We start from the raw sequence: 72,089 nt of genomic DNA on the forward strand, positions 1-72,089 counted from the left end.
GTGAATTGCACTTAGAACATTTGCTGGTGTCTGCAATTTTTGGGAACTGGCCTCTGATCTTGCATTTGCGAGATCAGAGTTCGCATTTGCGAACATTTCCACCTTCTGTCATGCTCGTATTTGCGATCCATTTCTTCGCATTTGCGAAGTGTGCCCGGGTCAGCCTAGGTTCGCATTTGCGATCATGAGGTCGCATTTGCGGAAGGCCAGTGTTCACAATTGCGAATAATGTTTCGCATTTGCGATGGGAGGTGGGAGGGGGATTCTTCGCATTTGCGATCACTGAGGCGCATTTGCGATCCAGCCAGAGTTCGCATTTGCAAAGAAAGCATAGGTGTGATGGTTCTCGCATTTGCGATGAATTTTTCGCATTTGCGGGGCTCGCATTTGCGAATCCTAGGTTGCAAATGCGACATCTGCAACTGATCAAACATGACTTAGACGGGATTTTTGGTTCATTCTTCAAAGTTTCAAAACCTAAAACCTTAGAGGCGATTTTTCCAAGACTCTTTCTTCCCCAAATCATTGGTAAGTGATTCTAACCTATTTTCTTTCAATCTTTCACTACTTTTTCATAAGATTTCAACCTAAAATCTAGTATTTTCATAGTGAAAATTGGGGGTTTGAGTAGACATAGGAATTTTTATAAAATGGGGATTTAGACCTCAAATTGAGGTCGGGTTTCAAAATAAATCACATAACCGGGCTCGGGGGCGAATGGGTAATCGGGTTTCGGTTCAAATTTCGGGTTTGGACCAAGCGGGCCCGGGAGTTGACTTTTGTTGACTTTTTCAATAATGACCTAAATTGAATCCTTTGCAATCGTGGGTAGTTCTTAAGGCTTAATTTGAATCATGTGGTTGGTAATTTACTTGATTCTATTGGTTGAGAGGCTCGTTTGAAAGGCAAAGCTGTGATTGAGCTTTAAGTGGACCTTTGGAGCGGGGTAAGTATCTTGCCTAACTTTGTTGAGGGAATTTTTCCTACTATTTGACATTATTTGCTACATGCAGGGATGATACATATATGAGGTGACGAGCAAATATGTATGTGTAAGGGTTAACCATGCTCAGGGGTAAATTATGTTATAAATTATGTCTTGTACAATCACGTGACCCTCTTGCCTCATGCCTTGCTTGACTCCTAGATACTAAGAACATAGTATTAAATGTTAGAACTAAGACTTAGATTATTATAACTTGGTCGAATTTGACGGAATTCTGAGAATACATTGGTATGCTTAGTTCGGTCATCAATATGCATAATTATTAATACATTGCTACAGCCGATATTCTTGATATACTAGATTATATACTTGTGTTGTAGATCATTTGTGAGATTTGTTGAAATACTTGAATAATAAGGTTCTTGCGGGTTTATTGAACTATTGTTGGCTTGAAAAGTTGTGATTGTGATTCATTTGGAATATTCGTTTAAACACTCTCCTTGACGTTATTTATGCTTCCTGCTTTATTTGTCATTTATATACATATGCTTGGTAAGGAAGAGTGTAAAACACGAAGGGTGATGACGTGCTTTTATTTAGACATTATCATATGAGGGAGAGTGTAAAGCACGAAGGGTGATACCGTCCCATATTATTGAGAGTAAAAGCACGAAGGATGATGCCGTGCCATATTATTGAAAGCAAAAGCACGAAGGGTGATGCCGTGCCATATTATTGAGAGTAAAAGCACGAAGGGTGATGCCGTGCCATATCATTAGTGAGTAAAATCACGAAGGGTGATGCCGTACCATGTTATGTGAGTATAAAGCACGAAGGGTGATGCCATGCCAGATCATTTATATTATCATGAATTATGTTGTGATAGCTTTCCTTTGTGTATACGTTCATGCCGTTATATTGAGCTGTTATTTTTGTATTTATGGTTCTTATATGACTTGTCGTTAATTCCCTGTTCTTGTTCTTTATCTTATTTATTATTGTGTCATTCATGCCTTCTACTTGCTAAACTTGCAAATACCATGCCTATTTTATGTTGTCATAATTATATCTTTACTGTATCTATTTTGGTTGCACTTAGTACATGCCTTCTACCGTGTTAGTCATTCATGCATCTACTTGTTAAGGTATAAAGATCATGTGTTCCCCTCTTATTCGTTATATTTATACTTATGCCTCCACCATGCTAGTTAGTTGAAGTTACATTCCTTTTTCCTGATTGTTGTCATCACCTCTAGGCTTTCCGCCTAGTCTGTTACTGATGCCTTTATGTACATTTTCATTCATTATTGCTACTTGCGTATTTTCTACTTTGTCATTTCTGTTATCGACATTTCTGCCATCTGGTTGGTACTGTTATATGTATATTTGGTGAGGATGAGATAAATGCACGAAGGGTGTTGTTGTGTAATTGACTTGATATCAGAGTATATTCCTCACGTTGTGAAAGTTATGGGGTGACTATTGTGGTTTATTGGTTTCGCTCTAAGGAAAAGATTGGTTGAGATATTGAAAACTGTTGAATTATGATCTCTTCTAGTACTCTGTTATTGCTTTGTACATTCGTTCCGTGTACTCTATCCACCTGGTATACTGTAGTATAGTTCTATTGCTAGATTTCGGTGCAGATTTTTATTAGTGAGCATCTTTTTACTAAAAAGCCTCATCACTACTTCGACGAGGTTAGACAAAATACTTATTGGGTACATGGGGTCGGTTATACTCATACTACACTTCTACACCTTGCGTGCAGATTTTTGGAGCGGAGCTACTGGTGATGTCGGGAGCTAACCCTGAAGATGTTCGTGCATTCCGAATATAGCTGCCACTTGTCCTTGGTAACTTTAGATTTTGTTAATCTGCTTATGTAATTTTCAAACAGATCGTGTAATTATTTGTATCAGCTTTGTAAATTCCAAGTCTTAGAAACTCATGATTCGTATTACTAGTTCTTGGGTTAATTTGTAAAAGTTTAGATATTCCTTCACTTTCTTTCCTATAATTTCATTTGGCTTGCATTGTTGGTTAGTTGGCTTACCTAGCGGGTCGAGTTAGGTGTCATCGTGACTTGTGATTTTTGGGTCGTGACACATAGTCTAAAAGAGATATTAGGTGGATGCAATAGCATAGCGTATTACTATCTTTTACAATAAAATATCTATAATTAGAACTACTATATAAGAACTAAACTAAATTATCATAGTCTTTGCAGGTTTAGAAAATATCATTTTTTTAAACACAACTACTGAAAAACTCATTTTTGTCATAAAAATAAATATAGTGTTGCATTTATTTTAATGTTAATTGCTATTTTTATACATGATTCATTCTTTTTATATATAACATTTTTCATATTGACGCGGTATACACATGCGAAGCACGTAGTACTCTAAAACTAGTAGTTTAGAAATAATAGAGCTTGCTAATATATTCTCAGAGTTTATTTATGTACAAGGCAATGCATCCATTTTTAATAACTACAACTTATTGCCTAAATTTAGAATGTTATTATATAAGCCAATGAATTTAAGTGGACGTTGGGTTTTACGAGAGGCAGAGCCAAGATTTGAAATTTATGGGTTTGGGAACTAACCTTTTTAAGTTGTTAGGTTTTAAATTAATAATTTGTATATTTTTAATATTTTTTTAAAAGATAAATATTGAATTTGAATCAAAATTATTGGGTTCGATCGAAACCGACACTCAAATTTCCCCTGGTTTCAACTGTTGAGCGTCGCCTGACTGCATATTAGGAGCCGAAGCTAGCGCCCCTATCTCCTGTTAGGAACACGACTAAGTTTAATTAAGGGATTTTTCATTTTTAGTCCGCATCAGAAATAATTTATATTTATTAGCCGAAAAAAGTATATAAAATTTGTATAATTTTTTTATATAACATATATATATCGGCTATTATTTTGAGAGCGGTTATTGTTTACCCGTAAAACGGTACAGTTGAATTTGTACGTGGTCTTAAGACAAGTGAACTAATTTGATCCTGAAAATGATGAAATAGACTGATGTTGATGAAGAGTTTACTTTGCCAACAAGGGTGGCTAATTAATAAAGACACGTCCATTGCAATTATAGATTTGACACCCTAGTATTATAGGAGCAGGGGCCGTTTTGTTTATGGGATTAGGTGGGATATTCTAATTTAAAATTTGAGTTTAATTTTACCCGGTATTTTGTTGAAGGTATTAGCTAAATCAGGACAAATTTTATATCATAATCTTGATATTACTTATCACATCCAAAAAAATAATCTCAAAATTATAATTTCGAGATTGTATTGTTAATCCTTGAATAGCTCTCCTCAGAACCACGACCCTTATAACTATTATACAGCTGAGAAGACTTCAATTGAATAACAATAATGGTGGGACCCAAGCTCACCTGATCCATGCATGGTAAAATCAAGGACTAAGAAAATTAATATTTTTGCATAGTTGCTAATATATATAGGGGGATATATATTACAGATATGAAGGCTGCAAAACTGATGAACTAATTAAATGAACTTTTTGCAGACATGTTCCCTTTATTAAATTGTATCAAAAGCTCTTTCTTCTCTTTATCTTTTTCAAGTGTTGCTTTACTTGTTGTGAAGAATTGACTGGATTTTAACCTAAACTATTCGAATAGCTGGTTCATATATTTATTAGAAACTATAGTTTACATTAAAAGGAACATATTAAAGATGTGTGTGTGTATATATATATATATATATATATATATATATATATATATATATATATATATATATATATATATATATATATATATATATATATATATATATATATGAATTTTTTTCGTTTCCATTTTAAGCAACATTCATAAACAAGTTCTATTATTTTAAGCAATCTTAGGAATGCATCATTTTCCAACACTGAATAGTATCAACCACATTATCTAAAATGACTACGACAAAGTGGTTCGAAATCAATACTCCAAATACTTACACACATATATTTATCTCATTTAAGGGACAGCAGACACAGTGTCATCTTATCACCCAGTTGTGCGAAGGAAAGTGGTTTGCTAGTGGCTTCAAGAAGATTATATGGAAATTGGAAAGAGCAAGTTAAATCGAATATATAATATAAAGCTTTGTTACTTTGTTGAGTAATAGTTTAATATAGATATAATATTGTAGCCATTAATTTAAGGAGCATGGGGCTTAAAAGTGTAGCCAAAAAGGATGTATCCCCAATTTGGATGTGTCACTTTCCACTTAAAAGGCCTATTGAGGGCTTCCGTTTGTTCCCCCCCCCCCCCCCGCCCCCAAAATCATCGTTCAAGACCTAATTAATCAAGACTATTCCTCTTTACTTAATGAAAAACGATTTATAATTTTTTAATTGCTAACTAAAAAGCGGATAAAAAACAAAGAACCTACACGTAAAAAAAAATGGAAGACAGTTAACCTAACCAAGATTCAAAATTCGAAGTTTGTAGGTTCGTACTACGATCTTAAATTAATATATAATAATAATTCGGTTTACGGTCAAAGAATTTTTGATATTTACTTAATACACATATAAGATTTGGACAAAAAGCTACTAAATTCATGTAAATCCACTAGTCTTGGTATTGGATCCGCTTCAACCGTAATCGTTGCCTGACCTAGACAAGTGGTTTTAAACCGAAAACTTCTGTTAGGTTCTTAGTAGCAGTCGACAACCCCAAAATGAGTCGATCCCCGGTGGCAAAAATTATCTCAAAGCTGAAGTATTCGATTTTGACTTCGTAGAGCCGGTGCTGTTGTTGCCTGCGCGTAGGGCCGTCCCTCACTTCTGTCCCGGGGCGCTAAGGAGCTTTTGTTTTTGCAACAGACGGCAGTGTTTTGCTGACGCCTTGAATCAAGATTTTATTGCGTTCATTTCGTTGGCAGAAACAATCCATTCCATTCGAGGCTTCGAGGAACCCAAAAACGAAGTATTTTGACTTCAGAATCAATGATAGATAGATAAGGCCCTACCATTAGATTGATAAAAATAATGTACATCCGCCCCTACTTGTATTGACACATACTGGCTTGTTGTAGCCGCATTAATTTTTATAAATATTAAAATGAGATGAACTTAATATAGCGAAATGACTAGTAGTGTATAGTCGATCAAAATTAATTGAAGCGTAATAATAGTTAAAACACTGTTGGTTTAATGGTTACCTCTACAAATTGTTAGTAGTACTTTAGTCAATTATCGAAGATGACTTTGAGAAAATAAATTGTGACTTGTGTCGAGAAATAGAAGCGTACAAAATACCATTGTTCGGCAATAGAAGTAGGGCCTTCAAAAATTTAACCTGATATTTGAGGATAATTAAAATGAATGAAAACCTAGTAGAAAAAGAACAATAATGTGACAGGAATATATTTTTATTGAAAAATAAAAAATAATATATTATTAGTATTTGGTAAGTTATCTCGACACAGTTGGTTTTGCTGTTTTGCAGTTGGTAAGTGCTGTTTTAATTTTTTTTTCTCCATAAAATATCAAATCAGAATACGATTACTGTTAAAAAATCTTCTTGAACAACAGCTATTTAAAAACAAATTATATGCCACTATCTATTTCCCGAAAAACTTAGTGGGTGTTTGGATTGACTTATATTAAGTACTTATTGGCTTTTAAATATTTTTTTAGTTTTTGTAGTATTTGACAATAGTAAAAAGTGCTTAAAAGCATTTATTTTTAGGCATGAAAAGTACAAAAATAAGCCAAAAGTCAAAAGTTGGGTATTACTAACTTATGATTTTTGATTTTTAGCTTATAAGCTACAGTACTTTTTAAAAGCCAATTCAAACACCCTCTTAGTATTAATTTCAAAAGGTATTTTCACTTTTCAAAAAATTCAAATGAATAATAATATACGAAAAAAGGAGTTTTGTTATGAATATATTATATTATGGATGTTCATTTAGTACTCCGTTGTAAATAAGTTTCCTGAAGAAACTTATTCATATGAGACTCCGCCATAAATATATTTATCTATTTAGTACTCTATTGGAAACAAGCCTTCTGAAGAAGCTTATCCTTTCGGTACTCCGTTATGGATAAATATTACCCCCGGTAGAAGATTATCTATATCTGGTACAATGAGATTATCCTTTCGGTACCCCGTTATAGATAAATATTATCCCGGTAGAAGATTATCTATATCTGGTACAATAACAGCTTACACAGTAGCTTGGAGTAGCAGCTTAAACAACAACTTGGAGTAGCAACTTACACAACAACTTGCAGTAGCAACTTACAAACAGCTTACACAGCAGCTTGCAGTAGGAACTTACACAACAACTTCTTTTCTTCTATGAATAGAGGAGATTTCAGTTCATTATGTACATCAGTTTGAAGTTGAATAATATTTCAGTTTCTCTCTATACTTGTCTTTACTTTACAGTCTTTATTTTATAACACGTTATCAGCACGAGACTCTGCCATCTCGAGCAAATACTTTGAAATTATCAGAGGTACGAACTTTTATTTTTCAAATAATGTCAAATCTTTCTAAACTTGAATTTGTAGCCCTGGATATATCGGGCAAAAGCTACATGTCTTGGATGCTTGATGCTGAAATTCATCTTGATGCGATGGGTCTGACAGACACCATCAAGGACACAAATCAAACATCAAACCAAGACCTGCCAAAGCAATGATATTCCTACGTCGTCACCTTGATGAAATCTTGAAAATGGAATATCTCACTATTAAAGATCCAGTCATACTGTGGAATAATTTGAAAGATAGATATGACCACCTGAAGATGGTCGTTCTTGCACATGCACGTTATGATTGGACTCATCTAAGGCTACAAGATTTTAAATCTATTAGTGAGTATAATTCTGTTATGTTCAGAATTATTTTTTAATTAAAATTATATGGTGATATTATTATTAATCATGATATGTTAGAAAAAATTTTCACCACTTTTTATGCCTCGAATATACTCCTGCAACAGCAATATCGAGAGATGGGATTCAAAAAATATTTTGAACTTATCTCACATCTTCTTATAGCCGAGCAACATAATGGGCTATTAATGAAAAATCATGAAAGTCGACCTACTGGTTCTTATCCATTCCCTGAAGTGAATGAAACGAACTTCCACCAAGCTAAGCGTGGAAGAGGTCGTGGCCCCAGTCGTGGTCATGGTCGTAGTCGGGGAAGAAACTCTAATCATGATAATAATAATGCACTAAAGAACCCTCCTCACCACCAGCAGTGGAAAAGGAAGGAACAAAAGTATGAAGCGGTGCAAGCAACAAATTCAAAAAATGCATGCGATAGATGTGGAGGAAAAGGGCACCGGTCACGTACATGTCGTACGCCAAAGCACCTGGTTGAGCTTTATCAAGCCTCCTTGAAGAAGACAGAGAAAAAGGCTGAAGCAAATTTTATTTTCGAAGATAATTTGAATGCATTTGGATGTAGCTGATTACTTTGCACTCCCAGAAGGAGAAACACGTCATGTGATCGGTGATGAATTTGTAGAAATATAAATATTTTAATTTTTATTGTTTATAGTAGATAGTATGGTTATGTAATTGTTGTACATAAATAAAAAGTTATGCTTTGATAATGATGTTTACTACTCCCTCCGTTTCAATTTATGTGAACCCATTTGACTGGGTACGGAGTTTAAGAAAAGAGAGAAGACTTTTGAACTTGTAGTATAGAATGAGGCACATATATTTTGTGTGGCTATAAATCATTACATAAAGGTAAATTATTTTTAAATAAGGAAAGAGGTCATTCTTTTTGGCACGGACTAAAAAGGAAATAGGTTCACATAAATTGAAACGGAGGGAGTATAATTTATTTTGTTTATGTCATTTTGAAGAATATGGATAATCCTCAAATTATGTTTAGATCAAAGACCAATCATGAAGATATTTGTATAATTGATAGTGGAACAACTCATGCCATATTTAAAGATCAGAGATACTTTTCTTATTTGGATAAGAAAAAAGCAAATGTTTCAACAATTTCTGGTAGTATAAGTTTGATTGAAGGTTCCGGAAGAGCCATTACATTTATGTCTAAGGGAACAAAACTTATTATAGACAATGCATTGTTCTCCTCCAAATCCCGAAGAAACTTGTTGAGTTTTATAGATATCCGCCGAAATGGGTATCATGTTGAGACGATAGATGAAATGAATGTAGAATATTTTTGTATTACAAAGAATATTTCTGGCCAAAAGTGCATTATAGAAAAGTTACCAACTATATCTTTTGGCTTATACTATTCAAAAGTTAGTACAATTGAAGCACACTCTATCGTAAAGCAGAAGTTTATTTATTCAAATACTTTTGTGCTTTGGCATGGCCGTTTGGGCCATCCTGGATCAATAATGATGAGACGAATTACTGAAAATTCGAGTGGGCATCCATTAAAGAACCTAAAGATTCTTACAAATGATAAATTTTCTTGTGATGCTTGTTATCAAGGCAAAATGATCACTAGACCATCACCAATGAAGGTTGGTATTGAATCCCCTACCTTTTTAAAACGTATACATGGGGATATATATGGACCTATTCACCCACCAAGTGGACTGTCTAGATATTTTATGGTCCTAATAGATGCATCTTCAAGATGGTCTCATGTGTGCCTACTATCATCTCGCAACCTGGCGTTTGCAAAGCTATTAGCCCAAATAATTCGATTAAGGGCATAATTTCCAGATTATTCTATAAAGGCTATTCACCTTGATAATGCTGGAGAATTCTCATCTCAAGCTTTTGATGATTATTGTCTATCAGTTACGATAAAAGTTGAACATCCTGTAGCTTATGTTCATACTCAAAATGGCCTTGCAGAGTCATTTATTAAACGCCTGCAATTGATAGCAAGACCACTAATTATGAAAATAAAATTTTCCACTACTGTTTGGGGTCATGCTATCTTGCATGTAGCATCACTTATCCGTCTTAGACTGACACATTATAATAAATACTCTCCGTCATAATTAGTTTTTAGTTATGAACCAAATGTTGCCCATCTACGAATTTTCGGATGTGCTGTATATGTGCCAGTAGCACCACCACAATGCAGTAAGATGAGCCCATAGAGAAGGTTAGGAATATATGTTGGGTTCGAATCACCCTCTATTATTCGCTATATTGAACCATTGACAGGAGATTTATTTACTTCTCGATTTGTAGATTGTCGGTTTGATGAAATAAATTTTTCACAATTAGGGGAGAGAAAAAGGAAATCAAAAGAGAAATTATGTGGAAAGTTTCATCATTATCTCATTTTGATACACGTACCCCTATATGTAATCAGGAGGTCCAGAAGATCATCCATTTACAAAATATAGCAAATCAAATGCGAGACGCATTTACTGATTTGAAAAGGATAACTAAGTCACATATCCCTACAGAGAATGTGCCTATCTGAATTGATGTCCCAGCAGGACCATCTACTAGCATGAGAGCTAGTGAACCTAAAGCATGCCTGAAGCGTGGTAGGCCTTTGGGTTCTAAGGATCGAAATCCTCGAAAAAGAAAATTGACAAATGATCAAAACGATACTTTAAAAGGGATCTCTTAAAGAGACCCAAGATCTGATTAGTTCTGAGATTCCTAAAGAAATCAATGAACCCGAGACTCAAGTGAGTGAGGAACTTTTAATAAGTTCTACTGCTGATGGAATTAATTTAAATCGATCTGAAATAGTGGTGGATAATATTTTTGCATAAAATATTACACTTAACATTATGCAAGAAAGTGAGGATTTTGAACCCCGATCTGTCGAAGAATGTCGACAAAGATCTGATTGGCCAAAATGGCAAGGGGCAATTAAATCAGAATTGAACGCACTTACTAAAAGAGAGGTCTTTGGACCAGTAGTCCAAACATCTGCTAGTATAAAACCAATTGGTCATAAATGAGTTTTTGTGCAAAAAAGGAATGACAAAAATGAAGTTGAAAGATACAAGATTCGCCTTGTCGCACAAAGATTCTCACAACGACCTGGAGTCGATTATGAAGAAACATATTTACCCGTTATGGATGCCATAACATTTCGATATCTCATCGGTTTAGCCTTACGTGAAAGGCTTGAAATACATCTGATGGATGTGGTTATAACTTATCTGTACGGGTCACTTAATAATGAGATTTACATGAAAATCCCTGAAGGATTTAAAATGCCTGAAGCAAATTCAAAATCTCGAGAAATGTATTCAATCAGATTACAAAGATCTTTGTAAGGTTTAAAGCAATCTGGGCACATGTGGTATAATCGCCTTAGTGAATATTTGTTGAAAGAAGGTTACATAAATGATGTTATTTGTCCATGTATTTTTATAAAGAAAATGGCATTAGAATTTGTTATACTTGCTGTTTATGTTGATAACATAAATCTTGTTGGAACTCCAGAAGAGCTCTAAAAGGCAATTGAATATCTTAAGAAAGAATTTGAGATAAAAGATTCTGGAAAGACAAAAATTTGTCTTGGTCTGCAAATTGAACATTTAGCAGACGGAATCTTTATACATCATCTGCCAATACAGAAAGGGTCTTAAAATGCTTTTACATGGACAAAGCGCACCCATTGAGTACGCCAATGGTTGTTCGATCACTTGAAATGAATAAGGACTCGTTCTGACCTCCAAAAGAGGATGAGGAACTCCTTGGTCTTGAAACACCCTATCTCAGTGCAATTGGTGCACTTATGTATCTTGCTAATGCTACAATGCCTGATATAGCATTTTCTGTCAATTTACTAGCAAGATATAGCTCTTCTCCTACACAGAGACATTGGAATGAGATTAAGCATATTTTGCGATATTTAAAGGAAACTCTTGATACGGGTTTGCTTTATGCTAACAAAAGTAGTGCAAATATTGTTGGTTATGCAGATGCATGTTATTTATCTGATCCCCATAAAGCTCCATCTCAAATCGGGTACGTGTTTACATGTGGAGGTACTATCATATCATGGCGTTCCACAAAGCAATCTATTGTTGCTACTTCTTTAAATCATGATGAGATAATAACTATTCATGAAGCAAGTAGGGAATGCGTATAGTTGAGATCGATTTTCATTTTATTCAAGAAAAATATGGTTTGGAATGTGATAAAAGATCCACAATTTTATATGAAGACAATGCTGCATGCATACCCCAATTAAAGGGAGGATTTATAAAATGTGATAGAACGAAGCACATTTCACAAAAATTATTTTACACACATGATCTTCAGAAAAAATGGTGACATTGATGTACAACACATCCGTTCAAGTGACAATCCGGCAGATTTATTTACTAAAACTTTGCCAACTTCAACTCTTGAGAAGATGGTATACAAGATTGGAATGCAGAGACTAAAATATTTGAAATAAGATTTTTATCAGGGGGAGTAAAATACACGCTATACTCTTTTTTCATTACTAAGGTTTTTTTCCACAGGATTTTCCTTATAAGGTTTTTAATGAGACAACTAGTTATGCGTATTACTAAATATATGTACTCTTTTTCCTTCACTAGGATTTTTTTCCCACGAGATTTTTCCTAGTAAGGTTTTAATGAGGCACATTATATTTTAATGAACATCCAAGGGGGAGTGTTATGAATATATTATATTATGGATGCTCATTTAGTACTCTGTTGTAAATAAGCTTTCTGAAAAAGCTTATCCATATGAGACTCCACCGTAAATATATTTATCTATTTAGTACTCTATTGGAAATAAGCCTCCTGAAGAAGTTTATCCTTTCAGTACTCCGTTATCCGTTATGGATAAATATTATCCCCGGTAGAAGATTATTTATATCTGGTACAATGAGCTTATTCTTTCGGTACTCTATTATGGATAAATATTACCCCGGTAGAAGATTATCTATATCTGATACAATAGCAGCTTACAAGCAGCTTAAACAAACAGCTTGAAGTAGCAGCTTACATAACAACTTGCAGTAGCAACTTACAAACAGCTTACACAGCAGCTTGCAGTAGCAACTTACACAACAACTTCCTTTCTTCTATAAATAAAGAAGATTTCAGTTCATTATGTACATCAATTTCAAGTTGATTAATATATCAGTTTCTCTTTATACTTATCTTTACTTTACTGTATTTATTTTATAACAAATTTATCAATTTTTGTGTGCTTTCTCTAGCACAACCTCTTTGGCCCTTTACGAGTCATAACAGAAGCCTTTCCGTAGAATCGCTTTTTGTCTGCTCTTCCCTAAATATCCCAAAGAGAACTTCTCTAATTTCTTGTCTGTAAAGTTTGAGTAATTTCTTTTCTCTTACAATAGACAATATATTCGCATTTGTCATTATTAAACTATTCACTGTACCTAATTACTAGTACCAGTAATTTGTTTCAATAGTTGTATTTGTTTGTTGGTTATTTATGCTTGCTCACCTCTCACTTTCTTCACGCCAATCATCCCTTCCACCTAAAGAGTTTTCTTTCGTGAGAATTACTTCCTTCAGCTGCTCCTCTCGCTCTCTATCTTTCTCGCATTGCTTTATTGTGACATACTCCCCTTTCTTTTCTCTTCGTACTTTGTTTCTTTGACTAATGTAAACAGCGTACATTACTTGTCCCTTCATTATTGAACTGTGTTCGTGGAAAGGTCTGCTCTTTATAATGTAAGAGTGAAAAAGCTGCTTTCTTTGCTAAATTGATGCTCATTTTCTTTCAATTGTCCCGAATCATTCCCTTTCCACTTTTTCTCGTTATGGGTCCTCGCTAATTCTCGTATTCTTTGATTTTTCTTGTTTCCTTGTTATGCCCATTTGGTTGAACTTGTTCTAAAACACTCAGAATCAATTGTTAAGAAATGGGTTCTCGCTAAATCCTTGGTTTTTTGGTTACTGGTACGTTACTCTTTTGCTCAGATATACTAGTACCTTTACAGTCAAAAAAGTTCTGACTATGTAACTGTAATTAGGCCATGGTCGGATTTTGTTCTTTTAATTAGTAAATGACGAGAAAGAGTATGTATATTTAATTTGTGATAAGAGTATTTAGACTATGGATATAAATTTTGTTAGTAAGAAATCTCAGAAGATGGAGAATTTCTGTTTCTTTCGTTAGTCTTGATTCTGTATGAGTTATGACTTCAACCTGTTAGTCTAATTTGCTTTTGGTCCTATTGAATTCAAGTTGGTGAAATCTTTTGGCAAGTTAAGCCTCATACTTACCTGAAATACATTATTGATTGCTAACTGATTCTTTTGTACTTCTAATCCCAAGACATTCTTTGTAAATATGTAAACATCATTAATTAGCATCCTATTCCATGTGCCTCATTGAAGGTCAAGTATACAGTTAACATATACATATGAATCAACACATTTTTCCTTTTTTCCCCTAAATAATCTAGTCATGATCAAGTAAGTGTTGTTTTCTGCCCAAAAGATTATGCTTATTTTCACTATGCTAATCTAGTTTAAGTGGTATTGGCCTCTCGAGTCCCTTTGGTTCTGTTCTAGTTTCTCTTCTTTAAGTTGTCCGTAGAAAGGGAAACAGAACAAAGCTTTTCCCTTCATTAGCCAACATTTTGAGTGGTAATGGAAGAAACCTTTGTTCCGTTCCGTGGAATTAAGAATGATCTCAAAGGAAGACTGTTATGCTACAAGCAAGACTGGACTGGTGGTCTCCGTGCAGGTATCAGGTTCGTTAATTTTACTTAAGCTGAAGTGAAACTGAACAGTAAATGATTTTGTATATTGGCTGGGCCTAGACTTCTTTTGAGGAGATTTGAGTATTATTCTTATTATCTTCGGCTTTCTGTCTGTTTAAAAGCAACACTGTAATGAGCAACTTTAATTGACTTGATTGCATTTTAATTTTCAATGATGTGCATGAATTGTCTTATATGTTAAGGATCCTGGCTCCAACGACCTACATCTTTTTCGCATCAGCAATTCCTGTTATTTCTTTTGGTGAGCAACTAGAAAGAAGCACCGGTAAGACAGATTTTGACAATTTCAGTCGATCCTTACCCGATGGTGTATTCACCGAACTGCTGTATCTGTCTTATATTATTGCTAGATGGAAGTATAACTGCAGTGCAGACTCTTGCTTCAACTGCAATTTGTGGTGTGATCCATTCCATTTTCGGTGGACAGCCACTCCTTATACTAGGAGTAGCTGAGCCAACTGTACTTATGTACACTTTTATGTTCAACTTTGCAAAAGATCGAAAGGACTTGGGTCCGAAGCTGTTTCTAGCCTGGACAGCATGGTAACTTCTTGCCACTCTTGAATCACTATCTACCAGTGCCGTCAAGCTTTCTGACTTGGTTATGTGCAGGGTGTGTGTTTGGACCGCTTTTCTGCTCATCTTGCTGGCAATTTTGGGTGCATGCTCTATAATAAACAGATTTACACGTCTTGCTGGTGAATTATTTGGTCTACTAATTGCTATGCTCTTTATGCAACAGGCTATTAAGGTAAGGAAGTCTTGATCCTAGTCTCTCAATTTTCTAAGCAGTCAGCCCAAATTAATTTTGGATGTCTTCCAGCAGTGCACCTTGCATTTTCTTTCTTGAATTCTTTTAAGAGATCAGCAATACTATGAGAAAAGCAGAATTCAGTTATGCTTTCATTGAAGCTTTATCATTTGATAGCAATTTCCTCAAGAATTTACAGTTGTGTGACTTTTCATGTACTAGTTTTGGTATATTGCAATTTTGATGACCAATTCCTTTTCCCCTGATTGTTGCAAATTGTGATCTATTTCTTCAGTTTCACTGTTGGCTGGTCTATTCCAGAAACAGTGCTTTCACAAATTCCTACTAATGCATAGATTTATGGTCTAATTCTTAAAATAGTATTGTTGTTTTTTTAATTTTTCAGTACTAATGCATGCAAACACAGGGACTAGTAGAGGAGTTTGGCATACCAGAAAGAGAAAACCCTCATCAGGTTGCGTTCCTACCTTCTTGGCGCTTTGCAAATGTGATGTTTGCATTAGTTCTATCCTTCGGCCTTCTGTTCACTGCATTGAGGAGCCGTAAAGCTAGATCCTGGCGCTATGGGACAGGTATACAATTTTCAGTTTAAGTACATGAACATGAAAGACAACATAAAAGAAAACAATTATAGCTTTCACCCACTTTATTCTTAAACTTAATATATGTGCACAAAGGTGAATTTGTTGTGTTTATCAATTTAGTAATGATCGATTGCTTTGAAAACTAGAAAGGCAAATTGTTGCCTTGTGTGAAATTGCTGACACTTCATTTTTGTTAAGGCTGGCTTCGAGGATTTATTGCTGACTATGGTGTCCCACTAATGGTGCTTGTTTGGACGGGTGTTTCGTATATACCAGCCAATGATGTTCCACAAGGGATTCCACGGCGCCTTTTCAGCCCCAATCCATGGTCGCCCGGTGCTTACTTGAATTGGACAGTTATAAAGGTGCTTCTTCTTCTTCTTCCACGGCGCCTTTTCGTATATACCAGCCAATGATGTTCTTCTTAGTGTTATCAATCCAAGGATCAGACATGCTTCTTTTCTATTTATTCTTGATAGCTCATACTCAAGTGGTGCTTTTCACAGGAAATGTTGCATGTTCCTCCACTGTATATTTTTGGAGCTTTTATTCCAGCCACAATGATTGCTGTTCTGTACTACTTTGATCACAGTGTTGCATCTCAACTTGCGCAACAAAAAGAGTTCAATCTAAAGAAACCTTCCTCGTATCATTATGATCTCCTTCTTTTGGGCTTCTTGGTATGCTGGTGGCTCTGGCCTTTTCTTTTAGTCATCAATTTGGGTTTTCAAAAGTGTTTTTAGCTATAACTGATTAGTTGATCACTTTGGTGCTTGTATATTCGCTAGGTCATACTATGTGGTCTTATTGGCATTCCTCCTTCCAATGGAGTCATTCCACAATCTCCAATGCATACGAAAAGCTTGGCCACATTGAAACATCAGGTACCAAAATTCTCTCTTAATATACAATTCTAGTCCATTGGGATTACTGAACTTGAAGAGAGTCATATGTACACTGCCAATTTTTTGTTGAATAGTACACAAGTGTTGAGCAGAAGGAACTCCGGAAGTAGGAATCATCTACACAAGACCTCACTATGGACCAAGAAAGAATGTAACTTCATAAATATTTGTTGTCTCATGCTTTCTGTTTTCCCCCCCAACAATGCTCACGAAATAATGTTGCTGTTTCTAGTCTAACGAAATAATGTTGCTGTTTCAAGTCTAATCGACAATTTAGGATGCTTGATTGGTCTTTCAGAGATTATATCTAATTCTTCTTATTAATATTTCAATATTGTTTTCTCTCTATGGAAACAGCTTTTACGGAATAAACTTGTATCAACAGCAAGAAAAAGCATGAGTAAAAATGCAAATCTTGGCCAATTGTACAGGAGCATGCAGGAGGCTTACAATGAGATGCAGACTCCCCTTGTCTATCAAACTCCATCGGGACTGGTAAATTGTTGATGTAATTGCTGAATGAGGATATCGAAGTAATTAACATGCTTAACTTAGTAATACTTCCGTCAAACAGGGGCTCAAAGAGCTAAAGGAGTCAACAATTCAGCAGTCATCGAGTATGGGCTACATTAGTGCACCAGTTGATGAGACAGTCTTTGATGTCAATAAGGATGTTGATGATCTTTTACCAGTAGAAGTCAAAGAACAACGCCTAAGCAATCTCCTTCAGGCATTAATGGTTGGTGCTTGCGTTGCTGCTATGCCTATCTTGAAAAAGATTCCTACTTCAGTTCTCTGGGGATACTTTGCTTTCATGGCAATTGAGAGCTTGCCAGGAAATCAGTTTTGGGAGAGGATATTACTGCTTTTAACTGCACCAAGCCGAAGATACAAGTGAGTGTCTCTGCCCAATAGTCAATATGCATATTAGTGCATCGGGTCCATAGTTCATCCCCGACATTTCTTCCCCACTATCCTTTTTTTATCTAGTGTCCATCTCGCTAGCAAGATACAGGGATGCATGAATTATTCCCATTGCATATCCTTCCAGAAGAGGACTCTGGATTTTGCACTGCCAAAGAAGACACGACTTCTTAGTTCTGGGTTTTAGTTCTTTAGAAACTCACATAATCTAATAATTTTTCTAGCTTGCTTTGAAAATCCACTTACCTCTCTCTGTATTTGTAACTTATTCAGGGTCTTGGAAGACAGTCATGCGACATTTTTGGAGATAGTGCCTTTCAAGACAATTGCCGGTTTCACCTTGTTTCAGACATTTCATTTGCTCCTGTGTTTCGGCATAACATGGATACCAGTAGCAGGTGTCCTTTTCCCAATGTTGATCATGCTTCTTGTCCCTGTTCGCCAGTATCTGCTGCCCAAGTTTTTCAAAGGAGCACATCTACAAGATCTGGATGCTGCAGAATATGAAGAAGCCTCAGCTGTAACTTACAATATGTCCTTTGAAGTAAGTTAGCACAAACATTATATATCGTTTAGTTCTTTTTCTATGATAAAGACAATCAATTTCACATTTTAAAAAAGATTAGATTCTTTATGGTTTCTCCAGGGTGAAGGCAGTTATTATGAGGTTATATATGGATCAAAATTTAACATTTGCACTGGAAAACTTTCTGATGAATATTGCAGTTATTTCCAGTGCAAGTAGCTTAAATCAAGACACATAAGTTTTCTTGAAACATTTTCTTAATTTTGTGATTTATACTTTTGCAGGATCGAGGTGTTCAGGCAAGACCAACCCGCATTGATAGCGGTGAAATTCTTGACGAAATGGTCACAAGAAGCCGTGGGGAAATCCGACATTCGTGCAGCCCAAAAGTAACTAGTTCAACCCCAACTCCTCTTCAAGAGATAAAGCCTGTGCATAGCCCACAGTTAATGCAAAGGGCTTACAGTCCAAGATCAAATGAGGTAAGAGCAGAAAGGAGCCCTGCACTGAGTGGAAAGGGACTCGAAATAAAGCAAACTCCAAGCCCTGGGCCATCTAACCTTGGTAAAAGCAGTCAAGGTTCATCTTCTACCCAGTATCAAATGCAAGTTAATGAGTTTATTTAGTATACACCAGTTCTCGAGAGGACTTTCTGGAGTCGTTCATTTGTGTTTGAGAGGTTATCAAATGTTTGTGCTTTACTATAACCTTATTTTAGGAATCTCTATATGTGTTTTACTGGTTGCAACGATGTATAGGAGAGTACTGTTTTATTGGTCTTACTCTTATAAGCAATTATAATCTATGGGCAGAAGACAAACCATTATACATGAGAAAAGAAAGAGAAAACTGTGTGAAAATTTGCGTTTCTTTGTTGTATTATCAAGAGTTTTATGGAAAAAAGGAAGAACTTCTGAACGTCTGCCCCATTTACGTATTTGTTGTACTATCAACTAGCTTTTAGCAGTAAACTGTGAGCTAAACTCAATGTATTTCATCTGCTCCACATAAGTCTCCTACTGAAGCTGATGTCCCTTGGGAGTTTGATGTAGAAGAGTCAATTGTGAGTTAAAGTTATAGCACAAACAAAAGGAAAGGTCCAACTTTCCGTTGCTTGTCGCATGATCAGTAGTAAAGCTTTATCTAGTCACCTTGTCATTGGTTGCTACTAGTGCTTCTTTTGCAGAAGATTGACTTTAGATTTCTGTTCAAACTTGCTGGTTCTTGTTCTTTTTCTCTTGCATTTTCGTGTTATAACCTAAATTATTTCTCAATGGCATTATACACAATATGACAAGAGTTAGCTTGCTTTAACATCACAAGGGATAACAAATAAGCAAGCATTGGTTGTTTTGATTCCAGATTGATATCGTACTATTTCTTTGTTTATTGCAGTATGATAATTGACAGGATTCATATGAGACTTATAATAGATATTATTCATGCTTAAGATGTTTCTAAGCACAGAATTGAAAATTAAAGTAGAGTTATTTTGTTAAAAAAGGCTTAGTTGATTCGAGTGAGATTTGAGGAACATATTGCCAATCCTAATACTTTATTTTCTTACCCTTTTTCTTCATAAAACTTTGAGGCACTGAACAAGTCCTATTCTTGATAAATAAGGATGTGATAAATTCAATTAAATGCTTCTGGTTCGTACATAGGCGACGCCCACTTGATCTTGCTGAATTCTAATACAGATGCTCTATTTGTCTAAAAATGAACCAGAAACGTAAAGGAAGACTCACAGTATGTGATTTTAATATAGGAAAATATTTATCAAATAGAAAAAAGGTAATTTAACTGCTCAATACGCATAAGCACGAGTGAAGCTTGACAGAAAAATTGCAGTTAATTTCACCGTATATTTCATTTTCTAGGACACTCTTACTATTTTGAACTTCTTAAAAAATATTAGTATATATCAAATATAAAAATAATGCAAAAAAAATAACAATAGTTATAAATAAACTAATTTTGTTATGCTCAGAATTTAGTTAGTACGCTTAATATACATGCAAACTAAACTAAAATTTCAACTTAGCAAAGAACCTATGATAATTAAGTCTTCTTTCCTCCTTTGACGACTAAGTCTATCAGACACGTGTAGATTGAAGTTTGATGAAATCGTCAGGTTCAATGAAATGAATATATTTAGACATCTTTGAAGTTTCGCTAAACATATTGTATTTTTCTGGTATATGAAAGTTCTATGCTCCACAATGGTATGGAGTAAATTTTACTGGCGGTCAACAACATTTATGCTCATTTATTATTCTTTTTTATTATATGACAATTATTTTACTTTTGCTCCACTTATCACAAAATTAACTTTGATCGATTTTTATAAAAGTCTTATGTTTGATAGTAAGTTCAAAATGGGACCTTAAATATATTCCTTAGTAGTTTTTATCCCATAAGGCGGTAAAAAATGAGTACTTTTGGTTTCATCGAGTATTTAACAAACTATAATTGTTATTTGAATGAAAACTCAAAAAGAAAGGGATCTAATATGAAATCACACTTATAAGTGTATTTTGTGCAATTTCGGGTATTTTTGGCTTACTAGTTTTAGAGTACGCGCGTTGTGCGTGTACTTCATATAAGTGAGTATACACTTTTAAAAATTACAAAAATATTATTTATCTATGTAATTAAGTTATAAAATAAAATTAAAAAAGAAAGCACAAGCTCTTGAAAATGATGATTATTGATGATATATAGCCCAACTTAATAAAGAAAAAAATAGGTACATCACATAAAATTATTCTAATATCTTATCGTAATTTTGGTATATGAGTTGTGCATTTGCTTTAGTTGTTCAACATAACACAATAATATACTAACTCGTACTCAAATATATCTTGTAACAATATTATATTCTTCATGGCCTTAAAAAATAAATTCTTTTTGCTCAAGTACGTAATATGAATTTCATCTTATTCTTACTGAAAATCAAACTGGAAAATAAAAATAAAAAAGGACTCCATATTATTAGGTTTAACTATCATATGAACAACTTAATTGGATAGGTATTATTTAAGCCCAATTACATGTGTTTTATTATTATTATTATTATTATTATTATTATTATTATTATTATTATTATTATTTATTATTATTATTATTATTATTATTATTATTATTATTATTATTATTATTATTATTATTATTATTATTATTATCTTGAAGTACATGAAGGTATCGTTATTAATATAATTCTCAAAAGGTATAAAATCTATTAACACTTCATGTAAGTTTTAATGTGCATTCAGATAAATCATTAATATAGTGTTTGCAATATTTATTTTTATCTACATATATATTTTTTATTTTTTGAATTATAAAAGCGAATTATAGTTAACTATTTAAAAGCTATTCATTGATAATATTTAGTGACGGTACTTGAATTCAACTGATTGGATATTATCTCATTCACGAGTAATACTGCTAAAATATAGTCTCTTTTATTATTTGGATGGCTTTAACATGAGAATCTTACTATTAATATTGATATTTGTCACGGATTTCATAGTTATATCAATAATTAAAGGTAATCATAAAAGACAACAAAAACCTAAAACCAAGGATTTTTTTTTTAAATTTCAAAACTAAATTCAAAATAAAATACATATCTAGCCGTGTGGATCTTTTGATTTGAAATTTTAAATAATAAACCTACTCTTTGTGTCTCAATTGAGTTCCACGTCCATCAAAGAAAAAGGATATAATTTATTATCTCAATATGAAAAGTATGGTAATTTAAATGAGGAAATAATTTACGGTAAATTTTTTATTAATTTTTAAGTCCTAAATATTAATAGTTCTTATATATTTTAAATAAGAAAAGATTTCTAATAAAATTAAATGACTATTTCTAAATATTAGAAAAATAATTGAATGATTATTTTTAAATTTTAGGAAGTTAATTAGAATAACTATTTTTAAAGGGTAAAAAAGGCGAACGATATTTCTCTTAGGGCCTTCGTGCTTTTAATATAGTACTAGTCTCTATGTACGTGCCTTGCACGTAAACCATAGACGCGTGTAATAGTTAACATAAAATATGTGAATATACTTTTTTTCTCGTATATATTTTAGTTTTTGACAAACGTTTTTTAGCCTCTAAGTAAAGTAAATGATAAATCCGGCAAACTATTTTGTATAAATGCCATTAAAATATGTATGTGGGTTACAAGCTTTCAACAGCCATAAATTGGAACCTTTTATTATTCTCAAACATATGAAAGTACAATCACATAATAAAAACTTAACATTATAAAATCAAGAAAAAAATATATACTTCTTAATACAATCTAATGAATATATCAGGTAAAAGGAGTCTATTACTTTTAACAATATAGAGGAACAAAAGAAGAGAGTGGCTGCGTCTACTACCGGGGAACAACGACATCTAGCTAAGTCTTCTTTTCTCTTTCTGAGAGAGGTTAGTTAGGATAAATATCATTATGTGTACCAACTTAAGGTTTTCCATTTTGTTTGAACACCAATACTGGTAAGAGCTGAATTTTTAATGTGATTAGAATAATTATTTTTCATATATATATATATATATATATATATATATAATTATTTTCTAGAAAATTAAATTTTTTAAATTTACAATAGATTACTACACATATTGTGAAACAACAAAAAAGCACGAGGAAAATTAGTTTGAGATAAAGGAAGTACTTGTATCATGGAGAAGTCTAGCTTGTTTATAACTATAAAATTTAAGGAACTTGATTCTTCCATTTAATAGACTGATGCTATTAACATTAAGCTCCCTCAATGAGATTTTGTTGCCACCCAAAAGGTTGTTTGTTTGCACGAGACAAAAGAGAGATAAGCAGGAAAAAGTAGTCTTCCATGGAGGGATCTACCATATGAATCAATATTATCCTCTGCATAATCAATAGAAATAACCATAAGTCTGTAACTGACACTTTTGAAGATTATGAACACTAGAAAAGCTCTAACCTTTTCGCCTATTAACTCTGTAATGTAGTAATAACCCAAGATATAATTTAGCAAGGTAGAAGAAAATTGGCAGCTCAAAGTAAGAGAAATTGTGGCATAAATTAACCAAATCACGGGAAAATAAAAAATACAACCAAATCATTAATCACTATTTACCAAGTGCAACTATATATAGCTTATGTAAATTATAAAAAATTGTATAATTGAAAAAGAGACAAAATCTCAAAGAAAAAAAAATTCGAGCATTGTTCTCTATATATATATATATATATATATATATATATATGCTATCAAACATTTTACTAACTCCCAAGTGATGCCCATCAAAATTACTGCTGTCACACCAAAGGATAGGTTTCTCGGCATCGAAGCCCATTAACGAAGCCCTGCAGACATGTCAAAGAGCCAATTCTATCATACCGTGAGGGCGTCCAACGCCATTGTTAGGCAAGCCAACACTGATAAATTTAGTGATTTCCACTTTTAATATGTTTGCAAAGAAATAATTTTCCTCACTTATAAAAGATTTAGAAATTTACTGCCGTAAAGTAATTAAACAAAAGCAACTGAATGCAAATCGAAGTCATAATAATAAATCCAAAATCATAAGTCTACTAGTGTGTGCCAAGATCCGGTATCACAAGTATGTGGGCTACTAGCAGAATATACAAAAGAATACTAGTTTACTGTCTCAACCCATGATTTCTAGTAATTTTTACATGTTAATCTACCCATAATATATGTATTTAACTCATGTTATATAGAAATTACTTACCTCAAAGTGCTAGGGTGAAAACCCCCTTCCAAAAGCTCCAAAAATCGCCCAAAAGATGAAGTGAAATGAAATAAATGGCCTAAGTCCCGCATTAAATGAGCTGAGCACAGGCCTCTGATGTCGCATTTGCGACACCACGTTCGCAAATGCGACAAAACTCTCGAAATTGCGAAGCCTGGCTCCAGCTGCTAAGGTCGGAAATGCGACGGATGGGTCGCAAATGCGATCACTGCTGAGTTTGCAAATGCGAAAAATCCCCAGACTGAGCTTCTTCGCAATTGCGAAGCTCTTCTCGCAAATGCGAAATCCGCATTTGCGAACTATTTCTCACATTTGCGAGACCTGCAACTGGTGCCAAGAAACACCAAAAATCTGGTGTGTATTTCATCCCTTCCACACGTCCGAAACTCACTCGAGCCCTCGGGGCTCTATACCAAACACCCACACCTATCTAACAACATCATACAAACTTGCTCGCGCGATCGGAATACTGAAATAACATCAAAAATCACAAATCGGACGCCAAAACGCATGAATTAATCTCATGAACTCAAAACTTCTAAAAAGACTTTCGCTCGTCCGATTCCTATCAAATCAACTCGGAATGGCACCAAATTTGCGTGCAAGTATTAAATGACATTACGAAACTATTTCCGGTCTCGAAATTTCATTTGGACCTCGATGTCACCAAAACCCGTTCCAAATTAAATTTTAAAGAGCTTAAAGAACCAACTTTTGATACTAGGCGCTGAAACACTCTCTGGTCATTCAAAACCCGAACCGAGCATATTTCCAGGTCCAAAATCATCATACGAACCTATTGAAACCGCCAAATCCCGATTCCGAGGTCGTTTACTCAAAATATTGACCGAAGTCATACTTGGCCTTTTAAGCCAACCTTAAGGAACCAAGTGTTCCGATTTCAATCCGAACCCTTCCAAATCCCAAACTAACTATCCCCGCAAGTCATAAAACAGTAAAAGCATGTACGAGAAGTTTTATTTAGGGGAGCGGAATTGTAGAAAGCAAAACGATCGATCGGATCGTCACAAAACAATTTCTCTCCAACATAGACATTATTGAAAGAATCTATTACTCAACTATACACATATCTCATATATATTCTTTCATATATATATATATATATATATATATATATATATATAGAGTTTTGCACATAAGAGAATACCTAGAATAAACAAACAGGTAAAATTCCATCAAATTCGTATCTTCGTCTTCCAAGCCGCCACTCTAGGAAAAAACACAAAGCAACAAAAGTCCAGAACTGATATTCGATCTTTATTTAGGCATCAAAATTCAGACATGGTATTCTATTTAGAAGTCTATTTCTATTTGTTTTACTAATATAACCAATAATTTTAGGTTAAGATTAATATAAATAAGGGCACAAAAATCGACTAATATTTCGAGACTATTTTAATCGTTCAACATTTAGCGTGGAACATTGGTGTTTTTATAATAATATAGATCTATATATATAGATAGATTGAAGGATCATATATAGCTTTTTGAGGTCCAGCCTCTGCTATTTTAAAATCTAATTTTAGTGTCTTGTGCAATTTTTGGTTTTGGGGTTTCTTAATTTGACGAGTTTTATGCTCACATCCGAAAAATTTATTTACAATTGTTTTTACATCAGACAACTTATATGTCGACATTTTTGTACCCTTTTTTCTTCAAATATACATTTCATTATTTTTATGTACATCAAATCCAATATACAAAGAAAAAAGGGTGAATTTGTACCTTTCCATCCTTATTTAAAATATTTTTTTATTAAAAATTTCACCTTCTTGAAAGATGGATTACACAAGTATTAGAATTTATAATTCATTTATTATCAATCATTTTCTCTTCCAAAGAGGCGCACAACACATTTCTACGTGTCCATCCAATAAATTAGGCTCATTTCACATTCGCATGGGTGTACAAAGTAAACCGATAAACCGCACCAGTCAAACCGGGAAAAAAAAATCCGTCTATGATTTGGTTTGATTTGATTTGGTATTACAAAAAAAAAATGACCATAATTAGTTTGGTTTGGTTTTAACTAAAAAATGTCAAATCGAAATCAAACCAACCCGACATTATATGTATACAAATTTTAAAAATATTTTATGTATAAAAATAATTATTGTAGTGTAATTTATAAATATTTCTTAAATTTTTTTATAGTTTTCTTTTTTAAATTGTGATTTTAGAGAGAAGAAAAGCATTTTGGACTTAAACACATGTGTTTACCCTTAAAAATGAATAACAATTGAATTTATACGCGGTTTTAAGGATATGTGGATTAGCTCAATACAAGTGATCAATGATGTTAGATTAAGCAAAGCGCGACCGGCGCTCAACCGAGATAACCCGGCCAAACAAGCCTGTACAATGCATTCTATTCGAACTCATCTGCCTTCGATTCGTAGCCAAAATATGTACGAAAAGTTATGAACAAGAATAAGAACCTTTGAATAGCTTAGAAACAGAGAAAATAAGTTTATATTGCCTTGATATACATGTTACAGAGTGTTTATTGAATAATAAACTTCCTCTTTATATAGTAGGGAAGTTTTACCCTAAGTAATATTCTAAGAAAGGTAAAAATCTTCCTTTTCGCTAATCACTAATCTGCTGTCGATACGGGCCGAGATTCACGCCCCTTTGTTAATCGTGCGCAGACGTTTGGTAATGCTTTTCGAGGTCTTGGAACTCGAACCAGATCCGGGGGGCGTGATCTAGATGGCTTCGGGGGGCAGGTATTTTGTTCGGGCCTTGATACGAGAGGCTCCTAGCTTTGATTCCGATTCCTTGTAGCTACGCCCTTTATTCGTTTGCCCCACCGGAAAATTAGGGTGCTCATTAGCCTCAGTTTTACCCGTATATAGATAGTCCCCTCATTCCTCAGAGAGTAGGTTTGCTGAAACGATGAGAAATGATAGATGTTCTCTGGTTCCTTCCTCCGTACGTTACAACCGAAACGACGAAGAAGTCGAAATGTCCCATCAGTCGCGTCGTTCTGACTTCGGACACGTGTCAACCATCGGTTGGTTGCCTCCGAATGTGAAGCGTCATGTACTTCCCCTATAAAAGCTTTTATCCCCTGTTCTTTTTCCACTTTCAGATCAAGCTTCTACCTTCGAATTCTCTAGCTATCACCAACTTCCTTCAAACCTTCATATCTTCATCTTTGATCTTCAAATTCTCATAGTTGTTCTTAACACACATCATATTGACCTTTCTTCTTTCTTTTATATATAAGTTTGCCTAAAATCACCAAGCTTAGGCCTTTGGAAGGGGACGAGTACGTATACTTGTCCGTTGATCCCTCCATTACGGGGAAAAGAAGAAGAGAAAAAGAAAACCTTCGGGCTCCCCAGGTCCCGAGGTGAAGCCAAAGAAGAGGGTGACTCACAAGCCCAAGAAGAGTATCAGCTCCCGGGTACCAGATTTTGACTCGCTTCCCCGGCTCAGGGATGAGTCGGAAGAAGACAATATTTTTATTGCCCATGGATCGACCCCTCTCGGGGAGCAGGCGATAACCGAGGGGGAGATTCGTGAGGCCGGCCTCCCTCAGACTCGGGAAGCCAATATGGAGATGGGGGGTGGCACCCCGTGGGATGCCGGCTCTGCTCCGAAGGAAGCGCCCTATGTAATAGAAATTATGGGGACGACCTCCTACACCGAGTCCATGCTTGAAGAGGCCCAACTAGGAAAAGAGAAGTCCAATGGAGGGGTTCATGGAGTGGACGATCCCCTTCATTCTTTCTTTGATGGTGTGGACTCGTCCACTTTGGAAGGTGTTTCCGGGCTGGGCGACCTGGAAGTCCCAAAGAAAGATACATCTTCGGAAGCTGGTGGACTGAGTTCGAACCCAAAATATTAATCAAGTTCCCGCTCCGAGTGTGGACCCCGGTCGGAAGAGATCGGTTATTCTTACCATCCCGGAGGATGCCCGAGTTCTATCTGCTCCCGTGGGAGTAGCCAGCTACCTCCAATACCTGGTGACCGAGGAGGACCAGGCAAAAATGAATGAGGTGGACGTGTCGTGACTTTTCAATGAGGCGCAATAGGCATTGACCCGGGTAAGGCATCATTACGTCTTTTTGAATTTTGCTTTTAAAAGATATGATTTTCTAGTCTCGATCTTGATGGCCCCGACATGCTCTTTCACAAAGGTATCTGCAAGCATAGCAAACAAATCAATAGAATTTGGGTGTAAGTTGTGATACCATATCATTTATCCTTTTGATAGGGTTTCTCCGAACGTTTTCAGCAAAACCGACTCGATTTCATCATCATCTAAGTCGTTTACCTTGATGACACATGTCTAGGAGGTCACGTGCTCATTTGGATCCGTGGTTCCATTATACTTCGGAATATTGGGCATACGGAACTTCTTCGGGATTGGCTTCGGTGCCGCGCTTGGAGGGAAAGGCTTTTGGACAAATTTCTTGTAGTCCAGGCCTTTCAATATGAGGGGCGCTCCTGGGATTTGATTGACTCTGGAGTTATAGGTCTCCACTTTTTTGTCGTTGGACTTAATTTTCCTCTCCCTCGATTCCACCCGCTTTGTCAGTTCCTCAAGCATTTTTATTATTTCGGGGTTGGTTCCAGGGTGAGCTTCACCCGACCTTTCTGTGGCTTACTCATTTCTTAGGGTGTTTTCCCGGGATGGTTCGGCTCAACTCTGGTGGGGGCACGACTTTGATTTTTCAACTGTGCTATCACCGTCTGTTGGGCCTGTAACAATTCGAATATCACCCGCAGATTGATCCCGTCACCTTCACCTTACCCCGAGTCGTTGGACTGGCTCCTCCACGAACACTGTTCTCAGGGTTGGTCGGTAGGTTGGCATCGATGGCCACATGTGAGTTGTCGTTGATTGGGTCTGCAACTGGGACTCCGTTAGGATCAGCAGGGGGCGCCTCTTTGCTAGGCACTATATTGTTGTTTTCGCCGTCATGGTCAGATTCAACATCAACGTTCAAGTGAGTAGACTGAGAGTTTGACACTTTTAGGTTGACCTGAAATTATAATCTCAAAGAACAAGCGTAAAACAGAGTGTGTTATGGAAATTTGTATCAAATTACCACTATTATCCTTAGCCCCATGGTGATGTCTTCTATAGCTTTGATTTTATCGGGATTGATCTCAATTTCTCGGTCGGACACCATAAATCCAAGGAATTTTCCGGATCCGACCCCGAATGTGCATTTTTCCGTGTTCAGCTTCATATTGTATCTCTTCAATATGCCAAAGGTTTCCTGCAAATGTTTCAAATTACCCTCTGCTCGCATGGACTTAACTAACATGTCGTCAATATAAACGTCCATTGATTTTCCTATTTGTTCTTCGAACATCCGGTTTACTAGGCGTTGATAAGTGGCACCGGCGTTCTTTAATCCAAACGGCATTACATTATAATAATAGGTGCCGAATTTAGTGATAAAGGAAGTTTTTTCTTGATCGCCCGGGTCCATCCGAATTTGGTTGTACCCGGAATAGGCATCAAGAAAGCTGAGTATCTCCCGGTCATCGCATCGATCATGCGATCAATGTTAGGCAAAGGAAAAGAGTCCTTAGGGCACACCTTGTTAAACTCTTTGTAATCTACGCACATTCTTAATTTATTTCCCTTTTTAGGCACTACCTAATAGGTTTTGTGCCTCGGTAATTTGGAAGCCCGAGTTGGCCGAACTTATTTCAGAAGATGGTCCCCGAGTAGGGGTAGACCTTGGGCTTGATAGTCACCGAATAGGGATAGCCCTTGGGCTTGATAGTCACCAAATAGGGATAACCCTTAGGCTCGATAGTCCCCGAATAGGGGTAGCCCTTAGGCTCGATTGTCCCCGAGTAGGTGTAGCCCTTAGGCTCGATAGTCCCCGAGTAGGGGTAGCCCTTAGGCTCGATGTTTGAAGAGGTAAAAATACGTAATAGCAAGGTGGAAACTTTCTTTCATTTTTGTATGTAAAGTACATGATTGAAAGCGTGTAAAAGCTCGTATTATGGCTAAGGTGGCCTATGCGAGCATGGTTCACTTGACCGTTTGGCCCTTATAATAAATCCTAACCACCGAGCCTAAGCTGTTCAAGTACAAATTTTCCTTCTTTCCTTACTAAGAACCTTAACCCGAGGGTGATGGCCCCCAGTATTCGAGGTCGATCTTGAGAGGGCTCAGATACTGTTGATGCGCCCATTGACTCTGATTTAAAACCGATCTTCGAATATAAGTTAGCATGATTTATTGTTGCCTCGTTAAAAACCTTATCGAAAAATCCATTTGGGATAAAACCGGTTCAAGAAGAAAAGAGTACAGCGCGTGCTTTCAGACCTAATATTCACATTTTCCTTTGGCTGTTGCCTGCAAGTGTTAGCCTGATTCATAATATTATAAAAAAGTAAATGAGATCATACCTTAGCAGTAGTACCGCTTTAAGTACATTACATTCTAGTTGTTTGGGAGTTGTGCACCATTTCCCGCTTCGAGTTTGTACGATCCCTTACCAGTAATTCCGACGACTCGATATGGTCCTTCCCAATTCGGTTCCAACTTTCCCTCTTTTGGGTTTCAGGTAAGCAATATTACTTTTCTTAACACCAAGTCCCCTATCTTGAAGTGTCGGAGGTTGGCTCTTTGGTTGTAATATCTTTCTATTCGCTATTTCTGGGCGGCCAACCGGACTAGGGCGGCCTCTCCTCTTTCATCCAATGGTTCCAGGCTCGTACTCATGGCCTCACCGTTTGATTCTTTAGTCACATATCAGAACCTGAGACTCGGTTCTCCCACTTCAACCGTTATTAATGCTTCGGTACCGTAGACCAATGAAAACTGGGTGGCCCCGATCCTAGATTTCGAAGTTGTATGGTACGCCCACAAAACTTCGGGCAGAATTTCCTTCCATTTCCCTTTGGCATCGGTCAACCTCTTTTTCAAGTTTTGGAGTATGGTCTTGTTTGTAGATTCTGTTTGTCCGTTCCCACTATGGTGATAGGGTGTGGATAGTATCTTTTTAATTTTGTGGTCTTCAAAAAACTTGTTTACCTTGCTGCCGATGAATTGCTTCCCATTATCACACACGATCTCGGTCGGTATCCCGAACCGGCATATTATGTGGTCCCAAATGAAGTCAATAACTTCTTTTTCTTGGACTTTCTCGAACGCTTGAGCTTCGACCCATTTAGAAAAATAATCGGTCATAAACAGTATGAATTGAGCCTTACCAGGTGCCCACGGCAGGGGACCGATGATGTCCATTCCCCATTTTATGAACGACCATGGGGACAAGACTGAATGGAGTAGCTCTCCGGGTTTATGGATCATCGGTGCGTGTCTTTGACATCCGTCGCATCTTCATACAAAGTCCTCTGCATCTTTCTCTATGTCGATCCAGTAATAGCCGACCCTGATTATCTTCCGAACCAAAGATTCCGCCCCCGAATGGTTTCCGCAGGTGACTTCGTGAACTTTTCTTCTCTCAAGACATACTCAGTATTCGCCGGCCCCAAGCATATGGCGAGCAGGCCGTCGAATGTTCTTCTGATCAAAGTCCCTTCGGACAGGCTAAGCCTGGCCGCCTTCGTGGGTAGAGCTCTCGATTCTTTAGGATCCGAGGGAAACTTCCCAGTCTTCAAATAATCTATGTATTTGTTTCTCCAATCCCAAGCTAAACTTGTTGAGTTTATTTCGGCATGGCCTTCCTCCACTACCGATTTCATGAGCTGTACGACTGTTCCTGAGCTGAATTCATTGTCATCAACCATTGACCCCAAGTTAGCCAGAGAATCGGCCTCGCTATTTTGATCTCGGGGCACATGCTGTAGGGTCCATTCCTTGAATTGATGTAGCGTTACCTAAAATTTGTCTAATTACCTTCACATTCGTTCCTCTTTTACTTCGAATGTCCCATTGACTTGATTTACCATAAGGAGGGAATCACATTTAGCTTTAACCACCTCAGCCCCAAGGCTTTTAGCCAATTCAAGACCTGCAATCATGGCCTCATTCTCGGCCTCATTGTTATTCAATTTCATAAATCTAATAGACTGCCTAACTACGTTACCCGTAGGTGGATTCAACACGATGCCGAGTCCGGACTCCTTTGCGTTCGAGGCACCATACGTAAAGAGGGCCCTGATTCTCGAAGAAGTCCCCGAGGTTAAATACAATTCCTTTTCCACTTCAGGTATTAAGACCGGTGTAAAGTAGGCCACAAAGTCTGCCAAAATTTATGATTTAATGGCGGTTCGGGGTCGATATTCGATATCGTACCCGCTAATTTCTATGCCCATTTGGCCAACCGGCTTGAGAGATCGTGTTTGTGCATAATGTTCCTTAGTAGGTAAGAGGTTACGACACATACGGGGTGCATTGAAAATTCAATTTTAACTTTCTAGAGGCGCTTAACAAAGCGAGCTCCAATTTTTCCAGGTGAGGATACCTTGTTTCGGCCTCGCCTATAGTTCTACTAACATAGTAAATAGGAAATTGCATACCTTCTTCTTCCCGGACTAGGACTCCACTTACCGCTACCTCAGATACCGCCAAATAAAGGTACAACTGCTCGTCCGCCTTCGGAGTATGGAGCAAGGATGGACTCAAAAGGTACCGTTTGAGTTCTTCCAAAGCTTGTTGGCACTCCGGGGTCCAAGAAATGTTTTTCTTCTTCTTCTTTAATAATGAGAAGAACCGATGGCTTTTGTCCGAGGACCTCGATATGAACCGGCCAAGGGCAGATATGCGCCCGGTTAGCCTCTGAACGGTCGTGATGTCTTCTATAGCTTTGATTTTATCGGTATTGATCTCAATCCCTCGGTTGGACACCGTGAATCCAAGGAATTTCCGTATCCGACCCCGAATATGCATTTTTTTGGGTTCAGCTTAATATTGTATCTCTTCAATATGCCAAAGGTTTCCTGCAAATGTTTCAAATAGTCCTCTGCTCGTAGGGACTTAACTAACATGTCGTCAATATAAACTTCCATTGATTTTCCTATTTGTTCTTCAAACATCCGGTTTACTAGGCGTTGATAAGTGGCACCAGTGTTCTTTAGTCCGAACGGTATTACGTTATAACAATAGGTGCTGAATTTAGTGATGAAGGATGTTTTTTCTTGATCGCCCGGGTCCATCTGGATTTGGTTGTACCCGGAATAGGCATCGATAAAGCTGAGTATTTCGTGCCCGGCCTTCGCATCGATCATGCGATCGATGTTAGGCAAAGGAAAAGAGTCCTTAGGGAATGCCTTGTTCAGGTCTTTATAGTCTACGTACATTCTTAATTTATTTCCCTTTTTAGGCACTACCACTATGTTATCTAACCAATACGAGTACTTAACTTCCCGAATGGAACCTATTTTAAGAAGTTTGGATGCATGCATGCTTGACTTCGGACTGCAGCCTCCTCTTTTGTTTAACCGGGTGGAACTTCGGATCCAAGCTCAGCTTATGAGTGGTTATTTTTGGCGGGATCCCTGTCATTTCAAGATGGGACCAAGCGAAACAATCTATGTTAGCTATAAGGAATTTAATGAGTTTTTTCTTGAGCTTGGGAGTTTACCCCGTGCCCAGGTATACCTTCCGATCGGGCAAGTGTTTGATCAATATGACTTGCTCCAGCTCCTCTACCGTTGACTTGGTGGCATCAGAATCATCAGGGGCGATGAACGACCTAGGGACTCCGTAATCATCATCCTCGCCTACTCCTTGCTTCTCTCTGGTTCGGTCGGGGCCGGTATCATTGATTGCTATTTAGTTTCTCCCTTCCTAACTAGCTTTGTGTTCTTTGATGTCGAGAGTGCAGACATCGAGATCACCACATTGACCTAGGGTACTGCCCTCATGTTGTGAACCTAAGGCCTAGGTCAATAAGGCGTTATACCTCATGTCCCCCTCGATCACGTAGAATTTGGTATCCTGAATTTCCCCGGCGGTATTTATTGGCAAGGTCATTTCTCTTTTGGTAGTTTTGCATGCCATGTTGAATCCATTTAAAACCCGGTTTGCTGGCATTATTTGGTCTTGTAGACCCAACTGTTCTACGACCCTCGATCTGATGATGTTGGCCGAACTACCTGGATCAATCAACACACGCTTAACTCGAGATTTATTTATAAGTATAGATATTACCAGTGCATCATTATGCAGTTGTACGATGACTTCTGCGTCCTCATCGTTGAACGAAATGGTTCCCTCCGGGATATAATCTCGGGTTCGTTTTTCCCTTGTGATGGACACCTTAGTGTGCTTTAGCATAGGTCCCTGGGGGATATCGATTCCTCCAATGATCATGTGGATGACGTGCTGAGGTTCTTCTTGTTCGGTTTGCATGTTGGATTCCCTGTTCCTGAAGTGATTTTGTCACGACCCGAAAATCCCACCTTCAGGATCATGATGGCGCCTAACATTTCACTTGCTAGGCAGGCCAACGTTAAAATAATCTTAACTATTTTAAAGCAAATTTAATTAAATAGAAGTCAAATTACTGAAATAAAGTACGGAAGACCATAAATACTGAATTATCAAAATACATCCCCGAATCTGGTGTCACAAGTGCACGAGCTACTAGGATAATACAAATAAAGGTCTGAATAAAATTCAAGCTGTTTGAAAGATAAGACACAGCTAAGATAAGATAGAAGGGGACTTCAGAACTGCGGACGCTGTGCAGTTATACCTCAAGTCTCCTCTGGGTAGTTGAATCCGAGCAAGTCTATGGTACACTGCTGGGACCAACTCCAAAATCTACACAATAAGTGCAGAGTGTAGTATCAGTACAACCGACCCCATATACTGGTAAGTACCGAGCCTAACCTCGACGAAGTAGTGACGAGGCTATGACAAGACACGTACGTAACCACCTGTACAAGTATATAAAAATACAAAGTAACAATAATAAAATAAATAATAATTTATAAATTGGGAGGGAACATACGAAGGGGAATGATATAATAATTTCAACAGGAGAAGTATCACTTAGCAGCCATTTAATTTATCAATAATAAAATGAGCAATTGATAATATGAAAAGGGAACGGCACCACCCTTCGTGCTTTTACTCTCATTTGGCACGGCATCACCCTTCGTGCTTTTACTCTTTCTAAAAATGTCACGGCATCACGCCTCGTGCTTTTACACTCACAAATGGCATGGCAATACCCTTCGTGCTTTTACACTCTTCCTTACCTTGACAATGATATTATAAATAATAAAAATGACACGGAATCACCCTTCGTGCTTTTACACTTTTTCTTACCATAAAAATAATAATATAAATTTGGAAGAGTATTTAAATGTGGGGATATGCACATATTAATCAATTCAATACCAGCATACCGACTTCACCTTCCGAAATATTCAACAATAATTAAATGAATAATAATTTCACGAATAATGATCAAATAATCAATAATAAACTTAAACAAGAATGTCTTAATTAAATAGGCAATTATTCATAATAAACAAATTCTACCTGCATGCTTTGACTCAACCACAACACATAAGTGCTCGTCACCTCACATATACGTTGTACCCGCACATTAAATCACATAGAAAATAGACAAATAAGTCCTACTCCCTCAAGTCAAGGTTAACCACGACACTTACCTCGCTTTACAACCAAATTCAAGAATCCAATACACATTTTCCTCGCGAATTCATGTCCGAAATCCTCAAATCTAGTCATAAACAATTCAATATACTCAATACAAATCGTAGGAATTAATTCCATATGAATTTACTAATTTTTCGGATAAAAATCCGAAATTCATCTAAAAATTCGACAGTGGGGACCACGTCTCGAATCCCGAAAAACTCACGAAATCCAAACACCCGTTCTGATATGAGTTCAACCATACAAAAATTATCAAATTCCGGCATCGGATTGGCTTTCAAATATTTATTTTACATTTTTGGAAGATTTTATAAAAAATCTGATTTTTCTTCCATAAATTCACAGAATCATGAAGTAAATGAGTATGGAATCATGAAATATAGTCTATATAGGACGAGGAACACTTACCCCAATGTTTTCCCGTGAAAATCGCCCAAAATTCATTTTACCCGAGCTCAACAGAACTTAAGTTCTGTCTTCCCAGATTTTTACTCATCGCGATCGCAGGAATTCATTCGCGATCGCGTAGAACAATTTCTGCCTATCCATTTTACTCTTCGCGATCGCGGATAATTCTTTGCGATCGCGAATCATGTTTTGGTTACCCAGAATTTTAACTCTACGTGATCGCGTAAATGGTCATGCGATCGCGGAGAACATTTTCTCAACCTTACGCGGACTTTTTCGATCGCGTAGCACTAATGGCGTGCCCAGTTTCTGCCTTCATTCTTTCTACGCGGATGCGATCCACTCTACGCATTGGCGATGCACTGGGAGCTAACCGTCCGCGATCGCGTGCCTATCTTCGCAAACGCGAAGGGTAAAACTCACGTCTCAAAATTTCCTTTTCGTGATCGCGGAAATGGCTTCGCGATCGTGAAGCACCATGCACCAGATGACAGCAGAAGCTCAAGAAAACCAGAATTTTCCAAAGTTCAAATGGTCCGTAAGCTATCCGAAACTCACCTGAGCCCTCGGGGCTCTAAACAGTACATGCACACAGGTCCAAAAATATCATACGAACTCTCTCGCGTGAACAAAATACCAAAATAATGCCTAGAACTACGAATCGGACACCAAATCAAATGAAATTTTCAGGAAAACTTTAAAACTTTTATTTTCACAACCGAACGTCCGAATCATGTCAAATCAACTCCATTTCTCACCAAATTCGACAGACAAGTCATAAATGACATAACGGACTTATGAAAATTTTCAAAACTCAAATCCGACCCCGATATTTATAAAAGCCAATTTTTGGTCAAACTTTAAAATCTTTAAGCCTTTAGGCTTCTAATTTTTGCCAACTGGCGATAATTCAAGTTAGGGACCTCCAAATTAAATTCCGTGCATACGCCCAAGTCCCAAATCATGATACGGACCTACCAAAATTATCAAAATACTGATCCGAGTCTGTTTACTTAAAATATTGACCAAAGTCAACTCAGTTGAGTTTTAAGGCTCTATTTCATATTTTAGTACATTTTTCACATAAAAACTTTTTGAAACATTATACGGACTGAGCACGCAAGTCGAGGAATGATGAATAGTACTTTTTGAGGTCTCAGAACATAGAATTTATTATTAAATTTAAAGATGACGTTTTGGGTCATCACATTCTCCACCTCTAAAACAAACATTCGTCCTCGAACGAAATTAGAAAAAGTACCTGAGCTGGTAAAAAGGTGTGGATATTTACTTCGCATGCCCGACTCGGACTCCCAGGTAGCTGTCTCAATTGGTTGACCTCTCCATTGCACCCGAACTGAAGGATAACTCTTAGACCTTAACTGTCGGACCTGCCGGGCTAGAATAGCTACCGGCTCCTCTTCATAAGTCAAATCTTTGTCTAATTGGACTGAGCTAAAGTATAACACATGGGACAGATCATCATGATATTTCCAGAGCATAGACACATGGAACACCGGATGAACCGCTGATAAATTAGGTGGTAATGCAAGCCTGTAGGCTACTTCACCCACCCTTTCACGAATTTCGATGGGTTCTATATACCCAGGGCTCAACTTGCCCTTCTTTCCGAACCTCATTACACCTTTCATAGGTGAAACCCAGAGCAATACACTTTCTCCAACCATGAATGTAATATCACAAACTTTACGGTCGGCATAACTCTTTTGCCTAGACTGAGCTGTGCGAAGTCGATCTTGAATAACCTTGACCTTATCCAAGGCATCCTGTACCAAATCGGTACCCAACAATTGAGCCTCTCCCGGTTCAAATCATCCAACTGGAGAACAATATCACCTTCCGTATAATGCCTCATATGGAGCCATCTAAATGCTCGACTGGTAGCTATTATTATAAGCAAACTCCGTAAGTGACAAGAACTGGTCCCAAGAACCCCCAAAGTCTATAACACAAGTGCAAAGCATATCTTCCAATATCTGAATGGTGCGCTCTGACTGTCCGTCTGTCTGTAGATGAAATGCTGTACTCAACTCAACCCGCGTGCCTAACTCACGCTGTACAGCCCTCCAGAAGTGTGAAGTGAACTGTGTACCTCGATCAGAAATGATAGACATGAGCACACCGTGAAGGCGAAAAATCTCACAAATGTAAATTTCAGCTCACCGCTATGAAGAATAGGTAACTGCCACATGAATGAAATGTGCTGACTTGGTCAACCTGCCCACAATGACCCAAACTGCGTTGAATTTTCTCTGAGTCCGTGAAAGCCCAACAACAAAATCCATAGTGATACACTCCCACTTCTACTTAGGAATTTCTAACTTCTGAAGCAAACCACCAGGTCTCTGATGCTCATACTTAACTTGCTGACAATTCAGACACCGAGCTACATATAGAACTATATCCTTCTTCATTCTCCTCCACCAATAATGTTGCCGCAAATCTTGATACATTTTGGCGGCACCTGGATGAATAGAATACCTGGAACTGTGGGCTTCTTCCAGAATTAATTCACGAAGCCCATCCACATTAGGCACACAAATATGACCCTACATTCGCAGAACTCCATCTTCCCCCATAACAACCTATTTGGCATCATCGTGCCGTACCATGTCCTTAAGGACAAGTAAATGAGGATCATCATACTGTCGCCCTCTGATGCACTCATTTAAAGAAGACCGAGCGACTGTGCAAGCTAGAACCTGACTGGGTTCTGAAATATCTAACCTCACGAACTGATTAGCCAAAGTCTAAACATCTGCAGCTAACAGCCTCTCACTAACCGGAATATACGCAAGACTGCCCATACTCATAGCCTTTCTACTCAAAGCATCGGCCACCACATTGGCCTTTTCGGGGTGATACAAAATGGTGATATCATAGTCTTTCAACAATTCCAACCATCTTCTCTGCCTCAAATTAAGATCTTTTTATTTGAACAGATACTGAAGGCTACGATGATCAGTAAATACCTCACACGAGAGACCGTAGAGGTAATGCCTCCAAATCTTCAGCGCATGAACAATGGTTGCCGATTCTAAGTCATGAACATGATAATTCATTTCGTGAACTTTCAATTACCGCGACGAGTATGCAATCACCCTGCCATCTTGCATTAATAATGCACCAAGCCCAATGCGAGTTGCATCACAATACACCGTATAAGATCCTGAACCTGTGGGTAATACCAACACTGGCGCCGTAGTCAAAGCAGTCTTGAGCTTCTGAAAGCTCAACTCACACTCGTCTGACCATCCGAATGGGGCACCTTTCTGGGTCAGTCTGGTCAATGGGCTTGCTACAGACAAAAATCCTTCCACGAACCGATGATAATAACCTGCCAAACCCAGGAAACTCTAGATCTCTGTAACTGAAATAGGTTTAGGCCAATTCTGAATATCCTCAATCTTCTTAGGATCCACTTTTATACCTTCTGCCGATACAACATGCCCCAAAAAGGCAACTGAGTCTAACGAAAATTCACATTATAACTGATTATTCCTCAAAGTCTGAAGCACACTCCAAAGATGTTGCTCATGCTCCTCTCGACTACTGGAGTAAATCAAGATATCATCAATGAATACAACCACAAAAGAATCCAAATAGGTCTTGAACACCAAATTCATCAAATCCATAAATGCTGCTGGGGCATTTGTCAGCCCAAATGACATCACTAGGAATTCATAATGCCCATACCGAGTACGAAAAGTTATCTTAGGGACATCAGATGCCCTAATCTTCAACTGATGGTAACCAGACCTCAAGTCGATCTTTGAAAACACCTTGGCACCCTGAAGCTGATAGAATAAGTCATCAATTCTTGGCAGTGGATACTTGTTCTTGATAGTAGCCTTGTTTGACTGCCGATAATCTATACACATTCGCATTGAACTGTCTTTCTTCTTTACAAATAGTACTGGTGCACCCCAGGGCGAGACACTGGGTCTAATGAATCCCTGATCAAGCAAGTCTTGTAATTGATCCATCAATTCTTTCAACTCCGACGGGGCCATACGGTATGGTGGGATAGGAATGGGTTGGGTGCCCGGAGCCAAATCAATACAGAAATCAATATCTCTGTCGGGTGGTATCCCCGGTAAATCTGCAGGAAATATATCTGGAAACTCACGGACAACTGGGACTGAATCCATAGAAGGAACATCCGCACTGGGATCACGAATATAAGCCAAATAAGCTAGATACCCCTTCTCGACCATACGTTGAGCTTTCACATAAGAGATAACCTTGCTGATAGAATGATCAAGAGTTCCTTTCCACTCTAACTGAGGTAACCCCGGCATGGCTAGGGTCACTTTCTTGGCATGACAATCCAATATAGCATGATAAGGTGACAGCCAATCCGTACCCAAAATGACATCAAAATCTACCAGATCAAGAAGTAGAAGATCCACACTAGTCTCAAGATTACCAATAGTAACCACACACGAACGATAGACATGTTCTACTACAACAGAGTCTCCCACCAGTGTAGATACACACAGAAGCACTCAGAAAATCACGAGGCACAACCAAATATGAAGCAAAATAGGAGGACACATAGGAATAAGTAGATCCTAGATCAAATAGAACTGAAACATCTCTATGGAAAACTGGAATAATACCTGTGATCACAGCTATATAAGATAGATATGAAATATTCGACATAGATATATTTCTGAAATATGGATTTAGGAGAAACTAGTATGAAAAATACTAGGTTGGAAGAGGTAGATATACCTCAAAACCTTGATTTGTTAAATAAATGGACTATTCCTAAAGTCCCTATTAGAACAATCTATGATTATGGATGGTTTCATAAACTCTCTTCTAAACAACTTGTTAAAACAACTGAGCAATCTTTAGCTTTAAATTCGTCTGAACAGACTATTTGTTTGTTAAACAAGCATGATGTAGATGTTTATAAAAAACCAATATAATTATCTGCATATTGGTATGGTTCAAATTGCTTTTAAGCCATTAACCCTTAAAGGGTTACCAGAGACATTTTTGGCTGCTCTTAGAGATGCCAAAAATCTAAATTTTAGACAGTCTCTGATGGGTTCTATTGAATCTACAGTTGCCTACGGCCCAGTATATTTTAATACTCAACCCAATCTGCAATTATCTCTATCTGATGTTAATATACTTGATGCATTGACATTAAATGTGAAAACGCATGGTTATAATTATGCACCTGGTTCTGAACTTATATATTTATCATATAAGATTTATTTTAAATTGCTATCTATGTTAAACCCTAGATGTAAATTATATGATACATCTGATCAGACCATATTAGTGAAAACGAATTTTGCAAAGTCTAAGGTCACCACGAGGAGACCTATTAAGTGGGAAGAAATTAATTTTCCAACTACATGGACTTTGAATTCGGTTATATCCCCCAATCAGATAACTAATGCTGTCAGTAATACTGAGTATTATCATATTACTCAAAATCTGGATGGAAGGATTTGCATTCAGTTTGATGATAATAGGTCCACTTATAGTAGACAGTCATTTTCTAATAATAGACTGTTGCCTGTTACTAGTTCTTATTATAATAGACATTCCTTTACCAATCGTAGACTGTTACCTGATATTCAACACATTTCTCCTGTTGAACCAGTCTATGGACCAGCTAGAAATCGTGCTGCATCTCTATACACAATTTCTACTAAAGTAGGTGATAAACCTGTTGAAAGGGTTAAAATTAACCTCAAGACAAATATTGTTCAGGATAGTGATAAATTTCTGATAAGGATATTCCTTCTGCGTCCGAGATGGATTTTGACCCAAATGATGTTTAAATGATTCCACACCAAATTGATTTTAGTCCAGGGTCACAAGCTAGAGGTTATATTCAAAAAGAATTTTTTAGTGATAAATGGAACCGGTTTAAAACTTGGTTTTTTGATACTTATAGTAAAGATGATTTAAACAATATTTCTCAAAATTTTTATGAAACTTGTGCTTTACATAATCAAATTATGTATTTTATTCCTTGGTTTATAACCACGTATTTACCACTTTTTATAAAATTTTTAGAAAGATCTTATAAAGACGGGAGTGGCAATATTACTAAAGCCATTTACCCTCCTCAAGCACCTTTTGTTTTACCTAATAATACAGGTATTACTTTTACTGCATTTCAAAAATTTATTGATGAAAATGTTGCTGCAGTCAGCATCGCAGAAATTAATAAATTAATTTCTCAATATAATTATTTGAGCTTATATGTTAAAGCTTTGGGAGAACAGATTAGTTTTCTTGATAAAAACTTGATGATTTAATAGTTTTGATAAAAGTTTTGAGTACTAACAAGAAAATAACTAATATTGCCTCTACTTCAGGAAGCAAATCAGAATCTCAAATTGTTTTTACTCATGTTCAAAGACCTCCTGAGATTCAGAATTTTAAATTTAAATCTTTTAATGATTTAGAAGAACTTCTTGATAAAAAGTTATCCGGTTTGAATATCAAACCCATTGATTTATCAAATGAGTTTGCTGATAAATTAGATTCTACTTTTGACTATAAAAATGATGTTTTGTCAGAGTTTAATAAACTCAAAGGATACCCCAAAAAGAATAAGTTTGTTAATAGCAGATATGCTGATAAACCTAGAATGCAAACTTATTATTACAATCGTCCTACTCCTCAAGATGTTTTAATAGAGGAACGTGATTGGAATCAGACTAATACGTCTTACAGTGGTTCCGAAATTTACGAATGGAATCTTGATGGATTAACTGATAGACAATTGACTATTCTTGTATATAGAATGCTTATATATACAACTATCTGTAAAAGTGAGAAATACAGATAGAAATATTTGCAAAATGATTGTTGCAGGTTTTACTGGCCAACTTCGTGGTTGGTGGGACAATTATTTGACTGTCGAAGAAAGAGCAATGGTTATTAATGCTCAAGCCACTGACGGAGGAGTTGATAACTTAGGCATGGCCCTAGTGGCAAATAGAGAAGATGCTGTTTATACTCTTATTCTTACTATATTAGAACACTTCAACGGTAGATTTACCAACCAGAATGAGACTGTCCGTACTCTCCTTAATGGCCTTAGATGTAAGACCTTAGGTGATTTTAGATGGGATAAAGACACTTTTATGAGTAGAGTCATGGAACTACCAGAAAATAAGCTTGATCATTGGAAAACTAAGTTTATAGATGGCCTTCCCTCTTTATTTGCTGAAAGAGTTAGGAAGATTTTAAGAGTTAGTTATGGTGAAATTCCATACAGAGACTATACCTATGGTAAGTTGATAGGAATTTGCACAGAGAAAGGTTTAAACCTATGCAATGAATTAAGATTGTCCAGACAGCTTAAAATGGATAAGCTTAAGGAAAGAAATCAATTAGGGGACTTTTGCACCCAGTTCGGTTTACCCGGTTTACCCGAGATTTCTACTCATAAGAAGAAGAAACATAAGTATCATAGATACCCCAACCAAGACAGTCCTTATAGGAGAAAGAGATCTAGATATAGATCCAAAGAAGAACGAGAAGCTAAGAAAGCCCATCGTAAGGCTACTAGATTTACCAAAAATAGGTCCAAGAGAGATCTAGCTGACATTAAGTGTTACAAGTGTGGTAAATTTGGCCATATAGCCCCGAATTGTAAGCTTCAAAAGTTGAAAACCTTAGGACTAGACGATGAGTTACGTGATAAGGTTTATAGTTTGTTATACATTTCTGGATCAGAATCTGATTATTATTCTGAGTCAGAATCCGAAGCTGAAATAGATTTACTTGATTTATCTGATAGTGATAAAAATATTGATAATAATTGTACAACTTGCAAGGGTAATACATGTACTTGTGATGATGATGAATTTTATAAATTGCAATCACAGTTTCAAGATTTGAACATGAAAACTATTACATCTGATAATGTAATAGAACTTTTAAAAGAAGTTACTGATGAAAAACTTCGTGAAAAAATTATTAATTTGGCTGCTAGTTCAAGTTGCTAGTTCAAGTTCTAGTTTTGCAAAACCTTTTGAAAAAGAATTTGAATATTCCCCGCCTTATTCTTTACTAGAGGTTAATAACCGTCTTTTAAATAAAAATACAACTCCAGCAAGAGATTCTTCTTTCGATGATTTAAAGGTTGAAATTGAAAACTTGAAACGAGAGATCAAATCTCTTAAACAAAATCAAATGATTTGTGATCATAGGATTACTCAGATTGAGAAAATCAATTCTCCAGCTGAGAAATCTAATGATAAAAACAAAGGTATTTCTGAAAATAATATTGAAGAAAAACCTATTAGTTTTAATTGTAAACATGATATGTTTTTAGGAATGATGCAAATTATTACTGCTCATAAATGGTATATCAAATGTACTATTCTCATTGATAATAGTTTTTCTATTACAAACATTGCCATGATTGACAGTGGAGCAGATGTTAGCTGCATTCAAGAAGGTTTAATACCTACGAAATATTTTCAAAAAATTACTCATATGGTTAGATCTGCATCCGGACATGCTTTAGATATAAAGTATAAATTGCCTAATACGGGTATTTATCAGAATAAAGTCTGTATTCCTCATTTCTTTTTCTTGGTTAAAAACTAGTTATACCCTCCTATTATACTTGAAACACCGTTTATTAACTCTATTTATCCTTTTACTAGCATAGACTCGAAAGGTTTTACTGCTACTTATAAGGATAAAGAGATAAGTTATACTTTTATTATAGATCCAGTAACTAGAGATATTAATGCTTTAATTGATATGAAGCAAAAACATGTTGATTCTTTGCAGTTAGAATTGTTTAGTATGAATATATTTGATACTTTGAATTGTACTAAAATACAGGAAAAGATCAAAATGATTTCCGAAAATATTGCTATTGATATTTGTGCAGAACATCCCAGTGCTTTTTGGAATATAAAAAAGCATATTGTCACTCTGCCTTATGAAGATAATTTCTCTGAGGATGATATTCCTACTAAATCTCGACCTTGTCAGATGAACGCGGAATTAGTGGAATTCTGCAAAAAAGAGATTGATAACTTGTTACAAAAGGGTTTGATAAAACCCTCAAAATCTCCTTGGTCTTGCACAACTTTTTATGTTAATAACGCAGCTGAAAAGGAATGTGGTATTCCTAGATTAGTCATTAATTATAAACCATTGAATAAATATTTGAAGTGGGTTAGGTATCCTATTCCCAATAAAAGAGATTTATTGTCAAGATTATATGATGCCAATATATTTTCAAAATTTGATTTAAAATCTGGATATTGGCAGATTCAAATATTTAAAGAGCATACTTATAGAACTGCTTTTAATGTTCCATTTGGGCAATATGAATGGATTGTTATGCCTTTTGGTTTGAAGAATGCCCCTTCTGAATTCCAAAAAATTATGAATGATATTTTCAACCCCTATCTAGACTTTATCATTGTTTATATCGATGATATTTTGGTATTTTCCAAAACACTTGAAATGCATATTAAGCATTTAGATATTTTCAAAAGAATTGTTATACAAAATGGTTTGGTTATCTCTAAACAAAAAATGAGTTTATTCCAAACTAACATTTGATTCTTAGGACATTATATTTGTCAAGGAAAGATTACTCCTATTCAAAGATCGATCGATTTTGCTTCAAAATTTCCCGATGTTATTACTGATAGAACTCAGTTACAAAGATTTTTGGGAAGTTTAAATTATATATCACCTTTTTATAAAGATTTGTCGCGTGATTTAGCCCCCTTATATGATAGGCTAAAAAAGGATTATAAAAACCCTTGGACTGATAGTCATACTGCTTTGGTTAAAAATATTAAGCAACGTATTAAATCTTTACCTTGCTTGACCCTTGCTAATCATGCATGGCAAAAGATTATCGAGACAAATGCGTCTAATATTGGTTACGGAGGGATTTTGAAACAGATAAATCCCAATAATAAGCATGAATATCTGATTAGATTCTACTCTGGTAAATGGTCTGAAGCCCAGAGAAAATACGCCACTGTGGCACATGAAATGTTAACCATAGTAAAATGTGTTTTAAAATTTCAAGATGATTTATACAATCAAAAGTTTTTGATAAAAGCTGACGCACAATGTATTAAATATATGTTTAACAAAGACTTTAAACATGATGCCTCAAAAATGATATTTGCAAGATGGCAGGCTCAATTAGCCCCTTTTGATTTTGAAATACAATATTAAAAGGGAATTGATAATTCTCTGTCAGATTTCTTATCTCGTGAATATTTACAGGATGGAACCCCCCCGGGGTAGGGGAAGAGGTAGAGGTTGGGGAAGATCATCCCCACAGTCCAGAGGAAGATCATCACCTTCAGGATCGTCATACGGATCCACATCAAACTCCCCAATTATAAAAATGGGAAGAAAGAGTTTAACCAATGAGAGGATATCTCTTAGAGAAGAATCATCGATCGGACCATCCGTCCATCTGGAAGATATTCCAGAAGATAGTCCGTTATACGCATATTTGCAGGCATATTTGACTGCTAAAAAACAAAAAGATACTTCTGCTAAGCAAAGTGATACTTTTGCTTCCATTACAAAAGATGACAATGATGATATCAAGTCATATGAGAAAGTGTCTAAAAAAGAAATGATATTTCTTTTAGAAAATTCTGATATTCAGAGAAAAGAAGAGCCGTGGAAGATATTCCAAAGGTATTTGATAAATGGATTATATTATCCGGGTGAGTCATACAAAACCCACTCTTATTATGAAACAATACTCACTAGTACTGGCAGTGCAGAGTTTCAGCACTTTTCTGGTTATAGCACAGATGAGAACGTTTATAATTTCTCGAAGATTATAATTAAACAGATTATATCTGTTGAAGACTAGGGTATATCCACAATGAAAGAAAGGCAGATAAGCCTTAACAAATCTCGAATGAATTTTACCTATTGGGATTATATCCAGGCATTTGATGAAGTGTTATACTACAATAATGATCGACACAAACATACTTGGTTTATTAATGCATATGCAAAGATATTTGCAGAAGCTATTCCTAATTGGTTTCTAAATTGGTGGTCATACCACGGTCCGACAGTAAAAATTTTACCTGATCCATTTCTAATGTTATACAAAGAATGGATAAAATTTTTCCCTTTTATAAACAATTTATATCACACAGATCATATCTGTTACCTAGAAAAAATTGACCAAATTTATTTCTTTCTGGAATTCTCTATTCCCTAGATTCATAAATGGACTCCAGAAGTCGGTTTCACCGAAGAACAAGTCCCGTGCTTATACAGGACCTTTTACAACAACTTTTGGGATAAACTAATGAAAAAGGATTCCAAAATAAAGACATTATATGGTCAAGAACTCTTGGATTCCATCAAAACGAAAATCCAAGAATATTCCAGCAAACCTCAGAAAGAGGTGATTGATGACAGCTCAGTACAACATATTGCCAGAAAGATCTCCTTTCAGGAAGGAGATAAAGAAGAAATGATTAACAACTACTTGGAAGAAGTCAAAAGAAATTTACTTCGTTCCATTAATCAATATGAAAAATCAGACACTTCTATGCAGAGTGAAACCAGCAACGATGATATCGCTGAATATTCTCAACCCTTTGAATCAGAGAAAACACTACCTGATGAAGATTTGCAGAATGCGGAAGAATTTCTCCGCAAAATGAAAGAATCAGACAAAAGACCAGCATAGTAAAACAACTGGACCCCACAAACACAGTGAAGCCACCGGACCCACAGCATAGTGAAGCCGCCAGACCCCACTCAAACAGTAGATACACTGTTCATCAACAGTAGATACACTGTTCATCAACAGTAGAAATACTGTTTTGTATAGTAAAAATACTGTAACAGGGACCCACGGGACCCACTTTTTACTGTTCATAGATTCTTTTCTTTTCTATTTATACGTTTCATTCATTCATAAGAAGAGGAATGAAGCGAGACCCTCTCTCTCTAGAATTCTCTCTCTCTCTCTTCAAAGTGTAATTAAGAGTTTATAGTTTGTTGATTGTAACAAGAAGAACAAGTAGATAAAGTTTTCAGTTCTTCATCTTCAGGCCTTGCATCCCGGCCATAAGGTACTGATTTCTTTCTTAGTTAGTTTTTCTTCTAGTCTCTCCTCTCTGGCCGTGACGATGTCCGGCTAAGAGACTTCATATCTATGTTGAGTATCTAACTTCTCTCTTATATAAACCATGAAAGAGACGGCATCTATTTAAATATAGATGAACTTTATATATAGAGTTTTGACTTGGTGTTAAGATGGTTGGTACAGTCTAATATAACACTGCTCTTATTGGCTTTGCCTTAGTGGCTTCGTCTAGCCAGCCGTGAACCTCAGCCCGATAAAGGAGTTTAAAAGGGCCTCTTCTTTCACGGTTAAAACTGCTAGACACATGGGCTCAATAAAAGTATGTATTATATTACGACAGACCCCTTGCTTGAGTAAAGGTTTTAACCTTCCATACAATCATTAAACTATATATAAAATTCAAGTATATTTCAATTCTTATATCCTTACTGATTGTGTGGATTACCGCCAGTCTTTAAACTCGGCCTCAGGCCTAACTGGAAAAGCATAAAATTGGCTGGGTCCTACTACTCTGAACTGCGTCCCTGGGATGGCCTCTAATTGGCTGGCCTCTACCTCTAACGGCCTGACCTCCACCTCTGATGATATGACCTCCACCTCTAGCTGCCTGACCCCTACCTCTAGCTGGCTGAGCAGGCGGTGAAGCAACCGGTGCTGGAATCATAGCACGAGAGCCCTGCTGCTGCATGCTGCCCTGAGACTTGGGGAAAAATCTAGCAATGTGCCTTAGATCACCACAAGTATAATAGGACCTCGGCTGCTGTGACTGCTGACCCTGAAATTATCCCTCTCAACCTGAGTAACCACCCTGAAAACTCTGGATCGGAGGTGCACTGATAGGAGCTGGTGGTGCATTGTAGGATGCCTGGAGTGCTGAATGAAATGGCCTGGGAGGATGACCCCTACCAAAATTACCCCTGCCTCCAGACGAGGCACCACTGAACCCACCGAACTGACGAGGCCTCTTATCAGACCCCTGCCCTCTCTTCTGTGCAAGAACCATCTCGATCCTCCTAGCAACATTAGCAGCCACCTGAAAAGAAATCCCACTTCCGGTCTCCTTGGCCATCTGAAGCCTAATAGGGTGAGTAAGTCCCTCAATAAACCTCCTCACTTTCTTTCCCTCGGTAGGAAGTAAAAGGAGAGCATGACATCCTAGATCCACAAAATGGGACTCATACTGAGTAACAGTCATACTGACCTACTGTAGACTCTCAAATTGCCTGTGGTAATCCTCTCTTAATGTGATAGGGAGGAATTTCTTTAGAAATAGCCGTGAAAACTGCTCCCAGGTCAATGCAGGCGATCCAACTGGTCTGGTCAATGTATAATCTCTCCACCACCTCTTGGCAAAACCCGTCATCTGAAATACAGCAAAATTGACCCCATTGGTCTCAACCATACCCATGTTCCGCAGTACCTCATGGCAACGGTCAAGATAGTCCTGTGGGTCCTCAGAAGGTGTACTACTGAAGTAAACTGGAAAGATCTTAGTAAACTTATCCAATCTCAATAAGGCCTCAGAAGACATGGCGGGCCTATCATCAGTCTGTGCCGCAATAACTGGCTGAACTACCCCAACTGGCGGGGTTGCTGGAGCCTGATTCTGGGGAGCCATCTGCTCCGGAGCGGGAGTAGTGGGAGTTTGTGCTCCTCCCCCAGCCTGTGAGATGGCTGGTGCCACTAGAAATGTACCATTCTGGGCCACGCCCTCCATAAGACTTACCAAACGGACTAGAGCGTCCTGAAGCACTAGAGTAGCTATAAATCCTTCCGGGACCTGAACTGGTCCAACCGGCACAATATGAACGGGAACCTCCTCCTGAAGATCCACCTGAGGTTCAACAACAGGTGCTGCTGCTCGAGCTCTAGACTGAGCTCTACCTATGCCTCTGCTTCGACCTCTAGCACGCCCTCGGCCTCTGGTCATAGTTGCCACCAGGGGCTCTGGTCTCTGTCCGTTGGTAGATGTATTACGCGTTCTCGCCATCTGCGAGAGAATAAGAATAGAATGGTTCAATTATCGATGATAGAATAAGATCGCACAACATAATAAGAAAGAAGTGATATTGTTCCTAAACTTTATAGCCTCTAAAAAATAAGTACAGACGTCTCCATACCGATCCTTCAGACTCTACTAAGTTTGCTCGTGACTCATGAGACCTATGTAACCTAGTGCTCTGATACCAATTATCACGACCCAAAATTTCCACCTTCAGGATCGTGATGGCACCTAACATTTCACTTGCTAGGCAAGCCAACGCTAAAATAATCTTAACTATTTTAAAGCAAATTTAATTAAATAGAAGTCAAATTACTGAAATAAAGTGCGAAATACCATAAATACCGAATTATCAAAATACATCCTAGAATCTGGTGTCACAAGTGCACGAGCTACTAGGATAATACAAATAAAGGTATGAATAAAATTCAAGCTGTTTGAATAATCGGGCTACTTCTTCTCTTAATTGTCGGTAGTCCTCGGTCTTGTGGCCATGAGTGCCATGGTACTTACACATCAGGTTAGGGTTTCTCTGGGTAGGGTCGGACTGTAATGGCCGAGGCCACTTGGTATCCTTGATGCTCCCGATGGCAGATACGATGCTGGAAACATCGACATTGAAGTTATATTCCGATAACCTTGGTGTCTCCCTGGCCTCGAGCGGTCTATCAAAACTATTTTTGCTCATGAGTCCCTGGCTACTGTAGCCTCAATCGCTCCTCTTCTCATTTCTTGTAGGGTTACGCCCAAATCCGTTACTCCTTCGATCTCCGCTATACGGTTGATATCGGTCTCTGTTCGGTCTTGATTTATGATCGACGACTCTATTAGACATGTCATTAATTCTGATGGGATAAACGAACCCGGAGGGGGCCCTGAGCTGATCATCCTCGACTCTGATTTTTGACTGGTACCAGTTATGGACGTCAGCCTAAGTCACCGCCTGGTACTCTATCAAATTTTGTTTTAGCTGCTGCGAAGCCAAGGAGCTTCAGGGGTTAAGTCCTTTCTGTGAATTCCTGAACGGCCCAATCATCCACAACTGAAGGCAAGTCCATCCGTTCCATTTGAAACCTCGATACGAACTCCCTGATCATGTCGTTGTTTCTTTGTTTTACCTTGAAAAGATCTGATTTTCTGGTCTTGACCTTGACGGCCCTGGCATGCTCTTTCACAAAGGCATCTTCAAGCATAGAAAATGAATCAATATAATTTGGGGGTAAGTTTTGATACCATATCATTGCTCCTTTTGATATGGTTTCTCTGAACTTTTTCAGCAAAATAGACTCGATTTCGTCATCTTCTAAGTCGTTTCCCTTGATGGCACACATGTAGGAGGTCACGTACTCATTTGGATTCTCGGTTCCATTATACTTAGGAATATCGGGCATACGAAACTTCTTCGGGATTGGCTTCGGTGCCGCGCTCGGAGGGAAAGGCTTTTGGACAAATTTCTTGGAGTCTAGTCCTTTCAATATCGGGGCGCTCCTGGGATTTGATCGACTCTGGAGTTATAGGTCTCCACTTTTTTGTCGTTTGCCTCTATTTTTCTCTCCACCGATTCCACCCGCTTTGTCAGTTCCTCAAGCATTTTTATTATTTTGGGGTTGGTTCCGGGGTCAGCTTCATACGACCTTTCTGTGGCTTGCTCATTTCTTTGGGTGTTTTCCCGGGATGGTTCGGGCTCAACTCTGCTGGGGCGCGGCTTTGATTATGCAGCTGTGCTATCGCCGCCTGTTGGGCCTGTAACATTTCGAAGATCACCCGCAGATTGATCCCATCGGCTTTACCTTCGGGTGTACCCCGAGTCGTTGAACAAGCTTCTCCGCAAATAGTGTTCTCAGGGTCGGTCGGCAGGTTAGCATCGGTGGCCACATGTGAGTTGGCGTCGGCTGGGTCTGCAACTGGGACTCCGTTAGGATCAGCAGGGGGCACCTCGTTGCTAGGCACTATATTGTTATTTTTGCCGTGATGATCAGATTCAATATCAACGTTCAAGTGAGCAGACTAAGAGTTTGATATTTTTAGGTTAAACTGAAATAAAAATCTCAAAGAACAAGCGTAAAATAGAGTGTGTTATGGAAATTTATATCAAATTACCATTATTATCCTTAGCCCCACAGTGTGCGCCAAACTGTTTATCCTTAAAATGGATAACAATTATATTTATACGCGGTTTTAAGGATATGTGGATTAATCTGAGACAAGTGATTAGTAATGTTAGATAAGCAAATGAAAGATAGAATAATTAGCCAAACCGGTAATAGTATTGAATCCGGGTTTCGTTGTGGGCTTAACAATTTATCTGCCTTCAATTCATAGCCAAAATATATATGAAAAGTTATGAACAAGAATAAGAACCTTTGAATAGCTTAGAAATAAGGAAAACAAGTTTATATTGCCTTGATATACGTGTTACAGTGTGTTTTACCCTAATTATAATTCTAAGAAAGGTAAAAATCTTCCTTTTTATTAATCACTGATCTGCTGCCGATACGGGCCGAGATTCACGCCGTTTGTTAATCGTGCACGAATATTTGGTAATACTTTCCGAGGTCTTGGAACTCGAACCGGATCCGGGAGGCATGGTATTGATGGCTCCGAGGACAAGTGTTTTGTTTGGGCCTTGATACGAGAGGCTCCTAGCTTCGATTCTGATTCCTTGTAGTTACGCCCTTGATTCGTTTGCCCCACTGAAAAATCGGGGTGCTCATTAGCCTCAGTTTTACCTATATATATATATATATATATATATATATATATATATATATATATATAATTGAGAGGTCTAGGGCCGGTTATGTGGCATGTCTCAATGCACGGGGATTGCCTTTTTCTTTTCTCTCAAATTTTTAGTACTTCCTATTATTTTTTCCTATTTATCTCTGTAAAAGTTAGCGGTTAAATTATTTGGGAATCCCAAATGTTTCCACTTATAATCGTTCCCAATAGTTTCTAAAATATCCATTTTCTAATTCTACTCTCTTCTCTTCCATGGGAAAAAACCAACCACTGAAAATTCATCAAACCAATGAAAATATTATATCATATGTGGTGATCTAAATTGAAATTCAATAGTTGCCATTCAAGTTGGTAACTTAAGCGACAAAAAGGGCTGGTAAATCTTTTTCCTTTTTAAAAAATTAACAAAAACTGAAAGTGTATATTTCAGATTTTACGGATCCAAAATTTTTGCTATTTGATGTTCTTCATTTTTTGCTCTCTTGATTTTCTTTTAATTGGGAAAATAATTTTTGATAGTGATTTTAGTATATGTTAGTCACCAAAAAATCAAGCTTTTCGTCACTTGGCTTCACTTTGTTGGTGCTTCAATTACAAAAGAGAAGAGAGTTTTTTTTTTTCAAAGTAAAAGATCAACCACTATTATCATTACTTGGGAATGTCTTCCTTCTCCTCTTTTCCTTCTAAGTTAATTTTTGTATCAACATCTACTTTTATTTAATTATTGTGTCTACTGACCAAATTTGTATCGCTTACACACTAACATAAACTTGCGACTAATAGAAGCTAGTTTAATGATACATATTTTACTGTTCACACCCGATGTTTATTTCAACTTAGGGAATATCTAATATGTTTCTTTACATAATCTGTTAGCACTTAATTATATTCGATCAATATGAATTTTTAGATTGAAAGTAGACAAACACATATTAATTTTGCTGATTCTTTTGCCGATCTTATTTTATTTGATTTTGTTATAAATGACCAATCGTGTTGATTTGCGCCAAAATTTAACATCGATAGCAACAAGGTAGACTGGCGGTACTGATGGTGGCTCTACCCCTATTTCTTCCATTGAGGTTTGTCCTTTGGGTAATCTTATAAAAGTTGATGTTTCTGTATTTTTCTACTTTTTCTTGAATTATTGGTTGATACTTTTTGGTTGGATTATATAAGAGTCATGTTTTATATAGGATACCCATAAGAAATAAGCCTTTTGTGGTGTTTTACCTTTTTTGCGCAACCTAATTTTGATAATAATAATTAAGATGCTTGAAACTTTGCTGTAAGTGTAAATTTGATAAATTGTTTCTTACAGTTGATATGTCATTTGTATACACAAATTTTAGACCAAAACGGAGATAATAATGTGCTACTCCAATGAGATACAATCTCTATTTATTTTTCATCTTTTAAAGTCTTTCCAGGATCTATTTAACTTTATTCTTAAATTTTTGACTTTGTTCTATTTTTAGGATATATTGATTTATTATTTAAAAGAAAAAAACTAATTTGATATGTCTCTTCTAAGTAGTTTTCCAATTTAAATAAGTAGCCTATAGCCATGTTCCTTTCTCCATTTAAACTCACTACTTCAAAACTTAATTACTTTCATATTCATCCATTTTGATTGCCCATTATTTTGATTAGCTTTTAATCCATTCCTTTGTTGTTTAAGTCTACTGCTTGACTTTTTAAAAGATTTATTCTTTTACCCGCATTTCAAAATATTTATTTTTTATTGACATTGCTGTATTCATTGATATGGATTTGGAAGTTTTACTTTTACATCACTTTCCAACATGATCAAAGGGCCATGAGCCCATGAGAGTCCCGTAAGGTTTAATTGATACAACCTTTTATTATCTTATTGATTGGTATATATATTTTGCTGCTTCCTGCATTTCTTTGTGAGTAGTAAAATATTTACACTAGCCAATCAATACAAATTTGTGAATGGATATTGCTAATATCTCTATACAGAATTTTCTGCTCTTTAGTTATCCTAATGATGCGTTTATATTTTGATGTTAAACAATACTCTAGCTTCCATCTTTGGTATGATTTTGCATTTTTTTGTATTTTCTCTAGTCTGCGTGTTTGGTGTCATAACTTTTTCTTTTTGGGCTCTTTATTCTTTGTATTATAGTTTAAGCTGCGTAACTGTGTTGGAATGGGGGTTCTATACATATTAGTGTCACGACTCAAAATCCTAACCTGTTGTGATGGCACCTATCGATGGTACTAGGCATGCCGATTCTCGAAAATACTTTCAATATTTCACAAAAGATAAGTCAAAAGCTTTTACATGACAGAATTTTCGTAAAACACAGAAGTTAAACTCAAAATATAGTGCGGAAAAAAATAGCCCCAAACATCGGGTGTCACCAAGTCATGAGCATCTAAACAACCAGTCTAAGAAATAATGTCTACAAGAGAAAGAGAAGATAACAAGGAAGGAGAGACAAGGACTGCGAATGCCAGCAGCTACATCGTGAATCTCCAATACTCAACCACGCACGAGATCAACGTCCTCCGTGACTGGAAACACCTGGATCTGCACATGAAGTGCAGGGTGTAGCGTGAGTACAACCAACTCAGTAAGTAACAATAATAATAAAGAAACTGAAAGATAGTGACGAGCTATACAAATACAGTTCATTTCAGTAATTTCAGCAATGAAAGTAGATATGTTTCAATTCCGGCAATTTAAGTCAAGTTAGTTACACATTACCAAGTTCAGGTAAAGCCAGATACAATATTTTCCAGAAATTTCAGAACAATGACATAAATCATCTAAGTGCAGCAACAATGAAACACGTGCAACCTCTAAGGGCAACAGTCCCTCAAGCTCTCTCAATAGCTCAATAACTCAACACTCGGCTCTCAGCTCTCAATACTCACACTCAATAGGTATCTGCGCTCACTGGGAGAGTACAGACTCCGGAGGGGCTCCTACGGCCCAAGAGCTACAACCCACACGGATAACTCACGTGCTACACAGACAACTCACGTATTGCACGGACAACTCACGTGCTATAGTATCATATCAAGATCCGTATGGACAACTCACGTGCTACAGTATCATATCAGAATCCGCACGGACAACTCACGTGCTATAGTATAAATAACATGATCCGCACAAACAACTCACATGCTATGATATCATATCAGAATCCGCACGGACAACTCACGTGCTATAGTATAAATATCATGATCCACACGGACAACTCACGTTCTATGGTATCAATACCTCACAAACAGGTCCTCGGTCTCACTCAGTTATCAACCTCTCTAGTCTCATGGCCCTCAGTAACAAAGAGGAATCAGCCCCAAACAGAATGATATAATGTATCAACAAGGAATAACAGAGATTGAGGTAAAATATCAAGTAATACTACGACTAAGTACAAGTAACAATAAGCAAGAAGGTTCAACAGGTATTACGACCACTGGGGGTCTTTACAGCACCAACACATAGCCTAAGCATGATTTATAACATGACTAACTGTCAAATTTCTATAGCACAGAAAGGGCACATAATTAACAACAAGCTTATTCAACTTTCCAGTTTTACGGAATGGACCAAGTCCCAAATTTCCACGGTGCACGCCTACATTCCCGTCACCTAACATGTGCTTCACCTCTAAAATACTCACATAATACAATAATCCAGGGTTTCATACCCTCAGGACCAGATTTAAAACTATTACTTACCTCAAACCGCCCAAAACTCTACTCTAAAGTGCCATTGCCTCTCGAATCGGTCTCCAAGTGTCCCGAATCTAGCCACAAGCAGTACAATACAATTAATATAGGTTAAAGGAATCAATTCCATAAGAAATATACAAAATTATAAGCCAAAATCCGAAGTTCGCTCAAACGGCCCCCGGGCCCACGTCTGGAAATCCAAAAAAAGTCACAAAACCCGAAAGTCCATTCACTCACGAGTCTAACCATACCAAATTTATCAAAATCTAACACAATTTGGTCATCCAAATCCCTAAAATTCAATCTCCAATTCTCTAGCCCTAAACCCCCAATTTCACCTCAAAAACTCACTAATTAGGTGTAAAAATCAGTGGGAAAAACATCATTATTAAAGATAAATAGACACAAGGAGCTTAACTCAATAATCACTTCAAAATCCCTCTAACAATCCTCCAAAATCCGAGCTCAAAGTGGTGAAAATGGTGAAAAATCTCGAAGTCCCGCATTTATATGTTCTGCCCAGGCCGTTCGCACTTGCGGCCTCTCATCCGCACCTACGGAACCGCTTCTGTGGTTATACATACGCTTCTGCGAAAACCACTTAAGCCACAGGGCTTGCACCTGCGCTCCAGGTCTCGCACCTGCGGAGGCGCTTCTGCGGCCCTTCGTCCGCTTTCGCGAAAATGCCCAAGCCTTCAAACTTTGCATCTGTGGAGCCATTCACTCATCTGTGGGCTCGTAGATGCGCATTCTCCTATGCACCTGCGTCCCCTGCCCTTCCTCGCCTTGCCCGCTTCTTCGGCCTCCCTCTTCGCTTCTGCGGGCTCGCACCTGCGATTAAACTTCCGCAGGTGCGATTACACCAGCTGAGTCCAAACTTTAGCAGTCTTCCAACTTCAAAACTTGGTCCGTTAACCACCCGAAATCAATCCGAGGCCCCCGGGACCTCAACCAATCATACCAACAAGTCTTACAACCCAATACGAACTTAGTTGAATCCTCAAATCTTCTTAAACAACCTCAAAACACGAATTACACACGGATTCAAGCCTAATGAACTTCGAAATTTTCAAATTCTACAAACGACACCGAAACCTATCAAACCACGTCCGATTGACCTCAAAATTTTCACACAAGTCATAAATGGCATCATGAACCTACTTCAACCTTCGGAAATCTAATCCAACCCCGATATCAAAAAGTCTACCCTCGGTCAAAATTTCTAAAAACTTCAAATTTCCATTTTTCGCCAAGTAACCCCGCAATGACCTACGACCCTCCAAATCCACTTCCGGCTACGCCCCTAAGTTGAGAATCGTCATATAAACCTGTTGAAACCTTCAAATCCCGATTACGAGATCGTTTACTCGAAATCACACGTTACTAAATTCTTCCAACTTAAAGTTTCCGAAATGAGAATTTTCTTTCTAAATCAACTTCGGACTTCCCGAAATTTAATTCCGACCACACGTACAAGTGGTAATACCTGAAGTAAAGCTACTCATGGTCTCAAAATGCCGAACAACATGCTAGGGCTCAAAATATCCGGTCGGGTCGTTACAGCTAGAATTGGATATAGTCATTATTATGCTATTCAAATTTGGTACAAAATTTTAGTACTTGATTGGTGTTTTATCTCTTGTATCTATGTATTAAATTTCTTCTTTTTCACTTTTTCTATTAGGTTTTGAGAGACTATGAGTCTAACCAGGGGGACTCCAGTGAAAATTTTTACACTTCGTCATTTTTCATTCCATTTGGACTTCACAGTGTTCATCTTGTAATTGTTATTAGGTTTTGGCTAGGTATGATTCCAAGCATATGGATTTAGGTGAAACTTTTATATCTTCTTCCTCCTTTCCAGTTGGCTATCACAATGTTTTCTTAAGAGTGTGATTTCTAAGAGATAATGACTGAAAAAAGAAAAATTGAGATAATCATGTTACTTTGCATGATCGTTGAAAAGAAAGAAAGTACAACCAATTAAGAATTATCACCCTCTTTCGCTTTTCTTCTTAAGGCAATAATCCAAAGAGTGACTAATTATAGAAAAGTTGGATGAAGAAAGAAAAAATGAAAGAGAAAAATGAAGTGGCGGGGAGGGGAGAGGGGGTGGGTGAAAAAGGATCCTAACAGGGTTTCAAAGATAATAGATTAGATACTTAAAGTTTAAAAAGACGTAGGTTTCTTATGATCTTCAACAACAGTACAAAAGCCTTGATAGAAACGTAGCAAAATACATTTTTCAATCTATTTCTCAAAACATTTCATTATCATCAAATAACTAACTATTTTTTAAATTATTTATCTCTTCTGGATTTGCTTTGTACATGATTTTATTCTCATCTCTATGTGTGTTTCCTCACTTGGTGTTTCGAGTTTATTTTGGCAGTAGCAGAGACGGTGTTGATATTGTCAAGACCTAAATCCCATTAGAGGTCGTGATAACGCCTAACACCACTGTCAGGCCAGCCAACAACAATTGATTAACTTAATTACTCATTTCAGTATTTTTAAAATCATAATTTCCTTTAATTAAATAATAAAAGATAGACTTTACAAAGTAAATGATAGTATTTTCACAACTAAAATACTGAACATCCCATAATCACCCCCAAAACCCGGTGTCACAAGTACATGATCATCAACTAGGAAATATATTAGAAATACGACATCTGTCTGGAAGTTCAATTAGACAGGAGAGGGTAGATAACTCTAATGGAGGCTCTGTGTGTTGCGAATTCGCAACATGGGATGCAGCTCACCTAAGTCCCCGAAATAGCCGCGCCTCTGCGCCTATAAGTCTGTGTCACGACCCAAACTCCCTCCGTAAAACGTCGTGACGGCACCTAGTCTCTACGACTAGGTAAGCCTAACAAATTGCGAAAGATAACAAAACGAAAGTAAAACTTGGCAACTAACAGCAGTAGATAACTGAATAACTAGTAACAATGCTGCTCGACATGTACAATAACCAATACTCTATAAATACACAAACTTCCCAAAATCCGGAACATTGTAAGTCACAAGCTACAGAAGGAAAATAGCATCTCTATACATCAGAGTCTAATAAAAGGAATACAGGAAGTGTTTGGCATATGGGAGAAAAGAGGGGGACTCCTAGGTCTGCGGAGGCGGCAGATGTACCTTGAAGTATCCGTACAGCAGCAAGCACTCTTAGCTAATAGCGACGCTGATAAGAAGTACCTGGATCTACACACAAAATAATATGTGTAGAAGAGTAGCATGAGTACACCACAACGATATCCAGTAAGTGCCAAGCCTAACCTCGATCGAGTAGTGACGAGGTCAGGTCAGGCCCACTGGTATATAATAAATAAAGTAGGGGAATATAACAGTATATTAAGAGACTGGAATTTAACAAAAGAAAAATATAGCAAAAATAGTAGTACAACACAAGGGTAAACAACAGGGGATCTCCCGAGATACCACCTCGTAGTCCCGAAGTAAAGAAGCAAAGAGATCTCCCAAGGTACCGCCTCGTAGTCTCAAAAGTAAATGTGCAGGGAAAACTCCCAAGGTACCGCCTCGTAGTCTCAAAAGTAAATACGCAGGGAGAACTCTCGAGGTACCACCTCGTAGTCTCAAAAGTAAATGTGCAGGGAGAACTCCCGAGGAACCGCCTCGTAGTCTCAAAAGTAAATACGTAGGGAGAACTCCCGAGGTACCGCCTCATAGTCTCAAAAATAAATGTGCAGGGAGAACTACCGAGGACCCGATAAATATGACAGTTTACAGCAAGATTTCTACAGTTATACTGATAAAGAATAAGGAAAAGCAGGAAATCAACTAGGCATGCTTCACAGAGTTCAAATAAGCAGTTAAAGCATGTAGACAAGTGATATTAGACTAAACGGGATAATTACACATATTAGAATAACTCAATTAAGAATGAAAACAAACTAATACTCATTTAAACGGTATAACTCAAATTAAAGGAAAACAAAAATAGGTTACTACTCAATAAAATAAATCGAGTTTTTCAACAAATAGCCCGTGTACGTACTCGTCACCTCACGTACACGACGCTCACATATCATAACAGTACCAACTCCTAAGGGGATTTCCCCCCCACAAGGTTAGGCAAGCCACTTACCTCAAACCAAGCTCAATCAATCGGTAACAATGCCTTTTCCACAAATATCCGACTCCAAATGGCCCAAATCTAGCCAAAATCAATTACATACCATAAATACAACTATAAGAAACTAATCTAATTAATGAAATCAAAGCTAAAGCAAGAAATTAGAATATCGTCCCAAAATGCTTCCCCGGTCCCACGTCTCAGAATTGAGTAAAAGTCACGAAATATGAACACCCATTCACTCACGAGTTCACTCGTACCAAAATTATCCAAATCCGATATCAAAAATCCGAATCAAAACTTAAAGCTTAGTTGAAGAACTTCCAACCTTTTCCCCCAAATTTCTCAACCAATTCCTTAATTAGATGATGAAAACAATTATAGATTGGTGGAATATAACCATAAACGAGTTAAGAATCATTATCCCAAAGTTCTCTCTGAAAAATCCTTGAATTATCGCCTCAATCCGAGCTCTCAAAGACCCAAAAAATGAAAATGGGATAAAACCCTCGAACTTGGCCCTTTTCTGCCCAGCGATTTCGCATCTGCGGTCCTATAATTGCACCTGCGGAAATTACATCGCAGGTGCGGACTTAACTTAAGTCCCCTGGGTCCGCATCTGCGAGAGAAGTGCCGCACCTGCGGTTACGCTCCTGCGACCAAGGAACTGCACCTACGACCCTCACCACTCATACGCACCATCCCACCGTAGAAGTGAGGCCGCTTCTGCGCAAATAGATCCGCACCTGCGAACCCAGTCTGGGCTCCCCAAATCCGCATCTGCGCTCCTCCTTCCGCATGTGTGAGTCTGCACTTGCGGTCTCCCCACCGCAGGTGCAAAAACACCAGAAACCAGAAAACTTCAGCAATTTGCATAAGTCCAAGTTCAATCCGTTAATCATCCGAAACACACCCGAGGCCCCCGAGACCTCAACCAAACATACCAACAAGTCCTGAAACACCATACGAACTTAGTCAAGCCCTCAAATCTCATCAAACAATGCTAAAAACACGAATCACCCTCCAATTCAAACTTAATAAACTTTGAAACTTCAAACTTTTACAACTGATGCCGAAACCTATCAAATCACGTCCAATTGACCTCAAATTTTGCACCCAAATCATATTTGACATTACAGACCTACTCTAATTTCCGGAATCGGAATACGACCCCGATATCAAATAGTCCACTTCCGATCAAAATCTCCAAAAAATTGACTTTCGTCAATTCAAGCCTAAATCAGCTACGGACCTCCAATTCACAGTCCGGACATGCTCCTAAGTCCAGAATGACCCAACGGAGCTAACGGAACCGACAAAACTATATTCCAGAGTTGTCTTCACATAGTTCCAACTACAGTCAAAATCCTAAGATTTAAGCTTCTGTTTAGGGACTAAGTGTCCCAATTCACTCCGAAACCACAACAACAACCTCCCGGCAAGTCACATAAGCAGAAAAAAAATATGAGGAAAGCAGTAAATAGGGGATCAGGGATATAACTCTCAAAACGACCGGCCGGGTCATTACATCTTCCCCCCCTTAAAACAACCGTTCGTCCTCGAACGAGTATAGAGACATCCCTAAAGTGGTGAAAAGATGATAACAGTTGCACATATCATGCTCGGTCTCCCAAGTCGCCTTCTCGACCGACTGACCCCTCCACTGAACCTTCACAGAAGCAATGTTCTTTGACCTCAACTTTCGAACCTGCGTGTCCAAAATAGCCACCGGCTCCTCAACATAAGATAAATTCTTGTCCAACTGGACTGAGCTAAAATCCAACACATGAGACGGATCGCCGTGATACTTCCAGAGCATCGAAACATGGAATACTGGATGAACTCCTGTTAGGCTGGGAGGCAAGGAAAGCTCATAAGCAACCTCCTTAACACGTCACAACACCTCAAATGGGCCGATAAACCTTGGGCTCAGCTTGCCCTTTTTTCCGAACCTCATAACACCCTTCATAGGCGAAACCCGAAGCAAGACCCGCTCTCCAACCATGAATGCAACATCGCGAACCTTCCGATCCGCATAACTCTTTTGTCTAGACTGGGCTGTGCGAAATTGATCCTGAATCACCTTAAACTTTTCCAAAGCATCCTGAACCAAGTCTGTACCAAATAATCTAGCCTTGCCCGGCTCAAACCAACCCATTGGAGACCGACACCGCCTACCATACAGAGCCTCATACGATGCCATTTGGATGTTTGACTGATAACTGTTGTTGTAGGCAAACTCCGTAAGTGGCAAGAACTGATCCCAAGAACCTCCAAAATCTATCACACACGCACGGAGCATATCCTCTAATATCTGAATAGTACGCTCGAACTTTCCGTCAGTCCGAGTGTGAAATGCTGTGCTCAGCTCCACTGGAGTACCCAATTCATGCTGTACAGCCCTTCGGAACCACGATATAAACTGCGTACCCCGATCAAAGATGATAGATACCGGTATGCCATGAAGCCTGACGATCTCGCGGATGTAAATTCAAGCCAGCTGCTCGGAAGAATAGGTTGTCATCACAAGAAGGAAATGAGCTGACTTGGTCAGCCTATCCGCAATCACCCAAACTGCGTCAAGCCTCCACTGAGTCCGTGGGAGTCCAACAACAAAATCCATAGTGATCCGTTCCTATTTCCACTCCGGAATATCTAACTTTTGAAGTCACCCACCTGACCGCTGATGCTCATACTTCACCTGCTGGTAATTTAGACACCGAGCTACATACTCCACTATGTCCTTCTTGATCCTCCTCCACCGGTAATGCTGCCTCAAGTCCAACTACATCTTCGCTACACCCGGATGAATGGAGTACCACGAGCTGTGAGCCTTCTAGAGAATCAACTCACGCAACCCATCTACATTGGGCACACATAGCCTGCCCTACATCTTCAATGCACCATCATCCCCAATAGTGACCTCCTTAGCATCACCGTGCTGAACTGTGTCCTTAAGGATGCAGATGGGGGTCATCATACTAACACTTCCTGATACGATCGTAAAGAGAAAACCGAGAGACCACACAAGACAATACTCGACTCAGCTCAGAAATATCCAATCTCACAAACTGGCTGGCTAAGTCCTGAACATCCAATGGCAATGGCCTCTCTACTGCTGGTAGATATGCTAAACTCCTCAAACTCTCTGCTCGGTGACTCAAGGCATCGGCCACTGGTAATCGGCTTAATGTATGCATATTTTGATATATATCGCCTCATATTTTGCTCATGTCTCGTAGATTTCGGATGTATAATATAATGATTTGTGCTAAATTGTGGTATTTCTACGTGTAGGAATCATTCAGATGCAATTTGGGATGAAATGGTGCGAATTGGAGCGAAATTGGGAAGAAAAGGCAAAAAGTAAAATTTGAGGGCCACATGCAGCGTGGGGCGCTTCCTGTGGCGCAATTTACAGCATGTATAAAATTTGAGCGCCAGGGCCAGCGTCCCACGCTGTCCTAGATGCTCAAGATGGGAAAGTGGCCTTTTTCGACTAAGACTTGGTTATTTCGACCCCTAGACACCCCCAACTCATATAAAAGCCAACCTAAACCTATTTTAAGAGGAAGAACGTGACTTTGAGAGAAGAAGGGAGGTGCCAAACACTCGGGAGCATGGATTTGATCAATTCTTCCATCCCTTTCCTAGTACTCATTGATTTTATGTTTGAAAACCTTATTTTTTTTATGATTGTATGAATATGAGTAGCTAAGAACCCTATTTTTCTAGGGTCATGGGTGATACATGAATGTTGATGTTTGAATTTTAATTTGACGAAGTTGATTTTATCATATTGGGTTATTTATTTAATTATGTTCTTAATTATTTTGCTGAGTAGCTAACAGTTAAACACTATCTACGAATCTAGAGTTGAACTCGAAAGTGGGAATTCTAGATTGCCTATAGAATTAAATAGAACAAGTTCTTGAACCTGAGCATCGGGGAACAAATTTGCAATTAGGATAGACATATACCTAATTGCCTTGATTGGTTGAAATACAGGAATTGTAAATGCATTCTTGTTAATATTAATTTCATAGACATATAGGCATTAAGTTAGCTTGAATAGACGAGTAAGGACTCGATAGATTCTTATGAGTAATATCAACCCTGTCCATCAACAATCCAGATAAATCAATTAGTCATTTTAAGCTAAGAACGCAACGTGATTGTTAGCTAACCGTGACCCTGGAATATTATATCCTATTGATTGTCATTCAAAATTGTTTAAGTGTTGTGGTTGATTTCTAGTATTTAATTACTTGATAGTTTTTAGGTAGTAAATTAGGAAATTATCTATTTTGTGAGAAATTGCTTGAGTCGATAAGTTATTTGAGTTTGAATTAGTCAAAAGTTAATCATAAGTCTTCATAGGAACAATACTCTACTCACTGCTCTATTACTTGACGACCACGTATACTTGCATGAGTGTGTTTGTTCACAACAAGTTTTTGGCGCCGCTACCGAAGGACTTAGAAATTAGCTACTTGTCTGAGTTAAGCTTTTATTAGTTATTTGTTCATGCTCTAATTTTCAGTTTACCTTGTTTGTGTTAACGCAAGCTCTTTTCTTGAATGCGAAGGAGTGGAAGCTCAAACAATCTCCTTCCTCTTGATCCTGAAATTGAACGAACACTTCACAGAGTGAGGAGGGAAGTCGAAGCTAGAACTAGAATAGAAGGAGATTTGGAAATCGTAGTTCAATCACAGCCAACAGAGATGGAAGGTAATGAAGAGCGTGCGGTGATAGAAGCCGCAAGGCCCAATCTTGCTAATATGATTCAGGTTATTGTGAAGCCTGATATCACAGGGCATTTTGAACTCAAGCAGTACATGGTACAGCTGATTCAGTCCATAGGGCAATATGTGGGTCTATTTCATGAAGACCTGCAGAGGCACATTCAGAATTTCCTCAAAATTACGGACACCTATAATTATCCGAACGTTTCCAAGGACTATGTCAGGCTGACACTATTTCCCTTTTCACTACTGGGGGAAGCTAAGGAATGGTTACAAAAGGAGCCCGCGAACTCAATCTACACTTGGGATGATCTACCAAGGAAATTCTTAATCAAGTTTTTCCCCACTAAGAAGACAAAGTCGCTGAGGAGCTAGATTCTTGGGTTCCAAAAACGGGATGGAGAGACACTGCGTCAAGCTTGGGAAAGATACAAGAAGCTACTCAGAGACTGCTCGCATCGTTGTTGAACTGATGAGGTGTTAGGTCACACTTTTGTTGATGGGCTAGACGAGGCATCAAAGATGAATCTTGATTCAGCTTGTGGGGGTAGTTGCATGGCGGGGCCGTATAGTGAAATCCAACTCTTGCTAAATAACTTCAATGCTAATGATCATAATTGGCAAGGAGATGGGGACTCACGAAGAGCAATTAATGAGCTTGATGACTTCTCAGCCATGAGAGCCGATATAGTAAAATTGGCAAATCAGATGAATAGAATGACAATGCAACAAACACAACAGATGCAACATGTACAACAGATGTCTATTTGCTGGAACTATATGGTGACAGTCATACGAGTGATATGTGCCCCGCGAATCCTAAATCTATATACTATGTGGGGCAACATAGTAGAGGTCCGATGAATCAGCATGCACAATATGGGAACACTTGCAATCCAAATTGGAAGAATCATCCCAACTTCTCATGGGGCGGAAATCAGCCGAATCAGAATCATTATAGGCCCCAAGGATATTTTCATCAACCTCAGAAGCCATCCCAACAGATAGAAGAGAGTACAAATGACTTGTTAAAGAAGTTGTTGCTTGACAACCAACAACTTAGGATCGATTTCAGAAATCTTGAGAGGCAAATGGGGCAGTTAGCAGCAAATCAAAATACTAGACCTGCAGGCTCTCTCCCCAGTGATACAGAGAAGAACCCTCAAGTTAATGCAGTTACACTGAGAAACGGGAGGGAACTAGAGGTAGTGCCGAAGAAGAGAAAGGACAAGCCTATACCTGAGGGGAAGTTGATTCCTAAGGCAACACACGAGTCAAAGAAACATGTCCTGATGAGCAGTTATTAGCAGTCACCTCAGGTGAAGCCCCGTGGTATGCAGATTATGTGAATTTTATTACAAGTGGGGTGACGCCACCAGAATTGACACCTGATAATAGAATAAGATTCCTACATGATTTGATGCTCTACATGTGGGATGAGCTATTCCTATATAGGTAGTGTGCAGATCAGTTGGTGCAAAGATGTGTTCCTGAGGAAGAGATGAATGCAATATTGCATGACTGTCATGTGTCGCCATACGGGGGTCATCACGGTGGGGGATAGAATGCCCAAAAACTGCTACAATCAGGTTTTTATTGGCCAAAATTGTTTAAGGATGCACATGCCTTTGTTAAAAAGTGTGAAAGATTCCAAAGAACTGGAACTATCACGAAGAAGCATGAGATACCTTTGTAAAACATTCTGACAGTAGAGATTTTTGATGTTTGGGGGATTGATTTCATGGGACCGTTCCCATACTCTAATGGTCACAGGTACATCTTGGTGGCGGTCGACTATGTTTCTAAGTGGGTGGAGGCCATTTCTCTTCCTACTAATAATGCAAAGGTCGTGGTAAGCTTTTTAAAGAAGCACATCTTTACACGCTTTGGGACTCCAAGAGTGTTGATAAGCGACAGAGGAACTCACTTCTCCAACAAATTGCTGAATAATGTTCTTGCTAAGTATGGAGTTAAGCACAAGATTTTCACTGCCTATCACCCCCAAACGAGTGGTAAAGTGGAAGTTTCAAATAGAGAGGTAAAACAGATTCTGGAGAAAACCGTAAGTGGAAATAGAAAAGACTGGGCCGGAAAGCTAGACGATGCATTATGGGCATATCGAACTGCATACAAGACTCCCATAGGTACTCCATATAAGTTAGTTTATGGGAAGGCGTGCCACTTTCCTGTCGAGCTTGAACACAAAGCTTATTGGGCAATTAAAAAGCTGAATATGGATATGGACTTAGCTGGCGAGAAGAGGTTGCTGCAACTTAACGAGCTCGATAAGTTTCTATTGCACGCATATGAAAATGCCAAATTATATAAAGAAAAGACGAAGAGGTGGCATGGCAAGCACATCCAACATCGAGATTTTAAGCCAGGTCAGGAAGTTCTCCTGTTCAATTTGAGGTTGAAGCTTTTCCCCTGAAAGCTTAAGTCTCGTTGGGCATGTCCTTTTGTTATGGTAAGTGTAAGGCCTCATGGAGCGGTGGAACTGCGTGATATGATCTCAAGTGGTACCTTCTTGGTAAATGGCCAGAGAATAAAACATTATTTGGGTGGTGACATTGCACGTCACAAGACCTCGGTGGACTTGGCCGATGGTTAAAAACATGTTGAGTCATGCCGCGACGTTAAATCAGGTGCTCGTTGGGAGGCAACCCAATTTTTACTGCTCTCGTAGCATAGTTTTTTGTTTTCTTTTTCTTAGAGTAGGCTAATTTATTTTATAGTTACAAAAATCTTAGGTGGAAATGGTGTGGAATGTGTGTAATGTATGTATTGAGTGCTCGGGTAGTCGGAATTTTTTATTTGAAAAAAAAAACAGAGCGAAATGAGCGCCCAGCCCAGCTCCCCATGCTGGCTGGGGCGCACTTTGCAATAAACAACAGAAACTCAACGCCAGCCTCAACGTGGGGCACTGGGCTGGCGGGTGAGGTATGTAAATTTTTTATTTTTTTTTATTTTTTTCTTTATTTTCGTTTTCTTTGTTTAATTAAAATACCCAACCCAATTAACCCAACCCAATTACCAATATACACACACAACCTAACCCATACCCAATTACCCAAACCCATCCCTCACCTAAATTAAAAGAGCTAAAACCCAAACCCCCATTTCTCCAAAAACGCTGAACACTGCCCGCTCCTCTTCTTCCCTTTTCTCTCAAGTTCTCAAATTCTTCAATCTTCCTTGCTCAATTCCATCTCAAGACTCAAAGGTTGCTATGGCTCGTGACGGTGCCGCCAAAGGAAAAAGGGTGGGGAAGTCCTCCACTACTGCTCCCCCTCCAAAGAAACGCAAGCAAGGCGAGAGCTCTTCCAAACAAGCCAAGGGAAAGCAAGTGGCTAGCGGGTCTACGAAGGAATCATGGCCTCGGGTGGAACTAGTGCGAGATGACGCCATCGAATGGCATGATACTTTTGTTCCATATGGGAGATATGTGTCTGAAATGGGGATAAATGTGAAGGCTTTAGAACGGAACTTCCTAGATGTACTTGCTACATTGATCAAAAAGAAGATGGATAAGCTCCTTAAATGTCCGGGCCCAGCAAATGTAAGCATGGTAAGAGAGTTATATGCCAACTGGAACGAGAAAAAGGACACATCATGGGTCAGAGGAAAGGAAATTCCAATGAATAGGGAAGCCTTGTGTCGTTTTCTGGGAGTTGATAGCCCTAACCCACGAAGGCTTCAAAAGTTCGTCAAAAGTCCACGCTACCAAGCAATACGTCACACACTTTGTGGTGTTGATTCTAATGCAAAGTGGATGCGGACGAACGGAAATATTCACCTTGAAATGCTCCGGTTCGACTTCAACAAAATGGCCAAGGTATGGCAAAACTTTGTGCAAGCTAGATTAATGCCCGTTGAGCATAATAGTGAGTGCACTCAATCTCGAATGTGTGTGATCTACTTTTTGATGACCGGGCGCCCCATAAATATGGGTGAGCTCATGCTTGGGGAGATGACCCGCACCCGTTTTGGAGGAAGGATCAAAAGGTTCTTTTTTGGCAACATACTGACACAGTACATGCTCTCTCGTAGGGTACCAGAGTACCCTGGATATGATGAGGTAGTGGAGGCACCCACAACATTGTTAGACATCACAACCCTGCTAGAGTCCACATCCAAGCTCACCCAAGCTGCTAGGAATGAGAGGGACGAAAATTTCAACAGGTATATTTACAAATCCCTCAATGTTATTATAAGCAGGCTAGGGGTGTCAGATGAGGAGCGCACATGATTGTGGAGTGATCTCCCCAGCTCTTCCAAGGAGATGTTGGGCATAGTACCAGGCATTCCCATTCATCCATCTGAGGATGAAAACACTGACAAGGAATCTGATGATGAGGATGCGGATGATGATGAAGTTACAGGACCAATAGCTTTGGTACCCTTAGGAGATGATGATGAGCCCATTGCCGCAGCTGGTGGGCATCCTGAGGAGGCAGACTCTGACTAGCAAGGAGTTCTTTCTTTCCACCTTAATCTATTTTTGAATTTATTATACATCGGGGACTATGCATTGTTTAAGTGTGGGGTGGGGGAATACTCCTTGAACTGTAATTGTATAAACTTTTTTTCTTTTTTTAGTGTTACTGTTTTTATCACCTTTGAGCTTAGTTTAGTACTAACATAGTCTAATTAGCTAGCTTAAAAAAAGAAAAAAAAGAAAAAAGAAAAAAAGAATTTGAAAAAGTTTGAGCTTTTCCCGACGATGGATCTGTTGGACAATTTTCTTGAGGGATTAAAGTCCGATTAAAAATACCAAAAAGATTTCCTTTTATTTTTTTAGGTAGTTAGGTAGTATCCCTTGTTTTTTCTTTGGACACCGGTTCTTTTCCAAGAGTGTATCTTGAACCGGGAAATTTAGTTTAGTTTTTTAGGAGTAGAATAAGGGGGAAAACTAAGATTGCTCTGAGGTATCTGTTGACATGTTTGGTGTTGGCAAGTTAAGTTAGGGCATGCGCTCTATCTTCCTGCATATATGATTTGAATTGTAATGCCCAAGTAAATTAAGTAGCCTACTCTTTGACGCCTTTTTCTCAGTTGATTGACTTGTATGCCACCTAGTGCATTGTTGCTTAAAAATTCTCAACTTGATATGCTTTATTGACTTGAGAGTCACACAGAACCGTCTTGAGTGAGTCAAGTGCCATGTGTGTGTAAGGATTGTTGATATTCTGTGCTATCCTGTGTAGTCTAGAACTTGCCCCGTGTATTGATCAAAGCAAAATCATTAAGTTGTGCTAGTCTAGGAGATGACATAGGCATTTCTTGCTTGACTATAAAGGTGCTTGTCACTGGCAAATAAAATTTTCTCGTTGCTAGCCCCTTTGAGCCTATAGACCATTTCCTTGGCAACCACATTACAAGCCGTACTCCTAGTTATTCCTAATTTGAGATTGTTGAACCTTTACCTCCAAAGGCACTTAGTCGCTAAAAGAAATAAGGTGAGGGATTGTGAAGTGGTTTTCGAGTGGAACCATAGAAGGGCCCTTAAGGTGCACTAAAATTGCGAATAAAGGTCACTAGCTTATGAACTTCAATGTGTGGAGTGTGTGAAGAAAAAGAAAAATAAAAGGCAAATTTTTGCAAGAAAAATCAAGCAAAAGTTCAAATAATATAGAAAGATACACACCTCCTAATCTTTCTCACTCGTGCTAGTGAATCCATAGAGGTGCTTAATTGAAAAGAGGGCTATATTATATACGGTGTATGACAAGTGAATGAGTTGAAAAGAAATTGCGGTTGAATTGTGAGTGTAGTGTATTAAAGTGCTTAAGAGGGTTAGTCACTATTCCTAAATGTATCCTACCCATCCCTTAGCCTACATTACAACCTTAAAGTCCTAATTGATCCTAGATTTAGCTAGCTTAGATTCGTAGAGATGTACACTACGGGCAAGCTTATGGTGCGACCACGGAATGCACATGAGTTCTTTATGAGGGTGAGTGAATGTTGTTCAATTGTATGATGTCCTTAATTTATGTTCAATGACATATTTGAATGTGTGGACTACTTTGATATTCACTCTTTTGCTTGTGGTGAGGGCACTTGGTCTCATGACGGATTGGTAATATTGTACTGATTCTTGTGTTGGGTGAGTGCGTGAGTTAAGGATGCTTAGTGGTAACGAGTCATTTCTTGAGGTAAGGTGGTTGTGGAGAGGTTGCTTGAGTTGGTCGAATAATATTGAGTATACTTGGGCTATTTAAAAACGGGAAGAATGTGAAATTTGTGTGTTCATGCTTAATTGCCGATATCGATCATAGTCAAAAGGTAGGGTGTTTGATTTAATTAATTGTGAAGTGCTCTTTCATAGTGATAAGTACGTTTTGGGGGTGTTAATATAGTTCCATTGTTCGAGGACGAACAAGAGTCTAAGTGTGGTGTGTTGATAATCGGCTTAATGTATGCATATTTTGATATATATCGCCTCACATTTTGCTCATGTCTCGTAGATTTCGGATGTATAATATAATTATTTGTGCTAAATTGTGGT

At 37.9% G+C, this 72,089-nt stretch overlaps 2 protein-coding genes across 3 annotated transcripts; both read left to right on the forward strand.

Annotated features, from left to right (window-relative positions):
• The first annotated feature begins 13,167 nt into the window (after positions 1–13,167).
• On the forward strand, positions 13,168–19,275 carry LOC107791937 (putative boron transporter 2). Of its 2 annotated transcripts, XM_075251688.1 has the most exons (13): positions 13,373–13,588; positions 13,764–13,816; positions 14,829–14,911; positions 14,997–15,189; positions 15,259–15,397; positions 15,825–15,990; positions 16,201–16,367; positions 16,509–16,682; positions 16,791–16,886; positions 17,265–17,402; positions 17,482–17,801; positions 18,105–18,375; positions 18,642–19,275. In XM_075251688.1, exons 4-13 carry the CDS (start codon positions 15,113–15,115, stop codon positions 18,981–18,983), a joined length of 1,890 nt encoding a protein of 629 aa, XP_075107789.1. In that variant the 5' UTR covers positions 13,373–13,588; positions 13,764–13,816; positions 14,829–14,911; positions 14,997–15,112; the 3' UTR covers positions 18,984–19,275. The 2 variants fall into 2 exon arrangements, with proteins under 2 accessions (XP_016469582.2, XP_075107789.1); XM_016614096.2 differs by having other exon boundaries at positions 13,168–14,616.
• Positions 19,276–41,414: 22,139 nt separating this feature from the next.
• LOC107791933 (uncharacterized) lies at positions 41,415–47,868 on the forward strand. The gene is made up of 8 exons (XM_075250764.1): positions 41,415–41,492; positions 41,577–41,715; positions 42,608–42,880; positions 43,020–43,443; positions 43,504–43,881; positions 44,297–44,438; positions 45,078–45,347; positions 47,392–47,868. The coding sequence occupies exons 1-8, from the start codon at positions 41,415–41,417 to the stop codon at positions 47,866–47,868; spliced, it is 2,181 nt and encodes a 726-aa protein (XP_075106865.1).
• Positions 47,869–72,089: the final 24,221 nt, after the last annotated feature.

The sequence above is a fragment of the Nicotiana tabacum genome, chromosome 4, assembly GCF_000715075.1.
Source record: "Nicotiana tabacum cultivar K326 chromosome 4, ASM71507v2, whole genome shotgun sequence".
Classification (NCBI taxonomy): domain Eukaryota; kingdom Viridiplantae; phylum Streptophyta; class Magnoliopsida; order Solanales; family Solanaceae; genus Nicotiana; species Nicotiana tabacum.

What these genes read in the sequence shown, in the direction of transcription:
- LOC107791933 (XM_075250764.1), top strand. Translation starts at nt 41,415, where the DNA reads ATGTTAAACCCTAGATGTAAATTATATGATACATCTGATCAGACCATA. An exon ending in CGAATTTTGCAAAGTCTAAG is followed by an intron (nt 41,493 to 41,576) that starts GTCACCACGAGG and finishes TCCCCCAATCAG; the next exon opens with ATAACTAATGCTGTCAGTAA. An exon ending in GACTAATACGTCTTACAGTG is followed by an intron (nt 42,881 to 43,019) that starts GTTCCGAAATTT and finishes TGATTGTTGCAG; the next exon opens with GTTTTACTGGCCAACTTCGT.
- LOC107791937 (XM_016614096.2), top strand. Translation starts at nt 14,513, where the DNA reads ATGGAAGAAACCTTTGTTCCGTTCCGTGGAATTAAGAATGATCTCAAA. An exon ending in TGAATTGGACAGTTATAAAG is followed by an intron (nt 16,368 to 16,508) that starts GTGCTTCTTCTT and finishes TGCTTTTCACAG; the next exon opens with GAAATGTTGCATGTTCCTCC. An exon ending in TCCTTCTTTTGGGCTTCTTG is followed by an intron (nt 16,683 to 16,790) that starts GTATGCTGGTGG and finishes TATATTCGCTAG; the next exon opens with GTCATACTATGTGGTCTTAT.